Genomic DNA, 72,089 nt, shown 5'->3' on the forward strand with positions numbered 1-72,089 from the left:
GTGTCTTGAGTAGTGCTTTATATTCAAATATGTGTAGTTTTATGATTCAGACCCTACTGGTGCGTGTATTGGAAAGGCATCTCAACTTGCAGAGTGGCATAGTAGTCTGCAAGCACAGACGCTAATCTGACAGTTTGACATAATAGTGTTATTCAAGTCTGAGTAGTTTTATGATTCAGACCCTACTGGTGCGTGTATTGGAAATGCACCTCAACTTATAGAGTGGCATAGTAGTATGCAAGCACAGACTCTCCTTTGACAGTTTGACAGAATAATATAGGCCTATTGTGTATTGAGTAGTGCTTTTATTCAAGTTTTCGTAGTTTTCTGTGTTGTGCCACTGCTCTCTCACTCTCTCTCTCTCTCTCTCTCTCTTTCTCTCTCTCTAGCTCTCCCTCCAGTATGCTCGCACTCTCAATACACAATATATTATTATGTCCTTGCAGACTACTATACTACACTCTACACATTGAGATGCATTTCTAACGCACGCACCAGTAGGGTCTGAATCATACATCTACGCAGACTTGAATAAAGTACTTCTCAGCACACTACTAGTATGTTGTCAAACTGTCAGATTAGCGTCTGTGCTTGCAGACTACTATACCATTCTATACAAGTTGGCGACTTGAATAAAGTACTTCTCAGCACACTACTAGTATGTTGTCAAACTGTCAGATTAGCGTCTGTGCTTGCAGACTACTATACCATTCTATACAAGTTGCAATGTATTTCCATATGCACTACTGGGTCTGAATCATACAACTACACAGACTTGAATAAGCACATCGCGACACATACGCATATTGATTTGTCAAACTGGCAAATCAGAGTCTGTGTTTGAAGACTACTATGCCATCGTTTACTCGTAGAACGCGAATCGTGCACAGTACATGCGAATACATGTACATTTCGTATGGGAAGTAGCAGAGAAATCATAAGTCCACGCGCATGCGCACATGGGATTTTTGCTCTCTCGAGTACGGAAAAAAAATTCGCAAGCCGGCACGCACTCCTTGCTTGTACCTCTCACAGGTGAGTTGATTAAACTTGAAGTTTGAACCACTTATATGTTTATTAAATATTAATATAATGTTATGCTAAAGGTTTATTATGTAAATTGATTATTGTGTCAGAACGATTTCAGTGATTATTGTGCTGTATCATGTGGGTTGATATGATTGTAGTGGAAGCGGGGATTTAATGTTAAAATGTGCGATGCTTAACGTTGTTCTAGGGCCTACATTCATTTATATTGTAGTACATGGTCATGTACACTAATCAATTGAACGCGGTACCAAAATTGGGTGTAGTGCGTGCGCGCAAATGTTGTACCTGGCCCCAGGGCCAGGGCCAGGGCCAGGGCCAGAGTTACGCTCTAATTTATGTGATGAGTTAGTTCTTGGTTCAGGAACAAGGTCAGTAAGAAATATAGGGAACATAGAAAGAAACGCATGTTGTTTGCATTTTGGTTGCTAAGGGGATATTAATTATGGCACATCAGTGACGATTGAACTTTGTTTGACCATTTAGCCATTACTGGGTTTCTAGCGCCCTCTATCATTGTAAACCTTATTTCTCATTTTGCAGATCGCTTTAAAAGAATATTGTTACATGTAAAATTGATATGGAATAATAGGAGTAAGAGCAGTGGTGAAGGTAGGCCAGGAGATTGTCAGACTTTGTTTGGAAGTAAGAAAAGTATGGAAGATAAATATTTAGATTGGAGTGGTTGATGAAAGTTGTTTTTGATGCAGATATAAAGAGATTTATAGTTTCCAGGATTTATCAATATTTCTAGTCTTGGGATATTTTGACATTTAAAGCAGAGATATTTTGTCTTTGTTCCATTGTTATGATATTGTCAGTTTCATTATTCATTCTATAATATGTGCTTACTTGTGTGTTGGTTTATCCAAATTTGCGAATGTGTTGCTTTATATGAGTTGTATATGGACTGTTACTTATTTGTTTAAGTATTTCGGTCAGGTATTTACCTGTGTTAATGTTGATAGTTTCAACTTAATTGTACTTAATTGGTTTTTAAAGGGCAAATTTACTCGTTTTATATTTGATAAAATGACGTTTTGGGGAATGCATGATCTCCATGATAATGTGATATGTAATGTGTCAGTTACTGGTTACTACTAATAAAGTGACTCTTTGCTTGTTCCTCTCACAGGATCTGTATGTCTGTCATTGATCTCGAGATCTCGACCACCTCACAATACAGAAATTTACTTTCCCCTGATCTATGTATTCCAATGTTGAATTTATCAAGTTAATAAATGACAATGTAGTACCATGTTTCTTCCGAAATCCATATTGATTGTAATATAATGTATCATTTGTTTCTCAAAATGACCAAACCGATATTTATCAATTTTTCTAAAACTTTTCCTATAACAGGTTGAACGTATGAAATTGGTCTATAGTTACCTGGATGTACTCTTGGCCCTTTTTTATGTAGGAAAGTAACGTTTGCAATTTTTATTTCATCTGGAACCTTGCCAGTTTCTTATGACAATTAATTTAAATATATATGCCAGTGGATGTGAAATTTATGGAGCACTATCTTTCATCAATTGCTCTGGACTGTTACCGCGACGACATGTCTTTTTTGGTATCAAGTAGCAAAACTTGACTTCTAACTTCTACTGCAGTTATTGGTTTCGAATTCCAAAAAAAAAGAAATTACTCTATATATAGTCTGCTCCAAATAACCACCATATGCCATATTTTCATTCGGCAATTCATTTGCTAAATTCGGTTCAATATTTACCCCGAAAAAGTCATTAAATACATTATCAATATTAGATGCAGATATAAGTTTTCTCCCCTCCCGCGCGAAGCGGAAACTGTGAAGTTTCATTAAATTATTAGAGAAAGAAGACGACTCGAAGTACCGTTCTCGACTCTTAATCCTTGTCTGAATTCAGTCCCCCCCCCCCCCCCTCCTGCGCGAAGCGCGGAAGCTTTGACGTATTATTAGACGAAGAAGACGATTCGTTGTACCTTTCCCGACCCTTAATCCTTATCTGTATTCAGTCCCCCTCTTTCGAAGCGCGTAAGCTTTGACGTTTCCTTAAATTATTAGGGGGGCGACCGCCCCCACTGCCCCCTGACTACGCGCCTGTAGCGAACAAGGTTCGGGGGGGGGGATTAATTAAAGAAAATGTTGCTCTAAGTCGCTTTATGGACACAATCTCCCCCTCTCTCTCTCCCACTCTCTCTATCTCTCTCTTCCCTCCTCTCCTATCCCCACCCCTTTCAGTCTCTCCTATTCTCTCTATTTCTTTTTCCCCCTCCTCCCCCTCTCTCCATTCATCCCTCTCTCTCTCTCTTTTAGCATAAATATCTGTCCCTTATCGTTTCGCAACCACAGAAGGCCGACTATAAGTGTACAATTTCACCAACAGCACTTTATCATTTAGCAATCTTTTATTCATCAAAATTGGTTTCAAAACGACACTCAACGTTGACCTATGACTGCAGGTTTGAAAGCAGTGAATTTCTACTTTGACATAATGTATGACACTTTTAGTTCAATATGAATGAAACATGTTAAAACGACTGATATAATTTAAAAAGAGAACAACATAAGCTTAACTTGACAAATTTTGAAAGAAAAAGAATGACAACATACGTATGGTAGGCAATTAACATGTTTAAAGTCACTTAAGTTTTATGATTTAAATTTGTAACATAACACTTTATTATTTCATTTGCATATCAGAGTATCACTTATCAACTGAGAAAAAGAGTAATAAAACGATAGATACTTGCCGTCACAAAATGTAGAATATACACTGCCATCATAATTTATGCATACATAGTCATTTTATCATCACGAAAATTATCGTTCGTAATCATTTCTCTCTCACGTGCTTGAAAAAGCATTATCAGGATTACTAATCATATTTAATTGCAAGAAACTCTACAAAACAACGTATCACCAATATACAAGCAGACTGTATCTCTGAAGTCGCTCATTAGCTATAATACATGAACATGATACTCAAGAAAACTTTTGTTTGACTAGATAGCATTGTACGGAAGTCTCAAGAAACGCCATACTTGAGGCGAAGAACAAAATTTATATAAACAACTATATATCAAATTATTCACAAAATGTTCCACAAAAAACATGAGGCTGCATAAAACAAACTCAAAATATTATTATATACATAACACTTTCTTCCCATTTATTACAGGCATTTCAATTTTTAACGCTAAAACAAACGAGACCGTCAAACATTCGTCATTTACATCACACATTTCGGCTAGGCTTATAGTATCAATATTCAAATTTTCGTACAAAACATCGTATAACAATATATGAATTCCAGAATTAAAGGACATTTATTTCACAATCTTTCTGTTGCTCAGTATGGTGATATTTGACACATATTTCACGTGAAGCATTGGTGTCAGATGAATGAAATGAATATCATGAAAAATACCATTATTTACAACTCTGGCAACATAATTTTCACAAGAAACTGCGTTGTTATTTTGTAACAAACTATCACTCATATATCTAAAACTTTAGAAAATCCATTGTTTCTGTTGGTATAACTTTGTTTTCATCATCTCAAACATTTCTGCAAGAAATAAAGCAGACGAATGTATGTAATCGTAAACGATATCAAATTATGTTGTGTATGAAAATCTGGAAACATGTATGCAAGGGTAACAACTAGTGTAAATATGGAAAATCGCTGAAAAATTACAGTAATTTCTCAAGGTAATTAATGATCAGTATATCGTCACAGACAAGGAAACAAAGAAATCTTCAAAATCTCACAAAGATCATAATAATATTTACATACTAGTCAGTAAACGATACAGGCCAACATGTCAGTGTGACAACAACATCAGTTAAAAAATTCATAAGTACAAAACCATAAAAAGGGGTTCTTCTTTGGAGAGGTTTGGCATAAGTACTCTCAGTTTTCTGTAAATGTATTTTGAGTAACTTTATATAGGCTATGTACAAAAGAATACTTATAATTTGTAAAAGATAACACTCATCTTCTGTACTAACTTGAACTAAACATTGAACTTTGAACTTTAAGATTTGATCCAACTAAACAACAGGTTAAGTGACTTTCTTGACGTGGTAAATAAAGTGAAAAATGAAAAGAAAAAACATTCTCAAATTAACTGTAAAATATTTTATACACAATCGTGTAAATATCAAACCAACATTGTTTTTTTTTATCATATTTTGCTTTTTCCTTTATCTTCCAAATTGCAATTTCTTTTAGATCGGGGCTCCATGCACGTATGCTCATTACAAACCAATATTTTAACATAATCAGTAGAGAAATTATCGTTTCCCTTCAATTCTTAACGGTTACACTACATCATGTAATGTAAATCATTATCAATATATACATACACATTAAGATAATGAAGAAAACATACACCCCATAATAGCTCACAGGAGTGGTATGCTCTGTATAAAAATACTTACTGCGATATCATATTGTCAGTAAAATTACCAAAAGAGTCACTCAAAATTCTACAAAATCATGAAATACATTTGAGATAAAATGGAATGTGCCAATTTCATGAACGACACATAATTTTCGGTCATTAACTTGAGCACAAGTTCATGGGAAAATGCTCTTTTTGTATTAACAAGAAAACACTGGTGTGAATGAATATATAGAATGCTGCCCTTGAATCTCGTGTTGAACAAATTCAGTGAAATTCAATAACATTACTTTGTAGTTCCGTGTGCATAACTATATACATTGTACTATGTATATAATTTAGTTTTAATATCACAAAATGTTCTGTACATCCTAACTGTGAGCTAAATACACATTATTTACAATCGATTTATTCCTCTCTGTATACTGTTAAAGCAACAGTGTATGCGAATAGACGTTTGCGAAATAAACAGAATAAAATCATACACTCTTTCATTCAGTAGCTGATTGGTATATTCTCTTTCCTACGTGCAATTAAATTACTGTAAATACTTCAAGTTCAAAAAGTGTCAGCAAACAATGTTGAGATTCAACTTCTGTACAAACGTGCGATATATACATATATATATATATATATATATGAATTCACCTTCTTAAATACATCCATAATTCAGTAGCTGAATTATATTCACTTTTCATTGTGCAATCAAAATAATGTAAATACTTCAAGTAAAAAAGTGTCAGCAAACAATGTTATTTCTGCAGTTGATATTCAACTTCTGTACAAGCATACGATATATATAAATATATATGTGTATATGAATTCACCTTCTAAATACATCATTATAATTCAGTAGTTGATTTTCATTTGGTAGTTCATTGATAAATTAACTTTTCACCGTGCAATCCAAATAATGTAAATACTTCCAAGTTAAAAAAGTGGCAGCAAGCAATGTTATTTCTACACTTCTGTACAAACGTGCGATATATATACGTGTATATATATATATATATATGAATTAACCTTCTAAAATGCATCATTATCAACGCGTCCATGAAATGTCTTTGTCGGTATATTTTAAAGAATAAAACAACAACATCCCTAAGTATTAAAAATAGTATTCAATATTATTTCAATGAGTTAAAGTTAAACATGAAGTTCATGTAACAAATAGAATTCAGGAGAATAGAGTACATCCCTTTATACTATCTAAACTCATCCAGATTACTAACATGATCTGGTAAGTTCCGTAAGTGCGAATTGCCATGATAAAACTTTCGCACGAGTGCGGGGAAACAAACGACCCTTTTTATCGCAATTCAGCTCAAATTCTTACAATATAACGAGTGTTTATTACACATCGACTATTTACAGTTAATATTTTTGTCAATGTTGTTATGTTGAAATAGTTCAACCTTTAAGTGTTAAATGAATAATGCAAAATTCGTTTATATAAAGATGCACAATATGCTCTCTGTACATGAAAGAATCTGTGTCATCAAAGAATGATACCGGTATATCAATAATATTACATCAGTGACAGTATTTACATATGTACAAAATAGTATGTAATATTTGTATGATATAAATCTGGAAGATACTACATTTAAATCAATACATTGTTTTGTGGCGCCAATGGCTTCATTGTATTCGGTTGATAAAATGTTTTGACGCAATCAAAACAGATATATAATATTCCAGAGTCTTGCAGACTATTGAATATGTACAAAAGTAGAAAATTATTTATATTCATAAAATCCTCCATCATATGACACTTGAATCAAAAATTCATTCATCATTACAACATTATAATATATCAATGCAACTTATGTATGTGAATAAGTCAGTGAGAATACAGTACATCAATTATGGTCTTCCTAACTACCATATATTAGTATGTTCTTTAGTTGCTTTTAACATCATAAAACATATATTCACAAAGATTTCGATGTATACAAATATCTGTAAATTATAACACTTCTTCTACAGTAATGCAAAAACAAAGAAAATTTATATCACAGAAAGGGTGTGCACTTAATAACAATCTTGGCAAAATATATTACTGCACATCTATCAGTTTAATGATGACTAATTGAGTTTAAAAAATTATTTAATGCTGCAAATACAGTTAAATACATTTACACTGAATAGCTATTATTTAATGTATTCATTGTATCACAATTCAAAGCAAGAAATACCAAAATTCCCATTACAACAGTAAAAGATGGACATTGAAAATGAATAACTATCATTGAATTTACTCAGTGCGGGCCTAATAGATACGGTGGTACTGGTTTACGCATAAACTCAATAATATATGGTACATATCAGTATATCTGACAAAAGGGAAATAGTATTTCTATCTTTTGCAACAAGTCGATTCTGTACGGATAACAGAATTATGGTATCCAAAATGCAATCTAATCAATTTACATAAAAATACTATTTTTAATGACATCCGCTGCGTCGATCAAAGCATCTAGCAGGTATCGGTAGTCTCTATGTGATGTAGTGCGGGATAACTTTCCAATTTGTTCCAACATACAAATTGACTAAAATTTCACCTTTTCAAAAAGGTATGGGTTAGATGGGTCTATTCTTGATAAGTTGCTATCCATAATATATTTTGAGTAGTGCCCCGAGGAAAAAGGCAATTAGGAGTTATCTGCAACTAGGTCACAATCACAATTATCACCGAGCAGTTTATTTGAGATCCGCAAAGACTTAGTGATCTCATATTTCAAACATTCTTTACTTTCTTATTATTGGTCCTATTTATTTCAAACTTTAAATCAAATGTCAATGCACATGATTAAAAGTACTTCGTTCGAATGATACATAAGTTAAAGAAATATGATATCGACCAGTGTGATAGGAAGAAAAGGGCCTGATTGCATCAGTAGTCAATTCATAAATCTACCGAATTTAGTATTATTCGATTGGTTTTTAGTCAAAAGTGATATTAATAAGCCACTACATAGATAGATTCTGCGCATGTGCAGATAGAGATCAGACGAATATTGGATACGTGCTTATGAAATTTATGTCATCATTATTAATGTATGCACCGACAGTTCTAAGGAACACAGGTGGAAGCATTCTTCTCAAGAGGGCGAACAAATATACATCCATGACTTTGGCAGCGATAATTTTAAAGTGCACAAATTGGGACAGCTCCATGTGTAAAATATCTGTGGATATTTGGGGTCAAGTGTATCATGGGCTAACTACGAACTGGTCTATTCAGCGCGATTACAAATACTGTTACCGCTATCATAATTAAATGTACATATCAACTCATCAAATCTTCTCGCAAGAGTCACTAGAATAATTTGCCACCTACGTTTTGCTTCGATTCCACAATGCAGGTATGTCGTTAATGTAAAAGCAGTGGAAACAAAAGCAATAGTTTTGTACCAGACCTAGCGTTCATGATTTCGACGGAACCAATGATGATTCAACGACTGCAAGGATATTACGGGCGAGCTGGATCATTTCCTCACCTTTGGTTTGGTCTATAAAGACCTCGTGAGGAATCTGTGAAGAGGCGCAACTATCCGGGTACCGAGCCTGTTGATCACCCACGAGAGAGCTGAGCTGGCATATGTTCTGGAGAAATTCTGAAGATTGTACGTGTTCACGCACGTGTTCACTCGCGTGTTCACTGACGTCACGGGCTAGACCATCAATGCTATGGGTATTACTGTGACATCCTCTGATGGCAAGTTGAGCAGCTTTGAGGGCCTTTTCTACACTCTGGTGGCACTTGTACGCTACCCACTCTAGTGACGGCTCATCGTGTGGTTTAAGATCGTGTTGGGCAGCGCGGAGATCTTCCTGTCCCTGGCGAAGCCAAAGGAGTGCTTTGGGGATATTTGGGAATCTTCTTGCTACTTCTCCTTGATTATACCGTTGTTGGTCTTCCCTTGCTCTCTGCTCAGCTAATTTGGGAAGGTCTTCATATGATGAATTTTCGAGTTCACTCTTGATATGTTCGAATGCTTTGTCAAACAGTTCCTTTGGACCTTCTGGATGCTTGTCGGAATGCCATTTTAGCATCAATCGGGGGAGAGCCTTCTTTGTCAGCTCCGCTGGAAGCTGCCAGATCTCCTCCAATTCTGCGGTCACCTGTCGGTTTGCTTCTTCAACATCCGTTAGAAGAGATGATTCCCGATGACCAGAAAAACACGGTCCAGCACCAACTGAGTTTACTTGGTCAGATAGAACAGGCTCCATACATGATGTGTAGTTCGGGATGTGAATCTTGTGCATGTCCAACACATTGGCCTCTATCGGGCTGTCCTTTCCAATGTCGATGAGATAAACTGACTTGAGCGACTCGTTGCATATCCTCTTGACCACTACTGCGTATATGTAGTAGTCACCGTCTTCATAGGTTTGTGCGTACCCTACGTAATCGCCTGTGCTGAAAGACGTCCAGGGGTTTTGTTCCATGAGATGGTAGAGCTGTTCTGGAATAGTACTTCCAGGATTAGGCAACTTTAAATTTGTGTCATCTTCCATAAAAGCAATGCCGAACATCGCTAATGCTTCTGGGATGGTAGCTGAAGAATCTTGAGATAGCAGTATAGACATATAATTTCTATCCTCAAACAAATTTCCAAGGACTTTGTTGACATGGATTGCAACACTTACTAGCGTTACCATCCTATTTCCTACTTCACTATGTTGTACAAACAGCTCATTATCACTGTTGACGAAGGAAGGTACTTTGGTTTCACTACCTTCTATGTCTTGGCCATTGATTTGCAGAATCGAATGTAACTGCTGGATACATGTAATCTTCAGGCTAGTTAGGAGATCTCTAAACTGTTTCCTGGTCTCCCCGTCAACTGCCCGCCTGTTGTGTCTCATGATGGAGCAAACCGCCTCAAGAAACTCCTTTGACTGCAGGATTTGAAGTCTCCTTCCAAACCCACACGGTTCGTTTCCAGTCAAGTAACACTTTCGTGAATCGTTACCAGTCTTGCTCAACATTTCATTTACTTCCGTGCTTACTGCTTTCGGTTTCATCCTTTCGGGAAGCCTGGCGATAGCTTTTTGTGCGATTCGTTCATGACTTGGAAATATCTTGACGAGTGGTTGATTAGATCTAAGGAGTCGGTTTGTGTAGTGGTCGACATCATTCACTAGAAGGCTTTCTGATCGTTCCAACCTTTGCTGACATGAAGGTAGATACAGGGAGTGTCCGGGAACAAATGCAGCAGCTATCTGTTCAGGATCGGTCTTTATTAACTCTTCATGAAGCCCAAACGTGGCCCTGTCTACAATGTCTACATTTGGGTTTGACCATGCACTCGGTCCCCTTCTGTAGAGGCTTTCAAGAACAAAAGCATATTGGCGTATGGAAGGTTTCACTGTTCCGCCAAGAATTTGAAATACCTTTAAAAAAGGAACCCACTTGTTTGGCAGCTGGTAGAGAAAAGGCTCTAGATTTTCATCCGCTGTACACGAGATCTGTTCTGCAATGACTAAGCGATGCTCATCCTCGAGCTCCAAAAGGACGACAGGAACGTTTCGCAGCTCGTCTCTGATGATACAGCACCTTTCACAGGGGTCTTCCTCAGAGCAGTTTTGTCTTGCGCACTTGGAGGAAACGAATGTCAGTATTTCCTGTAGTACACCTGCAAGATCTTCAGGGGAAGATATCTTCCGGTCATTCTTCTTTTGGAGTCTGTTACATATATTCCGTAAATGCTGGATAACGATCATAAATTCGGGTTCCTGTGCAACGCCCATTTTCTCATCGAACGTTTTGTTACAAGAGTAGCATTTCTCTAAAGCCGCATATTTTGGCAGGACGCTAATGGTGGACCAAACAAGTTGTGTGTGTTCGAAAGAACTTGATCCAGAATACCTCATGAGAGTTCCTTTCTTCATGAAGGGTGGATGAATAGATTCCATCTCCTGGCTGATCCCGTCACTAACAAGAAAGTCAACCATACTGACTTCCTGTAGGAGAGAAGAGTCTTTGTGAAGGTCACATGTCCTTCCAAGTTCGAACACAAGGGCATTGGACTTCTCTTTCATCTCTTCGAGGTCAGAATGTGATTTCTGTACTTGCTGGGCGAAGGAGAGGAATAATTCTCTAGTAATAACAACTTGTAGTCCTATTTCTCGAAGGAATGGAAGTCCTAAAGAATTTTTGACGCGATCTGGTGGAAACCGGACCTCGTTCCACATTAGAGAAAATAACTGGACTTGGGGGTCATAGAAGTCCACGGCCTTCAGCAATTCCCCATTTTCACCGGTTATGAAAAGCAGGTGACTTAATCTTAATCTCCGAATAGCTTCCTCCCTAGTTTCACTAAAGGACCTATCTGTGTTATCAATGGGTAGCGGTAGTAGTAATTTCTTAATCCGCACAAGATGTTCAAGACGACTGTCCTCGCTGAGTTGGTCAAAGACCGGCAGAATATACTGTACATACACGTCAATCTCTGTTGTATCAGTCAATTCTAGCTTCTTGTATAGAGATTGAAGCGATGTGTTGTACTGCAGAAATATAGCGCGAGTAGTACTAGTCCATTTATCTTGTTCCTTTTTTGGAATCATACTTGGGAGGACAAGAACTGTGTCAAAACCTCTGATACTGACAAAGTCACCTGCAATCGATTTGAAGCAAGGCAGGCTCTTCAACCTTTTGAGATCAGCTTGGCTTCCACAGTTACTTAAGAATCTCAGGATTTCTTCATGTTGATCAGCTTCGAGGTTTCTGAATCTCTTGACGTCTCTATCAACCCAGTACATCAAGGCATCTAAAACCCTCGTGCTATCGCCCTTGTGTGTGACGAGATGATGTATTAAGCTATTCTTGTCTTCGCGAAGAATGCATTTCTCGACCTTGTAGACGTTCAGTGATTCAAGTGCTGAGTAGATTGGCCACCATCTCTTTTCCGACTCGGTTGGTTGGACTATTATTGTAGAGGATAAACTGATAGGTGCCACAAGCTTAATTTCCTGAGGATACTGAGTTTTTGTTTCAGTGACAGGTAATATCGCCCAACGGCCAAGTTCAGCTCTGATATCGTGAGCAACATCAGTCAACGTGTTCGTCTCTGTGCATAAGGATTCAAGAAGACTCCACAAACGTTCAAACCATTCAGATGAAAGTTGGTTCTGAAGCGTTATTATTTCATCTGAAGCACACTCGAGATAAGGGTGGCAATCATCAAGAAGCGCAGATACTGCTCTCACATCAAGCTCACAAAAGACATTGGTATTTCGTGGTAGAGTGTGTAGAAAGTTGATATGTAGAAACCTATGACTCTGAGGAATGAAAAGATCGCAGAATTCTGATGCAAAGACCCGCTCATCACGTGATAACCTCCTCAAGTTCCCATCCTGAGTGAAGAGCAATGGCAGTCTGTGGAGATTTTCATTGAAGTTAGATTGTGTTCCCTTCTTGCAGTAAGCTATGAGTCCCTTCAGTCTCTTCTCGTCGTGGATCCTTGATTTTGAAAGTGTCATTGGTAATTGCCTCTGAAGGGGGTTGTCTCCGCAAAGGAAAGACACCACATTTGAAGGTAGAACTTCAAGAACTTTATAGTTTCCTGATTCATGGTTCATGGTTTCCTGATTGAGATGCTTGCATGCTTTGCGGAGACGGTGCATTATCCATGTCGGAGACTCTAGTAATGGAAATGTGATTTCGATCAGTGTCTCCTTCAGTTTTTTCACATTTTCTTGCATCTCAGCCTTCGAGGAGCTACTTGTAGGGAATGTGAAGTGATCACTCATTTGGTTTGGCAGTGTGTTGAAATATCCCACCTTTGATTCGTCTGGAGGCTGCATGTGCACGACTGGGGTCTTCCATGTTAGGAAAAAGTCGTTGTTGTCATCATCTTTTCTGTATAGAGAAGGAAATAGCATCAGGGCTTCAGAGGCAACAATTTCGTATACAGTGGCTTCAAGTGTTTTCCAGTAAGACCCTTTCTCGCCGATGTTAGGAAAGAAGGTATGGTATTTCTGAAGGAGTTTCAAAGTGTGAGCTTTTTGTTGACATGACTTCGATCCTGACCATTCATATTTCCTGACAAAGAATCCCTGTATCCACAACAGCAACTTCACATAAGCCGGTGCAATAACTTTCTGGATGAGGTGAAAGTTCCACTTTGTTTGTTCATCTGTTTTGCTACCTTCCCACAAGTGTCTTCTACTCTCATGGTCTAAGGCAAAGTATCCGTGTACGTGAACTGGAAGTCCCGTTGCAATGGGAAGGGGTAAGAAGCAGAAAGCCGTTCCTTTGAGTTCCTCTTTTTTACCTGTCAGACGGGCAGCAACAGCCCCCACTGGAAGTAGTTTACGTTTTCGCATTATGTTTTCTTCAGCCGTGTCTGCACTTCCTACTTGCTGACATATTACCCAATCCTCATCTCTTCCTTTTCCTTTCAATCTCATCTGGTATATGACTTCTGCTGGTTCTGGTTGCCAGGTACTGTCATCCTTGGCTGCTCTGCTGATATCTTGAACTTTGCGCAAGAAATCCATTTTCTTTTCACCTTCCACTTCGGTAATCTCTGCTGTGATAGCATGAGTAGAGCCAATCACTCCTGAGCTTGTTAGCTCTGAAATGCTGATTTTAGTGATGTTTTTCAGAAACAAAAGACTCTCGAATGCAGCATTCTCAAAGTCTTGTAGTAGCTTCCAAATCTCCCCAGGTCGCCATACGTTTTTGCTAAGTGTTGAAGCTTTCTCCCGCAATGGAAAACGAAAAACAGTATAGTCCTGCTCTCCATCTGCAAGAATGTCTTCCAAGTAGCATTGAAAGATATCTGGATAGGAAGAACGCACACTGCCATTAACCCTTATCTGACGGCCCGGCTTAGTCGATGTTGCTCCCGGAATATACTTCTGCAGAGGGTCAAACATGCATAATCGTTCACCTTTAGAGATGAAACTTGGGCAATCCGTAAGTTGATACACCGCATTGAAACCGACTCCATAACGGCCTATTTTTCCCATATGATCAGCTTTGCTACCTTCTCCAAGATTCTGTATCCCACGAATATCTTCATCTGTAAAAGATTGGTTGTTGAAGACACAAAGAGCAGGACCCTGCAAAGCTTTCATGCTATCTCCTAGAAGTTTATTTCCATTATGTGAGCGAGGATCGTAGACAAAATGGATTTCAGTTGCTCCGGCATCGTCAGCATTCTGAAGAAGTTCCTTCAGAATTGTTTCATCAGATGGGTATGAATCGAGAATCCGCTTTATACGGGTTGTAAGTTTCTCATGTTGGCCAAACTCTTCCCCTGGGAAATCAATATCGTATAACTGGAGCATCTGTTGTCGAACATCCTTCACTTTTAGCTTCTTTGCAAGCATAAAACTGATTTTCATGTGACACTTATGGAGTTCGATTTCGTCGTATTCAAACCAATCAACGTCAGTGTAGCAGAGATCTGATATAGGCCTCATGCACTTGTCCTCATCTGGAAGAAATGCATCTAGAGGCCGTCTCCCATCATCATCTTTGAGGAAACTAGCAAGTCGATCGGCAGCTAGGATAGCAACCTCCAAGACCTCATCATCTAAAGGTTCCCCACTGCTATCCTCGTGTATAGATTGGAGAACACCTTGATAGTCTCCGGCATCAAATTCCCTCTTCAATGCTGCACGTTCCAGAAGAATGGGATATTGTTTCAGGAACTGGGAAGCTTTAAATAGATACGGTGGAAGATCTCTACCTCCATCGGCAACCACAGAGGCCACTACAAACTTGCGATCTACAAGGAAGAACGATTGATTCTGAAGATCTTCGTTAGAGATGTCTGGACTATTTTCTTTACAAGCAATTTCAACACGTTCGTAGACCGCTTCGCTTATCATTTGTAACCGATTATCAGAAATGGATTCCTTATTCATTTCGTAGTGACTACGAAAGTTCGAGAACTGCTTGAGTACACCTTGAACAGAGGGATATTTATCTGCAAGACCAAGACAGTGCTCGACTTTCCTTGGAAGCTTCCACACTCCTGATTCATCCACAACGTTTGATGTGCTGCTTACCAAATATCTTTTAGAATGAGAGTACACATCGTTAGCAGATGCATAAGCACAGTCTGTTTCCACCCATGGTAGAGCTGGATCTCTGTTTTCTTTACACATGATAGGCAAGAATGGGATACTCGAAAGCCGTTCTTTGAGGAGTGTTTTCTCATTCCAATCACTCCCCAACATCTCCGCCAGATACTTCAGTACAGCATGGCATCTCGCTTGAGCTACTTCCATACAGCTTGAATGTAGAATGTGAACAGTCTCGCATCGCTCGACGAAAATATCTTCATGAAGATAGTCTTTCATCATTCCTAGCTTAGTTAGTGACGCCAATGTGTTGATGTCAGTGAATTTTTCTCTCAGAGGGAAAACCTTATCGGACTCCGAGAACAAAGGTGCAGCTTTGCCTTTCGGGTGTACTAGATCACAAGGTTTCCGCAGTTCAGTTCCTCCCTCTACTGGTATGCATTTTACATCTTTTAGTTTCTGCTGTAGTGTGTCTTCACTGTTATTGAGTGCAAACAAAACCAGTTGATTTCGGATGCTGTCGGGCATCTGACTGATGTGTGGTAGAAAAACTTCATTGAAGAACCTGTTGAAATCATAAGTTCTCTTAAGAACTTCATCTATCACCTGTACTCTCTTTAGGGCTCTCCACGTTTTCTTGGTCAACGACATCACTTCCATTGAGGGGAGATGGTCGCGTAGTACCTTCGTTACCACATCACTGACTGATGTCTCTTTCTGAACTTCTTCACTAAGGAACACAACATTCGTGAACTGATGCGATTTGCCATCTTTCCAGAACAATGATGGTTCACGGCCATCAAACCCATGTACTATTGCTTTGTAGAAAGCGTCAAACAGAACCGAACATTCCGAATTATTTGGTACGTCATCAATATCTGGCCACAACTCCTCATGAGACATATCTGTGCCGTATGTGTCCTTCACTTGTTGAATAAACTCACTGTCAGACAAGAGTGCAACGTACGCTCTGCATATCACATCTGTAAGAAGTATGTGATTCCATTTCTCAGATATCAACCTTCCATCGGGCACTGGCATATGAAGACTCCGCCGATCCTCTTTTACAGCGAAAGATCCGTTGATATGTACCGGGAACAAGCTGGGAATTGAGAGGGAGAGAAAGCAGTACATCTGCTTCTCAAATTCAGACATTGGTGGTCTATGAAAAGGAAAGGCAACCGCACCTTCAGGTGAAAGTCCACACTCTTTGCCATCCGGAGATTTTGCAAGAGATGCTGCCTGTTCTGAAGTCTTGCATATCACTTTGACAATGTCCAGGTCTTCACTAACTTTTGGTTTCTGTGACATCATTTCATTTCCCTTTGCAGTCATTGTGCAGTGGATTGATTCAGTTGAAACGACGGTAGTATCGTCCTTCATCCTCGGAGATCGCATAGTCTTTTGTATGGTGAGTAACTCCTCAGCCCTCGAAGGATCGCTAGAATTCTCAGAAAGGTAGAACAGGGCAACCTTCTTTACCTTTTTGGTGAACACCAGGAGGTTTTGTGATGATTCCCACATTTTCTGCATCAGGTTGATCAGTTTCTCCCCATCGTAGCTCTCCTTGCATATTTGGCTTTTCTGTGCAGCTTCTTTCGAACGGAGGGGCAGTCTAAAGAGTGTTCCGTCGTAGTTGAATGGCTCATTTCCTCCACTGAAATTGAGCCCGAACACTCCCTTGAATGGCTTGAACTGATCTGGGAATCTCCGGAGTGGTTTGGAGCTATTCAATCTGAGACGTACACCGGGTTGACTCTTGTTCGGGAGAACGCTTCCGAGATGTGTGGTATGAGGGTCGAAAAACTGCATGTAGTCCCTACTAACAAAGCTTGGAACATCAGTTATGCGGTACACCGAGTTGAAACCGGTCCCAAATTTCCCAATCTTTTTAGCGTCCTTTTCCTTGGTACGCCCTCCAAGCCGAAGAATATTCTCAAAGTCTTGGTCTGAGAATACAGCATCGTTGTATACCCAAAGGGCTGGTCCCTGACAAGACTTCATTTCAGGATCGAATAGTTTCTGGTTAGCATTTTCGTTATTTCTCATGTCGATGAGAAAGCCGACTTCCTGAGCTCCTGCATCTTCCGCATTCTGTATCATTTCACTAACGATGGCGGTGTCCACATAGTTGTTCTTGAGAATATTCCACAAGCGAGTAGTCAAGGGTTCATGCTGCCCAGCTTGTGTAAAAACGGGCAATTCTTCTGAGTCTAGAAGAAGTCGACTGACAGGTCGGACATGAAGGAATATTGCAAGGACCATTGAGATATCTGAATGAATCAAAGTAAAGTCTTCATCGTCATCCATCTCCTCATTGTCGGTGCTTTGTCTCAACCAGTCTCTGTCCACGTATGCGCTCTCATCAACTGGAATGAGACGACATTCTCCTTTTCGCGATGGAACGAGTAATCGTAACACAGCTTCTTCTGAGAGCTCTTCTTCGGCACGTAGATGGTGCAGGATCTGCAGTACAAGTTGGCGCTGTCCTTGTTGGAAGGCCACATCATTTTCTGAATCGTCACATCTTTTTTTGATCTCATGCAGTATGTCAACCAGAGCATTGGAGTTTGCCGCCATGTTTTTTTCAACTCCTAGCGCTTCAAACAAGTCTGCAAATGCAATAGTAGATGGCGGAATAGATGCCATGTAAGGAGCCAAATGAAACGGAGGTTCTACCACACACATTTTGCTTGGTTCCGAAAAGCCACTTCCATTCCAGATACAAACTTTAGCTCGATTGAGGATGAGGTTCTTGATGTTCTTGTCCTGGCGCCACGATTCCATTAGAAATGAATAGATCTCCTTAAGCATTGGTACTATATCAGTAACATCTTCCCCAGTTCTGTCTTCTGCATACCTGACACAGTGATCTAACTGTGTCATGACGTCCGAAATTACTGGAGATGGGATATTCATTCCAATCTTTGTGTAGACTGAAGAGAAACGACTCTCGTCCTCCTGGGAAGTAAAGCATCTAGAGGCTCCACATATCAGTACATCTAGCTTCTTTTCTCTCAGAATTTCACGGGGAGTTGACAGTCTCGTAGAACGTTTACCATACCACTCAATAGCTGAGGGGTAATACTCTGGATGAGACTGTCTGCAAGGAATGCATTGCTTCTGTTTCATACGATCAATGACAGATCTTTCGAGAAGGCTTTGGTTACTTGTGAGGAGCTCTAGTAGCGTTCGAGCCTTTTCTGGGTTTTGAGATTCATCAACCATCTCAACACATGTAATCAACTCGGATGAAGTAACTTCACTTGGTTCACGCATGCCAAACTGTTTGAAAGCTACTATGAACTGAGGTGAATCAAATGGTGCCATCGGAAATACTCCTTGAGAGGCAAACAGTTCGTCAAGCAATGGATCACTTGGATCAAGGAGTTCACAGGGAGACAGTAAAGAATTATTCTTGTTGGGGATGAATTTCATATGACGCAGAATGCCTACGCTGGACTTGCAGTTGATCTTGATATCTTCCCAGTGCTCCATTATCCACTGCAAGACGAGCTGTTTTTCTTGCTTGGTGTACAATAGCCCTTTTTGAATTTCTTCCAAGATTTTCATTATCACCTGATATTTTGATAATAGACAGACTTCTAACTTCTGTAGCAGACATTTAGATTTTGTTCTTCCATCGATCAAGAGCCCCGTCAACTTCAGTGGAGCAGGAATATCGTCTTGGCAACAATCAATGTACCCTTCGCATTGTTCAATGGTGACTAAAGGTTTGTTTGAACTTCCGGTTCCATCGACTCTTTCAAATAGTGGTAGGCAACTTAGAAGTTTCTTACCATCATGGGAGAGTTTTGCCTGTGCAAGATATTCTACGAGAACATCTCTATCAATGGTGGAGAAGGAATGGAATATCTGGACCAGTAGTTCAACATCTGAAAGCAGGAGGCATTTAACTACCCCTTCTGATGTTGGCATCTTGATATATTCGTCACGCATGATAGCTGGATGGCGGAGAACATAATCAGGGCAGTTTGTGACTGTCACTCCAAGCTGTTGTAGAATGTTTGCCAGATCATTTGTCAATGTGAGACTTTGGTGACTTCTCTGGATAATTCCCGACTTTGGGCACAGTGGTAGTAATCTTCTACCCTCATCATCGGCCTCAAACAACGGTACAAGATGGATACCTTCAAAGAGAAGTAACTTACTTGAACTCTCTCTGTACAGCATTGACCAGACCTTTTCAAGCCATGTATTTAGAGAAGGCCCGTCTGTGTCTTGTACCCAGGTCCCTTGATCGTCTATCCGAGTTTTCATACTGGTCTTCAAGAGCTCAGCTACTGCATCAAGGGTTAATGCGTTTAGCTGATAACGCCCATCTGCACATGAAATAAAGAATAATTACAATTGTTAATTTATTTACACAAAAGTTAATCGTTTCTGTATTTGCTATGCCTCTATTGTTGAAGTTATTGTATAAACTGTCAATAAAGGTTATGAAAACATTCCCATGAGGTCGTATTTGGCATCACTTTTAAATAGTAGGAAAATATAAGAATTAAGTTTCGACGATGCCCGACTAAAGAATTCAGGCTATGCATAATCCGCTCAAATATTTTGCCCATTTTTAAAAGTCAATCTATCCAGTTTGCACCAATGAATGTACTTTTGTGATACAATCTAGTAAATCGAACGAAAACAAATCAAAGAAATGTGCCTGCGGCAGTTTCTACAGGAAAGTGGTTGACACTTCGCCTCCCCCCTCCCCCATATATCAGTGAAATAACTCATTCCATTTTATGGATTAAAACCTGATTTTCAGATACCTAGCTGTATTCTTTCTATTCGAAGGAAAAATTTCCACATAAAATTGTGACGAAATTAATATAATCATTCCAGCCGTAATTAACAATCTCTAAGTTTATCTTAGATGAGGCCACTTTCAATCATAATCTATGTTGCTGAATTTCTCATCTTTACCCAAGGTAATTCGGTTAGAGGATAAAATAATGAAAACCAAAACACACCCATATTGGACAGGAGTTCATGAAGCGGCTTGTCCTCTGGTACCGTTCTGATGAATTGATGATTTCCTCCTAGGATAAGCTGCCGGTGGAACTTGGTGGTTGGTATGTACACTTTCTTTTCATCAGAACTCGAGAAGACGTGGACGCTTCCGTCATCGAGAGGAAGAAGACATAATCCTTCCAGATCCTGTCTGGCGTCCTCTCGCAAGATGAATTCAAGGATCAGAAGCTTTTCATCAGCATTGAGCTTGGTCAAAATCGCAGGATCTTCACGGAGGCAACGGCAAAGGCTGGAAGCAGAAACAGTGGATATCTGATCTTTGTAGAACTTCCTGATGGCCTGTCTGCACACATTGAGAACCCTTGCGTATGCAATGCCTTTGATGTTGAAACACTTGAGGATGGCCTTTTCCATATCTTCATCCACATTCAATTCGTTGAAGTGGACGTCTGCGATGTTCATCCACCCATTATTGTCGCTATGTATGATAGTTTCCTGGAAGAGAGCATTGTAGAATGGTTCCAAGAGAATGTCCCAGTTTCCACGAACCTCTTTATGATCTGGCCACGATCGATAGATGCAATCGGTGGTCACTTTATCCTGGGAGGTGTGAATACTAATGGCGTATTTGATCGCGTCGACATATACAATGGGAATAAGTTCTCTCACAAGAAGTTGGTTCCATTGTGCTGGAGTGTCCGTTTGGTCAGGTCCGGGCCACTTGATCCCGCGGCGATCGCTATTGACAGCAAAGAATCCATGCACATGAACTGGTAAACCCGTCTGACTCTCCTCACCAGGTGGCAGGGGAAGAAAGCAGAACACTCTACCAATGTTGTTATCCTCTGCTTCTCCTGCTACATTGCTTGGTTCTGAAGAACTCACGGGAATAGCAACAGCTGCCCACGGGAGATAACTTTGCTTCTCGGCCAAATCGGAAAGCTCTCGAGACATGCTATCACCCGCGATATGATGACTAACAACCCAGCGTTGTGCCTTGGATGCCTCCGGTGTTTCGGTAGTGAATGTCACACAATCAATCAACTTGATTGGCCCTCTGCGCCCACTGACATCAGAGCAGTAACTTTCTAGACGTAAAGAAAATTCCTTTCCCGGTGGATGTGTTTCTGGATCGTGTTCCCTTCGAACTCGTACAACTAGTGATGGCTCTTGCAGACCGGATGGCCTCTTTAACACCTCGATGTTATTCAAAGAGCGCAAAAACAGGATAGCAACATCAGCATCGGCTCGAAAAGCCAGGAGGAGCTCGCTTAATGTGCCTTCATCGCTGTATATTTTGTCACTTAAACTATTTGCGGTATGCCGCAGAGGAAATCTAAACAACGTGCCATCGAAATATCCCGTCGAAATTCCTCCTGTTACTCCGGGAAATATGTTGTGATAGGGTTGAAACTGGTCTTCGTTATTCGAGAATATGTCGCTGTCGGATCCGAGACCAAATTGCCATCCAGTTTTGACTCTACCACGCTTGTCAAAAAAATGTTCCTCTAATGGATCAATGAATGCCAGCTTTTGGTCGCTCATGATGCTCGGTAAATCTGAAAAGTAATTGAAAATTATAAAGAATAATAAAACAATAATGCGCACAATGCAAAAAAGTATATAACACAACCAAATGATTGATAAGATCAATGTTTCCGTATCGAATAACTTAACATGACGCTTGTTTCTTTTGAATCATTTTTTTCAGCAGCTTTGTCTGAAGAGACCAAACTCGCCAGTAACTACTATTATCAACTATTACTATGGTGATTATGCTCTGATTTTTCAAACTCACTTAGTTTTATCTTAGAATAGCAATTACTTCATCTTTCACAGATAAACCACTTTCCATAAAAGCACATTTTAATAGCCAATAAGCGCTGGAAAACAACCCCAGAGTATCAAGACCTTTGCCTCAGGAGGGGCTAACTACTCTGATCTATAACGAAACGACTTTTAAGGGTCTTTATTTCAGCACAGGCAGGGGGTGGGGTGGTATCACCAAAGTGAAATATTGTGAGAATATAAACTAGGTCATTATAGGAACGTGTCGGGAAGCACACAACTATAATGTTGTGTGCTTCCATTTTTTCGTATAATGTATATATTTGTACTTATCGTTCTCACCTGTTATGTGGTACACGGAGTTGAATCCAATGCCGAAACGTCCAACCTTCAAGCGATCCGTCTTCTTCTTGCTGCGGGCAGGTGTCTGAATCCCATCCCAGTCGGCTTTCTTGAACTTGGCGTTGTTGAAGGAGTAGAGGGCTGGACCTTGGTAAGGTGCTAGAGAATCTCGGTACAGTGTCTCGGTCCCATGGTGCCGTACGTCATATAGGAATTTGACAGTATCTGCGCCGGCATCCTCGGCGTTCTGAACAAGCTCCTGCAAAGGCAAAGTAGCGTCATTTTTTAACAGGGCTTGAGCTCTTCCAGAAAAAGAAATCTAGGACCATGTACAAAAAACTTGTTCTATTCATGTTTCGTACCTCACATTAATGGCAAACCACCATTCCCAGCGGGGGCCACCCCTCTTTGTTAAGAATTTAGCTAACTCGTACCATTTTGAATAATTTTTTTTGTAGTAGGTCGAAGTCTATGAAACCTTGACAGCTGCATAGTACATGGCCAATACATATTAGTCAATACAACGAGTTTTGATCTTGAAAATGATATTAATAAAAAGTGCAAGCTCCATGCCATTTTATTCTCCACATCAAAGGCGGCGCTCTGGGGGGGGGGGGGGGGGGGGCAAGTGGGTACAGTGCCCCAACACTTTTTCAAGTACCCCCAAAAGTGCACCTTTTCACTATAAATAAACGCCCCTTTTTTTTTCTAATAAGTGCCCCTTTCCCCTTTTTCATTAGTGTCCCTTTTTATTTCTGATAAATGTCTTTAATCGATTTTGACAGGTACCCTTTCCCCTCCGTAATAAATGTCCCCTTCCCTTTCTTATAAGTGCCTCTTATCACCTCTGATGAGTGCCTCTTTGCAAGTGCGAGAAGTGCTTCTTTTCACCTCTGATAAGCGCCCCTTTCACTTTGAAACGTGCTCTTTTTCCTTTCTAATAGGTGCCCTTTTCCCTTCTGATAAGTGCCCATATTTTTCTTTGCAATAAGTATACCTTCATCTTTCATATTTCCCATGCAATACGTACATCTTTCCCCTCTAGTAATTGCCTATTTCACTCTCTGATTGCCCCTTTCTGAGTATGAGAAGTTCCCCTTTTACTTTGACACGTACCTCTTTCATTTCTAATAAGTGCCCTTTCACATTCCTATAATTGCTCCTTTTTACTTTCTTATAAGTGCCCATTACCCTTCTTTTCAAGGGGAGGGGTATGAGTACAATGCCCCAAATTTCATAAGAGTGAACTGTGCTTATTTTTCAGAAATTTTGAGTATTTTAATGTTCCTTCGGTGAATCCCATTATAACTAGGAAAGTAGTAAATGGTTTACCTTTATGATCTGGCCGTCACTATATTCCCTTAAAATGGTCTTTAAGTAGTCTACTAAAGGTGGAACGGATATCCCGAAATCATCTGGAAAAAAGAGAAGAGAAACTGTGTAATGTATTGAAATACAATTGTTTCTGATATATCTGGTCATAATGTTTTTAAACAAAAATTCTCCGAGATTGGCATATGTCATGTTTTGAATCATAAAAAAACTCTCCGCCTTTCATTGGCAATATGGACTTAACCTAGAAAGATATGATTCATTTACCAAGCTAAAAATGATTCTTTGATAAATATTTCGATGGCGTAATTCATGAATGTGTTAAAATGAATTTTACTCACGGTCTTTGTCTTCTCTCTCTGCCTGTGCATGTGAATGAAACGGGGAAAAAAGAGGTAAGGAAAATACAGAATAAATCGAATCAGCATATTATTAAAACACAATAAAAACTGCAGTCTTTGTACTCAGATGCTCTCCATTGCAGTTGCGTATTAAACATAAGTCAAGCTAACGTGGAGGCACTATCATGGGGGGGGGGTGGTAGTGTGGGAAGGGATCTCATCGTATTTTTTTCTCGCCCTTTTCCCATTCCTCGCTTTCTTTTTTCTGTCCTTTTACCCGCTTCTTTCTTTTCTAATGTTTTTCTTCGTGATTCGATTGCTCCAGCAGATGGCCCCTATCATCCCCTACCTACCTGTAACTAGGCCATTTTGACAACAACAAAACAATTTGAAATATTTCAAAGAAAATTTGAACCACATTGGTGTCATGTATGTGAGAGAATTAAATTACCTACACTTTGTTACCAATTTCAATGGAACATCCAAATATGTAAGTAAAAAAGCATTTGGTGATTTTTTTTTCTTTCTTGAATTTGATCGAGATTCTTTTCCATATAACAAAATAAGATAAATGTATTTTTGTAACTTTGCGGGCATTCGTCCACCTTCAAGAACAACATTTTATGCAAAGGAGACGTTTATACCTCTTTTCAGTGAAAGATAGAGTCCCAAAGTTCTTGACCAGCTTTGTATACTACTGTATTGAGGAAGTGTTTGGTGTGTTAATAAATCTAGTTTTAAAGATAGATTTCAAGTGAAACCTCAAATCACCATGGGTTGATGTCATATGATGGAAATTAAATTACCTTTAGGTTGATATCAATTTCGTTGAGTTAGGGAATGTATGTGTGTGAGAATACGGGTGTGATTTATAGGTATTGGAATGAATAGGTGTATTTTTTATATTTTTTTTTATATTATTGCCTGGTGGTTATACTATTATTCAAATTTCATTTAAGCTCATTTATTTCTTAATATTTGTACAGAGCCTCTCCTTATAATATTTTTTGTTCTTCTTAGTGGTACTTCCAATCTTCTTTTTGTTTACATGTATTCATTATGTAGGCCTAATTATTATGTTATTAATGAGAAAAAAGAAAGAAATTGAAATTGAAAAAAAATTAAAAAATTGAAGTAGGCACAAAAGGGACAAAGACCGGTTGTACCCCCCCCCCCCCGCCCCACATCTGCCAGTGTAATTATGATACCGCAAGAGGATATGTTTTTAAAACTTTCAATTTCCTGAATAACATGACGGCATGTCATTGCGAAACCCGTCACAATGTCATCGCGTGATAATTATGCCATTGCGAAATACAAGCCCAGGTATCGGAATGAGTCGCGTGTGAGTATATTATTGCTACGTTTCTGATCAGGAAGTTCATTGGATTGCAAAATGTACATGGTTATGTTCACGGTGTTATCTATCTATTAAAGTCGTCTGTTTGGAGCTAGAAGGGCATTAACTCATTTATTTTGAGGGGGAAGGGTGGGTATAAAGATACTGGTATCATCTTGTAGATCTCATTCTGTTTTTTCTAACGCATTTGATAAAACAAAATGTAGTATTTGAATAAATTGCAATTACCAAGGGGGCGAAGCAGGTTTTTGAAACATGAAATGTTGTAAAAGGTTGTTGAGTATCAACGTGGTCAGGGCACATCCCTGCACAATGTATAGGTGGACTACTTTGAAAATATGCTGCTGGTAAAAAAGTAACGGCCATTTATCAAAACGGCCGCCATGTATAACTCATGTTAAACCATTTTGGAGATATTTTTTTTTTACAGAACCTCATTTTACCATTTGTGAGGTGGCTCATGAAGAGAATTAAATTGTCTACTAGATGATTTCACATTTAATAGGTTTGGGGATGGATTGTGTATCAATTTTGAGCAAAATATATGATTTTTTAAAACCATTTCTCAAAAATTATGAATTGCACTAAAAAAACATGACTTGCATTTCTAGAAAACTGTCCATAAAATTGGTTCATATCATTTCTAAATACCAAGTTCATTGCTTTTTTTTTTTTTTAACAAAGACGTTATAGCGCTTTAAAGTAGAAACTTTGATATTAGCTGAAATGGCAATTTTAGTTACTAAGAGCTTTTTTCTCCTTACCAACGGTAACATAGTGAGATGAAAAATAGAATGTGTAGCGAGTAGATGCTATCATCAAGCAGATGACAATTTGGATAGGAAGTTTGATGTCAGATGATGCAGTTTTATCATATTTTAAAGATATCTCTCTTAGCTCCCGTTACTGTTGTAATATATAATATGCCTAGCAACCGAAATAGTATGTGCTCTCAGAAATCAAATTAGACTACCGGTCAAATAATACATGAAATATGACCTGATTCAAAGTGACAGACATGACTTACAGTCTGAAACATGTACATAATGCATCTCGAGGGCCTACGGTCTAGTGAACCCTCTGAAAAGTGATTAGAAGGCCCACGAAAATATTATCATTATTAGTAGTATTATCATTATTGTTGTGATTATTGTTCTTATTGTTATTATCATTATTATTATTATCATTATTAGTAGTATTATTATTTTCATTATTGTTATTATTGTTCTTATTGTTATTATCATTATCATTATCATTATCATTATTGTAATTCTTTTTCTTATAATTATTATTGTTAACATTATTAGTATTATTAATCATAATAATTTGTTTTCATTAACAGCATAGGTCTCGCCGGCTGTTTCATGTGCAAGAGTGGTTAAAATCGTCAAAAGAACAGTGTCCCTTCCATTCTAACTAAATTGTCATTTGAATCATGTGCAATCATATATATTTTTTGGGGTGTTTTCTGTTATTCTGTTTTATTTACTATTTCAGGCGTAAGCATTTTTATCAGGGGTGGATCCAGGATTATATGAAGATGGAGGGGAGGGGAGGGGGTGGGGGTGGTGTGCAATTACCAAAATCTGTGAAAAAGCACATTTGAAAATAAGTTTTGACAAGTAAGCAACATCGTTCAGATGGCCTAACATACAAAGGGGCACTAAAACAAAAAATGATAAATGCATGGTGGTTTTTAGATATTTTATTACTATTACCTGTTCATTGATTTTATTCAAATTTCATTCATGCTCGATTAACTCTTTATAATTATTTGTCAAGGGCCCCTCCTAACAGCTTTTACTTTCTAAGTGGTCCTTCCAATGTATATTTTTGTTAGTATTCAATATGTAATTATTATGTTTTTAATGGAGAAAAATTAAATTGCAATCGAAAACAATTTGGAATATTGCAGTAGGCACAATAACTATTGTTCAGAGACTGGTTGTGCTCCCCGCATCTGCTAGTGTGATTATGATACTGCAAGTGTACATTTTTTAATTTTCTTTTAACCATATCATTCATCTCGCTGAAATTTAGTAGTGTAAAAAAAAGTATTTATTGTCATCACTTGCTCACTGTCTCCCACGAGGTTGGATTTGGAATAGGGTCGTGTTTTCGGGGTCATCTCGTAGAGAGGGGTTGGTAAACATAAAACATGTTTAATATATATACTGTTTTACTATCATGTTGTGTTTTTTTTTCCTTCTCTCTCTCTTTGCTTCTTCCTTTTTATTCGAAAAGAAAACAAAATAGTTGTAAACAAGCATTACGAGTAATTTAATTTATTTTTCATCCCTGAATATATTTCAGAAGAGACATGCAGTAGTACGTTAGTTTGTGTCATTTTACTAGTTATTGTCATCTTTACTCTTACACTCAATTATCTTTGTATGACTTTAATCTTGAATTATTTTATCCAATGTTATTACAAAAAATGAGAATGATAGATTTTGTTTGGATTTTAATTAATAAAATTTGAATTGAATTGAACTATTTTTTTACAATTTTCAATTTCTGGAATGACATGGCGGCATGTGATTGTGCAGCCGTTCACATATAATCAGGGTGCAAAACCATTTGCACTTGGGTCCAAAAATGGAGTATGCAATAGAGCAGTTTCATCAACCCCAATTTGTTCATTCATACCCTAGGGTTAATACCCTGCAATATCCTGGAGGAAACTATCTTGGTTATTATTTTATGAACAGCAACACAACAGGGGATGGTAGCCTGGTAGGTGTTACACTACACAAAGCTACTGACATGGAATTTTCAAGCATTGTTTACCTTAACACACAAATATTTTGCACTTCTTTGGGGAATTTCTTGACCATTTGTGAAAAATTAAAACATTCACACACACTTCAGTCCATAAATTAGATGCAGTATATACACATCAGAGGTATTTAACACAAGGTCAAATCTAAGAAATGCCATTTTTTTTAAAACCTGAAACTTTTTAAAAAGCCAACCAAATATTGGTAAACGAGACAAATTCCAAACTTTAGTCCCATCTGTATACATATGAAAACAAATCAAATTGCTAGGAAGGCTCGTTTCATATCATAAGTTGTCCAAAAAAACTTATGTACAAAATCCTATAGGATGTTATGGACACTACATTTTACTCATATAGTATACATGCTATTCTTTTTTTTCCTGCCATCATTGTTGTTGCTGCATATCTTGAGGCCAACAGAGAGTATGTTTTCAAATCCGTATTACCAAGTCTCTTGGATAGAAGCAGAAAAATCTGACAAACAGAAAATACAAGTTGTTCTATGTCGTTCCAGGGTTGGCCCCATTGGGGTATTTTTGTTCTTCTTCTCCATCTTCTTTGTTCACTTTTAAACATTGAAAGAAGCCTAATTTAGTCATAAGAACATGAAAGAAGCATAACTATTTAGACAATTATGGAAGATGAAGGAAGACATCTTAATATATAATGATATAACAAAGGAAAGCATGAGGAAAGAAGGAACAAGAGAATAAAAAGGATAACAACTTAAGAAAAGAAAAAGAAGAATAAAGAAAAGGATAATAATTAGAAATAAGGAAAAGGAGAAATAAAAAATAAAAAAGGAAGAAGAGACAAAAAAGGGAATAATACAGTACATTATGTAGCATAATCAAGGTGAGCCTCTAATTAGATATAAGCATGGAAACCCTAGATATTTGAAAATACGAAAAGACAACCTTTACTGTACCAGATTTGCTCAGTGAGACCGAAAAACAATATGTTTGGAAAAGAAAGTTCACATGGTGTCCTTGTATATTATGTGGTGCAGGATTCAATGTGCGTTTGGAGAAGATTGCACTGCATGTGTTGTCCTCGTATCGTATGGGCTGCAGGGTATATTCAGTATTTTTTATAACCCGTGTTTAGGAACTCGTTAAAATAGCGTTGGAAAATTTGGGGTCTTAAAAAGACCACAGTCTGTAATAAATTTGTATTTTGACTACCTTAGTGGTATACTTGTAAAACCTTAGACAGTGTACGCCGAAAAACAGGAACGAAGCATTTTAAAAACTGAAGAAGTGGCCACAAACCATTTGATTAAATGACTTTAATTTAATTAATCTATAAGCAAAATTATGAATTAATCAATAGTCATTTCTCTATTACCATTCTCACACAGCCAACACAAATGAAATTCAAACAAAAGTTGCTGCCTGATGAAGAACTCATATGGTCCAACATTTCAGGCCACAGGACATTTGATTAAATGACTTTGTGTTTCCAGGAGAGATGTGTAAAACTGTAGGTAGAATAGTTGCACCCTGATTGTGGTTTACCGATTGTCATCACGTGATAATGCCATTGCGAAATACATGCCCCTGTATAGGAATGAGTCGCGTGCGGTTTACACAGTGCGACCCAGAATAAACGAAACCGAGAATTATGGACGTTTCATCATAATTTAATCACAATTATAAACAATAAATGACACTCATATGATGCATATTTCACGCATGAGTGATTAAATGCAATTTGAAGGAAGGAAACCGAAAAGTCATTTAGCGGGCGGTATCTGAATTTCGAAGAAAATTTCACATTTCTAGAAAGTTCATTTTCTGCTCTTTCATATGACACCTCAATCAGAAAAAAATGAGCCAGGAATAACCAAGTTCTGTTTGTTTAAAGTGATGCTTGCATTTCCATAATTTGATTAAACGAATTCGTTTTCACTGGCTGCCTGCCGTAGCAACAAACGGAATTGACAAAAGACTTAACTCCGTTTCGTTGACGATCAGACATAGACGAAAAACTTCATGCAAGGCTGATTGTCAATGAAACGGAGCTAAGTCTTTTGTCAATTCCGTTTGTTACTACGGCAGGCAGCCAGTGGAAATTAACTTTTAAAATCAAATTATGGAAATGCAAGCATCACTTTAAACTAACAGAGCTTGTTGGTGTCCCTTCTTAAAATTGCTTTTAATCACTCATGCGTGAAATATGCAACATATGGGTTGCATCAAACGAAAGATGAGGATCTAAGCTTATGTGTCATTTATTAATTATAACTGTGATTAAGTTATGATAAAACATCGATAATTCTTGGTTTCGTTTTTTCTGGGTCGCACTGTATTGCTACGTTTCTGATCAGGAAGTTCTTGGATTGCAAAACGTACATGATTATATGTTCACGGTCACATCTATTAAAGTCGTCTGTTTGGAGCCAGAAGGGCATTATCTCACTTTTTGTTTGGTGGGGTGTAGGATACAGAGAAAAATACTGGTATCATTTCGTAGATTTAATTCTGCTCTTCTAACACATTTGATAAAACACTATGTACACTCTAAAAAAAAACTGCTCAATTTGAGTCAAAATGTTACTCTTTTGGGTGGTCAAAAGGAAACCACCCGACTTTTGAGTAAACTTTACTCAGCATGTGTTTAGTAACAAATCTACCCATCTGTTGAGTAAAAATATTACTCAATAAAAGACTAAATCTCTACTCAGTTTGAATGAGTCAACCTTTACTCTATTTACTCTTTGTTTAGCGGTTTCCTTTTTTACTCAGTACTGGGTAGAAACGTAATCAACTCATGTCGAGTAAGAAACTGCTCATGAGTTGAGCCAAATTTTACTCAATTAACGAGTACATGTTTTGACTCAAATTGTTTGAGCGATTTTTTTGCTCAAATATTGAGTATGTTTTCTGGGTAACGCTTAGTTGCTCAATCAATATTGAGTAAAAACATGTACTAAGTTAAGTACATGTTTTTACTCCATTAGGGGTGCAAACCGATGCAATAGCAGCACCTTTAGGGGTTCAATCCTGCACCCTTTAAAAGGTGCAATCCTGCACCCATCATCGAGGAATACTGGTAAAATTTGCTCGTACACAAATACATATTAAACATGCATGATGTTTCTTGGTTAGTAATCATATAATCAATATATCTATTGCTAAAACGTGAATGTAATTGTAACATGATCAGACAAAATCATATATTGGTTAATGATTGCCAAAAGAAAATACAAAATCAAAAAATTGATGTGCATTGTCATAATTTGCTTAACAAATCATGATAAATGTATTTTTATGTGAACACGTGGAAAGTAATCATGAATATGCATGCAATATGCAAACTTTTATTTTGCACCCTCTTTTGGTCGATAGGGTTCATTTTTGTGGGAAGGGTGCAAAATCTTATATTGCACCCTTTTTTTAACCCCTTTTCCTTCAATAGGGTTCATTTTTATGTAAAGGGTGCAAACTCTTATTTTGCACCCTTTTTTGCACCCTTTTTTCTAAGAGTGTATCTCAGTTCTTTCGCATCTTTCTGCACGCGCACATGCACATGCACATGACGGACAATGAAAGAGTACAAAATATCCAGTTCCTTAGGTAGACAAAGGAACATACAGCTGCTATTATGTAAAAATGTGTAGAACAGGTGTCACATGCATATTGACAGCTAGTTGCACGTTCCATCGATCCAACTTTCACTCGCACCCGAGGTAAATTCGGGTAAGAGATCAATGTTGATTTATTTATCACCTGCCGCAGCGTAATACCCAACCGTAGTTTACTCAAAATTGATACAAACGAAATTCGTACTCAATGTTGAGTCATTGATTTACTCTTTATCGAAGGTAACAAATTACTCGGGTGACGAGTACCACTAAAATCAAGGTCTTACTCCAGCTTGAGTACTGAATTGCTCATTTTGTTACTCAACTTGTTTTACTCGGCACAATTTACTCGCTGACATTAAGAGTGTAGTATTTGAATTAATTGTAATGTTTTCAAATCTGCCTTAATCAAAATTGTTATGCCACCCCGTCAGACAAACAAACCGAATCAAAATTGGTTGCCGAGTAGTGGAGCATTTTATATTCAAAGAAAGTGTGACCGTTGTTGATTGAAGAAAAACACTGCTTCATTTCGTCATCGACAGTTAGAATATTCACACAAAACCTTTTTTTCAAATTGTAATAGAGGCCTATGGGTAACAATATTTGAGATAATAAGAATCACACCCAGGAACTCCCCATATGTACTTCCGGTTTATAGTCCATATGTTGTATGAGAGTCAATTAAAGACATTCATGAATTGCAATTATTAAAAAAAAGTAATATTATTGTATGTACAAAAGTTATTGTATTGTATCGCTATAGCTAGCAGCAAGTGGCCCGGAGCAATATTCGTATGTACTGTTTAATCCCAAGGATTTATTACACTCTCATAAATTATTGAAAGTTAAATAAAGCTTACCATTTTCGATTCAAGAAATCGACGCTAATCATCTAGAATGTTACACGTTTGTCGATCAAACTGGTTGATCTTTACCAACTTCACGGCCAGAGACTCAAAGGGTCCAAACACTCCAACAGGAAGCTTTGTTTTATTCTTCGTTGGGCAAACATAATATAAGCTCGGTGCAGATGGCAATCATGACCATCAAATGAAAAGCATCCATGGTTACTTTGAAGACCTCATCGAGTCATTACAAGAAACTAAATGACGACATAACGGTGATGCGCGGGCTGTGATATCGTCCCGTCTTTTCGTATTGGGGGTCTCGGGAATCTCTCAAAACGTCCATGTAAGACTAGATCACCGAATTAAATGTCCGAGTTCGCCGGATAAGGCATAGCACATGCGCAGATAAATGCAATAACATGAAGTGCATGCATGCATATAATAAAGACAGCCCCGGTCCCATTTCATATTCAAAACTTCATTCGATTACAATTTATCTAATCGACATAATATATACTTTCCCGAACAGTATGACAAACATAATATACAATACCTAAAGCCTTGATCAGAGCCTAGATCTGTCAGTTTGTGGCTGTGTCAGGAGCGGCTAAAGTCTTAGCGTACTTGTATTCTCATAATATTTCAGACTGTTACGCACAACGACTAAAAAGGGTTTGTTCCCGAAACAAGGGGAATTGGTTAGGGGAGGGGGTGATGTGACAACTGTCGGCCTGTGTTGAAAGCATGCATGGGAAGTGAAGTGTGCTCGAGCAAGGTTGGAGGGTTGTGTAATTTCAGCCGTGCTCCCTACATGCATTCCCTTCACTTACCCCCCCCCCCCCCCCCCGGCTTTACAAAGGCCTGTATATCAACAGGATTTTGTTGTTGCATTCATTTGTCTTTTCTTCCTCACTTTTTTGTTTAGATTAAAGAATAGTTCAGCCGGCAAAACTCCTATATGTTATATTCTTGTTATAATATATTACTCGCTCCCCCTTCCAATCACCCCCCCCCCCAAAAAAAAAAAACCTTTCATCGCTAAAGCTCACACATAACTCTGACAGAGGCGGCTGACGAGCAAAGGGAGCCCTTTCTTGGACTTGTGCCCCCTTCCTAAATCGACCAGATTCTTCGACGACATGTCTGGTATAGGGCAAATAAATGCGAATCAGGCCCGGACTTTACGGTGCATATAATTGCTAGATCATGCGATTGAGGTATACGTTAATGGTAGTTGGTAGCGCGGGGAATGGGAAGCGTTTAACTTTTTGATGTAAAAAGTGCCTTTACCGAAATTCCCCAAAGTTTTTCAAAGAACAAGAAAACAACATGTTTGCATAATTATTCGGCCTACCTACGTAAGGACTTGGCACACCTACTACTGAAAGTACAGTGCGCATGTCTCTTCCTCTTCCTCTACTTTATATCAATTATCCTTGTTACTTTTATAACAAAAAGCATGATGCAAATCATGTTAGCATATCTCTGTCTTTTATAATAAAAGGTTGAATCGTTCATGTTCTGTGCTTCGCTATTTGTATTGTCATGATTGTTTTTTTTTTTACTTTTACTTCAAAGCTGATTATATGGGGTCTACATGTATTTGATTGTGAGCATGGTTGAGTTCAATACTTTGATTAGATCTACCTCCGTTCATTTTGATCTTTGTTAATATTTCATGTTAAAGTATGTTTCAATCTATTAAAATATATAAATAGTTCACCGAACTTGCTAGTTTGCTAGTGAGAGGATAGTTCGAGAATGGAGGATGGAGGACTGACTTAGCTTTATGTATATAGCGAGTGTGAATCACAATTTTGATCAAAAAACTGGATTCAGTCGCTCCAGGTAGCTGCATGGACGAACAAAATATGACTAATCCGTGACAATATTGCAAATAGTCTCCATAAAGATACAGTGTAATTGAAACTAGAGGCTGTGGCATGCCTACTGTCGTGGGGGGGGGGGAGGTTAGGGGGGGGGGCTTTCTTACGTGGCTCACTTAAGCCTATTTCTAAGCTGACATGCAAGGAATTGTAATAAAGAAGGTTATCATATTCTACCTAGGGCTTACATGTACAAATTTGTGAGGTTATATTTTGTGTGTGTGTTCAGAGTATGCCAGCTTTGGTTAAGCAGGGACCTACAAGCCCCCCCCCCCCCCCCATCCCCCGTATCCGCTGCTGGTTTACTTTTTACTAAGTGTTTCCGTACATTTTTCTGTGGTCGGATACCTGGCAGAATTGATATCTATAATGAACGATTGCGAGAAGAAAAAAAAATTGAACTCCATGGTAGGCCTACAATCTATGCATACATATCTTCCGGAAAAGTGGCATAGGCGTTTGAATAATGAAAGGAGAAGTTGATTGGAAGAGAAGAGGAAGAAAAGAAAACAGATTTTTCTGTTTTTTGGAGGACGTAATTTTTCACCTTCTTTCTGTCTTGTGGAATAGCTCTGCTCTAGTATTATATCACAGTACTCTATTAAAATATGAGGCAAATTGTTATTAACTAGATCAAACATGAAGGTAGAAATTAGTAAACCATGAAAATTAAACACATTTGGGAGTAGCAATCTTTTAAATAGTGGTGTTGTACGAGTTGTCCATTCACTATTACGTTTTATATCCCGCATACTAAGAATCTTGCAATCTGATTGGTCTAAACGAGGTCATATGATAATGATAGATTTCCCATCAATTCATGGCAGTGAGCTATATGTGCCAAAGTACTATCTACCTGAGATAGTACTTTTGTAAAGTTATTTTTTGCTGCTACCCCATTTGCCCATATAAGCCTATAGCAAAGTAGATTACGCGAAATGCCAGTGTTAAACTAGTACAAGTCAACGACGCTTAATTTAAAGCGTTTGAAAAGTCAAATACGCGCGCATCAACTTTATTTCATGTATGCATGTTGTGCTTTGAACCTAAAATCGCGTAAACATGATACAAATGCGCTGAAATAAGCGCAATCGATGCATATCATTAGTGCGCGACAAAAGCAAAACAAATTAAAACCACTTACAATTTTGTGGCGGCGCGACTTGCGTCTTAGTTTCTTATTACTACAATACTAGCTCTAGATTTAGATCTATCTAGACTAGCTGTAACTGGGCCTAGATCTAGACTTTTGTTTGCTTCTAAACATTTGTCATTTGGATAATATTGGATTATAGACTACTGAGAATGATGGATTTACATCATCGTAAGTATTTTTGTTGACTTTGCCTTTGGATCAACGATCATCATGAGTGATGCGCGGGATGAAGAAATGAATAATATGCTGGATAATGCTAACAGTACTAATACTAAAAGACAAATCAAATATGTTTCGAAGGTTTTTACAGATTTTCTGATGGAAATGAAGGTTGAACATATTAAAAATTTGGGACAAGATATTAAACTTCTCGACAGTCTTCTTTGTAAATTCTATGCAGGAGCAAGAAATCGAAATGGAGATCTTTATTCAAAGAAGTCAATGCAAGCAATCAGATACGGCCTTCAGAGAAATTTCTTGTCATCACATGAACTCGACATTTTTAAAGACAAAGCTTTCTCAAAGTCTGTAAGAGTATATTCAAATCAGTTATTTCACAACTGAAATCTGAGGGTAAAGCAAATGTAAAACATCACACACCATTTAGTACAGCTGACACGAAGTTGATCCAAGAAAGTCTCGACTCAGAAACACCCGAACGACTGCAGCACAAAGTGTTTGTGGATATCATGGTATATTTTGCAAACCGGGGGATGGAGAATCTTCGTGATCTGACACCTAATGACTTTATTTTGAATGAAGTCGACGGCCGTCATTATTTCAGCATTGTTGACAACTCACAAAAAATTATCGCGATGATGACAGCACCAGCCAAGGTGGAAGGATGTTTGAAATACCTACGAATCTAAACTGTCTTTTGGAATCAATGCTGAAGTACAAAGCCAAGCTCAATTCCAAATGTAGCTGGTTCTGGCAGAAACCAAACAAAGCTCCAACAACTAATGTTTGGTATGATAACTATCCATTGGGCGAGAACACTTTGAGCAAAATGATGAAAATCATTAGCCAAAATGCCAACTGTTCAACACCCTACACCAACCACTGCTTGAGAGCAATGAGCGTCACTATCTTAGATGAAGCAGGTTATTCCTCCCGGGACATAATGGCTGTGTCTGGACACAAGTCAGAGGGTAGCATTAAGCATTATGCTCGCACAAGTGTAGCACAAAAGTCCAGGATGTCGGATACTTTATCTTCTGCCTTGCTAGAGTAGACCTAGATCTAGGCCTAGAAAATACCATGGTAAACAGGAGTCTAGATCCAGGCCCAGATCAGGAAGTTCAACAGCCAGTGCCTGTGGTGCCTGATACTTGTGTTACTGCTTGTACTAGTACTACTAGTAGTAGAGGTGAGGATGTTGATGTACTTGAACTAGATGACAATATTCAAATTTCCTCCGCCGGATCCGAAAGCCAAGTCGAAAGGATACTGCACCAAATGTCTTCAACTATAAATGCCCAACCATCATCAACTTCAACTCCAACTCCTAGCAATTTGCATCTAGGCCTACCGAGTTCTCCTACACAAAATGTCAATATCAACCGAAACTTCAGCAGCCAAGCATCCTTCCAATTCCATGGATGTAGTGTTAACATTTATAATTCAAATTAGCTTGTCATTCATCTATAGTGTACATAGACATGTTGTTATGTGTTGACAATTCAGTTCATCGTTCTCAGTTTCGGATTTTTACCAGTTTACTTTAGTTTTATTGACCAAACAGTGTACAGAATAGGTGTTGACAAGTTCTACGTTCTCATCTCAGTTTCGGATTTTTACCAGTTTTGTTGGCCCATATATGTAGACAGTGGAACGATAACAAGTAAGGTAAGTTCATCTATAATATTAATTTCAATCAATTAATTGTTATACTATGTTGCTAAAGAGTCTAGACCTCTAGACCTATTTATGCATAGGGTCTAGATCTAGCCTCTAGACTACTACGACTACTAGTAGAAATACGCACCGCGAATAAAAACTAGGGGCGTAGACTGAGCACTACGAAGGTACGAAAGCAATCGATAGAAACACTATACCGATATCTGCTGAAGCTAAACTGTCTGCAGAATCAGTACACCGCGAACGAAAACCTAGTTGAATCTTTTAATAATGTAAAATTCACTTTAAATAGACATTGCCGATGTGGGATATGAAACAAATATGAACCTCCTTTACTCGGGCAATGGATACAAACTATCATCGCCTCGGTGATCTCGGGGCTACCATCATCCCTCGCCTTACGGCTCGGGATGACAGTAGCCCCGAGATCACCTCGGCGATGATAGTTGTACCATTACCCTCGTAGTCTGTTAATATTTGCTTAATAGCACGAACTTCCTATCTGTGAATACCAGTGGCGGATCCAGGGGGGGGGGGACATGTAAAAACACGTTAATTTTACCTTTTTGGAGATGGGCCCCCACCCCTGGCGCTCAAGGGGGGGAGGGGGGAGTTGCGATTTTTCGAATTTTCGAGGGCCAAACAAAAAAGTACCCCCCCCCCCCCCCCCCCCCCCCCCCCCCCCCCCACTGAGCGAATTATCGGCCGGCGCGAGTTCAAATTTTCAGTAGCAAATATATATATATATATATATTGCTCTCCACCCCCCCCCCCCTTTCCCCCTTTTCTCCCTCTGTCGCCGGCTGGATCCGCCCCTGGTGAATACAATATGCTTCTTAAGAATGAAATAGGTTAGAATCATCGAAAAACAGCCGAAAATTGAAATAAACAGTAACTGATAGCAGATCATTTTCATAGATCTAAAACAGAGTTGGCCCTAACACTGATCCTTTGAGATAATGTTTGACCACATTGAACAAACTAAAATCGGTTATTAAGTCTGTTAACCATTCAAGAGGTTATCCTCGCATGCCATAGTTCGTTGGTTTACCTAGTAATATATTATGATTAGTTGTATTAAATGCTTTCTTAAAATCGATGAAGATACTGTAAGAAGTTAGGAAATTACCCTGTCTTTAACCTGTAGAGGGCGGAGTGCGGAGACAATCCGGCACGCACTCTTTGCTTGTACCTCTCACAGGTGAATTGACTAAACTTGAAGTTTGAACCACTTTTATGTTTATTAAATGTTAATTTAATGTTATGCTAAATGTTTGCTATGTAAATTGAGTATTGTGTCAGAACGTTTCAGTGATTATTTTGCTGTATCATGTGGGTTCATATGATTGTAGTGAAAGCGGGGATTTAATGTTAAAATGTGCGATGCTTAACGTTAAAATGTGCGATGCTTAACGTTATGATTTGTTTTAGGGCCTACATTTATTTATATTGTAGTACATGGTCATGTACACTAATCAATTGAACGCGGTACCAAAATTGGGTGTAGTGCGTACGCGCTAATGTTGTACCTGGCCCCAGGGCCAGGGCCAGGGCCAGAGTTACGCTCTAATTTATGTGATGAGTTAGTTCTTGGTTCAGGAACAAGGTCAGTGAGAAATATAGGGAATATAGAAAGATATGCATGTTGTTTGCATTTTGGTTGCTAAGGGGATATTAATTATGGCACATCAAACAGTGACGATTGAACTTTGTTTGACTATTTAGCCATTCATGGGTTTCTAGCGCCCTCTATCATTGTAAACCTTATTTCTCATTTTGCAGATCGCTTTAAAAGAATATTGTTATATGTAAAATTGATCACAAAGTCCTTCTCCAGAGGCTGCAACGGGACTTCAAGGTCGATGACACTGCACTGGAATGGTTCAGGTCATATCTTCACTGCAGACGACAGGCTGTAAACATCAATGGAACTGTGTCGGATGAAGCTTCCTTGACCTACGGTGTTCCGCAGGGGTCTGTCCTCGGACCGATTCTCTTCACGTTGTACACTTTCCCTCTTGGGAACGTAGCCCGTCAACATGGTCTACAAGTCCACTTCTACGCAGATGACACTCACCTGTATGTGACATTTGATCCAAGAGTGGCAACTGATGAAAAGGCCATAGCTACAAGGATGACCTCGTGCCTTGCTGATATTTGTCAATGGATGGTAAAGAATTTCATGAAACTCAATGATGACAAGTCTGAATACCTTATAATCTCTTCACCCAACATGAGGAACAAGATCAACTCCGTGGACCTCCAAGTTGGCAATGTATCTGTCTCTCCTACGGAGAGCGCCCGTAACCTTGGGGTCTACTTCGATCAGTCCATGAAAATGGACAGGCACATTTCACAGGTATGTCAGACTGCTTACTTCCAGCTTCGTAATATTGCAGCCATTAGACCATTGCTTACGAGGAAGGCAGCAGAAAGCCTTATTCATTCACTTATTTCATCTAGACTTGATTTCTGTAACTGTCTTCTAGCTGGCCTTCCTTCTGCAACCTTGAACAGACTTCAAGCAGTACAGAATGCAGCAGCACGTTTGCTTAATGGGTTGAGGAAACATGATCACATCTCTCCTGTTCTGGCTGAGCTACATTGGCTTCCTGTCAAGAGCAGAATTGAATTCAAGGTCCTGCTGCTCACATTTAAGGCAATTCATGGTCAGACCCCAGGATATGTGTCATCTTTAATCGAGCGGCGTCATCTTCGCCCTGGACTTCGCTCATCTGGCCTTACTCTCCAGATGCCCATTACTCATCTTAAGGGATATGGAGACCGAGCATTTTCCTATATTGCTCCTCGCCTGTGGAATTCCCTCCCATCATCTATTCGCAAAATTGACAACCTTGACCACTTCAAAGCTTCACTCAAAACTCACATCTTCCTTCAGACATTTAAATGCTAACTTTATTGGAGGAACTCGCGCCTTTGAATGTTTTTTGAAACAGATAAATGGCGCCATACAAATGCTGTGAATCATCATCATTATCATGGAATAATAGGAGTAAGAGCAGTGGTGAAGGTAGGCCAGGAGATTGTCAGACTTTGGAAGTAAGAAAAGTATGGAAGATAAATATTTAGATTGGAGTGGTTGATGAAAATTGTATTTGATGCAGATATAAAGAGATTTATAGTTTCCAGGATTTATCAATATTTCTAGTCTTGGGATATTTTGATACTTGAAGCAGAGATATTTTGTCTTTGTTCCATTGCTATGATATTGTCAGTTTCATTATTCATTCTATAACCTTACTTGTGTGTTGGTTTATCCAAATTTGTGAATGTGTTGCTTTATATGAGTTTTATATTGACTGTTACTTATTTGTTTAAGTATTTTGGTCAGGTATTTACCTGTGTTAATGTTGAGAGTTTTTTGATTGACTGGGTGGGTATTAAATTGGTCTATAGTTACCTGGATGTACTCTTGTCCCTTTTTTATGAAGGAAAGTAACGTTTGCAATTTTTATTTCAAACCTTATTGGAACCTTGCCAGTTTCTTAACACAATTAATTTAAATATATATGCCAGTGGATGTGAAATTTAGGGAGCTCTATATTTCATCAATTGCTCTGGACTGTTATCACGACGACATGTCTTTTTTGGTATCAAGTAGCAAAACTTGACTTCTAACTTCAACTTCAGTTATTGGTTTCGAATTCCAAAAATATTTAAATTGCTCTATATATAGTCTGCCCCAAATAACCACCATATGCCATATTTTCATTCGGCAATTCATTTGCTAAATTCGGTCCAATATTTACCCCGAAAAAGTCGTTAAATACATTATCAACATTAGATGCAGATATAATTTGCATATCTCCTCCATGAACCTACTGAATAAGTCTATCCACCTGATCACTTCTCGGTGATATTTACTTTCCAACTTACGATTCATTGATAATGTAATTCAATTGACCCTTTTTTAGGGAATATTTGTCAGTACATTTCCGTACTCTTTGTACTTATCAACAAGACCCTGACGATGATTTGAAATAATAAATTTTGAATACATCGTAGTTTTACATGAAAAGATGTTATGATCCCTCGAGAAATATCCATGTCATGCAAAATTACTCGGTCTGTGCAAGTGGGCAAACAAAAAGAAAAGAAGGTCTACTCTTAAATATCAATTTTCACAGGCGCGATTGACTCTATGTCCATGTGCGCACGTGCGGGAGATCTGAGTATACCCACTTTTAAAGATGTAGACCAGCCCAACATCGAATTAATTGAGCAAATGCAGAAAAACACGGATTAGTAACTGAACTTAGAGAATATATTCATGAAAAATGAAGTATACTAGCTCATTTACTTTTAGAGATCCCTGCAAAAATGTTAATATCTTTCAGTATTTTGTATGGATTTGTTTGTTATCTTTTTCTTCTTCAACTTACTTCATTGAATTTTGAGAAGGTGTATAAATCCAAATTAAAATAATATATTTGTAAAAAGTCCTGAAATAAATGAATTATCATTAAAACATATGAAAACAAAAATAAACAAAACAAAAATTGTTTAGCTATATAAAAATACTGTACATAAAATATGATTCAACAAAAAGCTGTAACAAAAGTAGGAATATCCATTTGGGTGATGATCGATGTAGCTATGTACTGCAGACTATCTGAGCATAGTTATTTGTTTTATACACCCCGGGCCGCGAAATTTCTATTCCCAAACAGATTTGCAATTTCTTATATGTCCGTTCTTCTCAATGACTGATATGTTCTACGTCATTAGCAGCTTGGAAAGAGTTCACAAACAATGAGACTTTGATTTGTTATTGCTTTGCCTCACTATTTATAAAGGCAAAAAAAACTGAATAAACTGCGACTTCAACCCACAACTCTATGATTGTATTACGCTGACCTTACCGATTGAGCCAACGATGGGTTGATAAAAAGTGATTGTGCATGATTTCTATAACCGTATCACTCACCCTAATGGTTACGTCATTGCTAATGACGTAACATATCAGCCAATCAGATGACCGGAAATATTAGCATTGGCAAACCTGTTTGGGGAAAAAAATTAGCCCCGGGCCAGGGGCGGCGCTCAGTGGGCCAGGGAGTAACCAAAGTGCGCCCAAACTCATTTTTGGTGATTTATTTTCTTCAATTTTTTTTGGCCCAGTTGATAGGTAATACATTTAGGAATACCTCAGAAAATTTTTAATTCCGGTATGCACAATAAGGGTATAAATTTACTCCTTCAAACAGCAAAATCCTACATATTCACAGCTTTAGTGCAAAAGTGACTTATTTCATAAATCTTTCAATTTAACATGAAGCTTTTAAGTTATTGATATGAAATTGCTCTCACATATTCCTGATAGTTCATTTCGTTGCATGAATAGGTTAAGATTAATAGAAACACAATCTTCATGATGTATTATAGGGTAATTCAATGAAGAAAAAATTAACTAATTATCCATGTTTTTTATAAATCCAGAGGAAATGTTTAGATTTCTGCAGAGTTCTGCTTAAAATGTAATACCACCATTTTCTCTGATGCCTAAGCTTTAAGTTGATACCAAATTTGGCTGCCCGATCCTGACCGTTGTTATGTTAGAGCCGATTTCCCTTGCCACATTGCCCCGAAAAACGTGTTTTTTTTTTTGGGGGGGGGGGTCCGCGACTGAATCATGAAGGATTTGCGGTCATAAATCACGGCGCGTGGGGGCGCGTGACACTTGTTCTGACAGCGCGGACCAAAATAAATACATTTTTCGGGGCAATGTTGCAAGGAGAACGGCTCTAACAAAATAACGGGCAAAATCGGGCAGCCAAATCTGGTATCAACTTAAAGCTTATACATCAGAGAAAATGTTATTATTACAATTTAAGCGGAAATCCCTGGAAATCCAAACATTTCCTCTGGGTTTATACAAAATAAATCCCCCAAAATGAGTTTTGGCGCACTTTGGTTCCTCCCTGGCCCACTGTGCGGCGGAGCGTCTTCCAAAAATTGGGAGGGGGGGGGCACCAAAAAAATAGGGCACATTCTGGAAAAGGGGGCACCTGCGATGAGAAACTTATAAGCGGAAATATACAACTTTTTAGACATTGGAATATTTTCCTACGTTGTGATTAGTTATGAGGGATTATTTCAACACTTTTTTCTCTCTTTACGTAGTCCATGATACTACTTCATCATACTTTGCAGTATGGTGTGATGGTCTGAATATTCATTTGCGAGAAAGAGGTCGCATTGTGAACAATTACATCTTATTAAGAGGAAAAACAAAAGTGGTGGGGCTTTAAGCACACTCTGATCATCAACGATTAAATGAACATTTGATAAGAAACTTAATTATATAAACTCTAAATGCGGGAAAATAAAGAGAAACTTGCTCTAATAGTCGCTTTATGGACGACAGCGTAGGCCTACTTCTTATAATCTCCCTCTCTCTCTCTTCCCTCCGATATCCCCATCCCATCTCTGTCGCTCTCGTTCTCTCTTTTTCTTTTCTCTCCTCCCCTTGCCCCTCTTTCTATTCATCCCTCTCTCTCTCTCAACATAACTATATGTCCCTCATCGTTTCGCAAACACAGAAGACCGACCATAAGTGTACAATGTCACCAGCAGCACTTTATCATTTAGCAAACTTTTATTCATCAAAATTGGTTTCAAAACGACACTCAACGTTGACCTATGACTGCAGGTTTGAAAGCAGTGAATTTCTACTTTGACATTATGTATGACACTTTTAGTTCAATATGAAGGAAACATGTAAAACGACTGATAGAATTTATAAAAAGGACAACATAATTGCTTAAAACATAAAAACACAGTTTCTTTTTGAAAGAAAAAGAAAGACAAAATACCGTATGGTAGGCAATTAACATTTTTAAGGTCACTAAAGTTTTCTTTGATTCAAACTTGTAACATAACACTATATTTCTTTCATTATCAGAGTATCACTTATGAACTAAGAAAAATAGTACAAAAATGACAGATCCTTGCCGTCACAAAATGTAGAATGTACACTGCCCTCATAATTAATTCATACATAATCATGTTATCATCACAAAAATGATCGTTCGTAATCATTTCTCTCGCACGTGATTACTAATCATATTTAATTGCAAGAAACTCTACAACACAACGTATCACCAATATACAAGCAGATGGTATCTCCGAAGTCGCTTACTAGCTGTAATACATAAACATGATACTCAAGAAAACGTATGTGTGAAAAATTCCAGACTGGATAGCATTGTACGGAAGCCTCAAGGAACGTCATACATACTTGAGGCGAAGAACAAGCTCTATAGAAAACTATATACAAAACTATTTATAACACAATATACAAAATCACTCTAAAAAATGTGAGGTTGCACAATTCTTGGATACAAACATCGAAATAGTATTACATGTATATATACATAACATTTTCTTTCCATTTTAATTTTTAACTCGAAATTAAACAAACAAAACTCGTAAAAAATTCGTCTTTTACATCACAAATTTCGACTAGGCTTATAGTCTCAATATTTCCATACTCGTTCAAAATATATATAAAAAATATCTGAATCCCAGAATAAGATTACAGTTATTTCACAATCTGTTTGTAGCTCATGTTGGCGATATTTGACACATATTGTACGTGAAGCATTGGTGTCAGATGAATCAAATGAATATCATGTGAAATTCCAATTATTTACAAGTCTTGTAACATAATTATTACAACAAACTGAAACGTTACCTCGTTACAAACTGTCACTCATAGTTTTGTTTTAAAACAACTACAACAGTTTCTGTTGGAATGATATAATTGCTTTCATCATTGACATACTATATTTAATAAACATTTCTACAAGTAAAAAGCAAATGTCCGTGGTCGTTTCAAATATGAAACTTTGTTTTGTATGAAAATCTGGAAACATGTATGCAAGGGTAACAACTAGTGTATAAATGGAAAATTGAGAATTATAGTATATTCTCCAGGTAATTAGATTGATCAGTGTAGCGACAGTCAAGAAAACAAAGGAATCTTCAAAATATCACAAAGAATTCTGCATCATAATATTGTGTGAACGAAATTCAGTGAAATTCAATAACATTACATTAAAGTTCCCTGTGCAAAACTATATACAGTGTATGTTATATTTGCGCAATATGATTTTTTGTTGTTGGAAGTACAGTGCATCTTCATTGATTATGTTCTGTGTTAATACACGTGACAGAAATCTTCGTAATTTATCCTTTTTCTGTAATATCACCAAATGTTTTGTACATACTAACTGAGCTAAAGACACATAATATACAAGCGATTTATTCCTCTCAGTACTAAGCTGCAGTCTATAAGTATAGATGTCTGCGAAAAATACATTATAAAAACATTCACTCTTTTCATTCAGTAGTTGACTGATTTATTCACTTTTCTTCGTGCAATCCAAATACTGTAAATACTTCAAGTTAAAAAAAGGTGTCAGCAAACAATGTTGTTTCTGCAGTTGATATTACACTTATGTACAAACGTGCGATATAATATATATATATATATGAATTCACCTTCTAAAATGCATCACTATCAACGCGTCCATGAAATTTCTCTGTCAGTATATTTTGAAGCAAAAAACAACAACAACAACATCCCTAAGTCTTGAAAATATTATTCAATATTATTTCAATGAGTCAAAGTTAAATATGAAGTTCATGTAACATATAGAATTCAGGAGAATAGAGTACATCCATTTATCTTGTCTAAACTCATCCAGATTACTAACATGATCTGGTAAGTTCCGTAAGTGCGAATCGCCACGGTAAAACTTTCGCATGAGTGAAGGGAAACAAACGACCCTTTTTTCGCAATTCAGCTCAAATTCTTACGATATAACGGGTGTATATTACAGGTATTTTATTTTTGTCAATGTTGTTGTGTTGAAATAGTTCAACCTTTAAGTGTTTAATGAATAATGCGAAATTCGTTTATATAAAGATGCACAATCTGCTCTGTGTACATAAAAGAATCTATGTCAACAAAGAATGATATATCAATAATATTACATTAATGACAGTATTTACATATGTACAAAATAGTATGTAATATTGGTATGATATGAAATCTGGAAGATAATACATTAAAATCAATACATTGTATTGTGGAGCCAATGGGTTCATTATATTCTGTTGATAGAATGTGTTGACGCAATCAGAACAGATATAAAATATTCCAGAGTCTCGCAGACTATTGATTATGTACAAAAGAGGAAACTACTTATATTTATGCAATCCTCCATCATATGACTCTTGAATCAAAAAATCATTCATCATTACAACACTATAATATATCAATGCAACTTATGTATGTGAATAAGTCAGTGAGAATACAGTACATCAATTATAGTCTTCATAACTATCATATATTAGTATGTTCTTTAGTTGCTTTAACATCATGAAACATATATTCACAAAGATTACGATGTATACAAATATCTGTAAATTATAACACTTCTTCTACAGTAGTGCAAAAACAAAGAAAATGTATATCACAGAAAGGGTGTAACAATCTTGGCAAAATATATTACAGCACATCTATCAGTTTAATGATGAGTAATTGAGTTTTAAAAATTGTCTAATGCTGCAAATACAGTTAAAGACATCTAAACTGAATAGCTATTATTTAATGTATTCATTGTAATACAATTCAAAGCAAGATAAACCCAAAATTCACATTACAACAGTAAAAGATGGACATATAAAATGAATAGCTATCATTGAATTTACTCAGTGAGGGCCTAATATATACGGTGGTACTGATATTACACATAAACTCAATAATATATGGTACATATCAGTATATCTGACAAAAGTAAAAACATTTTTTGTAAAGGGAAATAGTATTTCTATCTTTTGCAACAAGTCGATTCTGTACGGATGACAGTGATCTCAATAGGATATCCAAAATTCAAACTAATCAATTTATATAAAGAGACTATTTACACATTTAACGTTTATTTTTAATGACATTATAATACGCATCCGCTGCGTCGATCAAAGCATCTAGCAGGTATAGGTATCAGTAGTGTCTCTGTGGTGTAGTGCGGGATAACTTTCCCATTTGTTCCAACATACAAAATGACTAAAATTTCACCGTTTCAAAAAGGTATGACTCAAATGGGTTTATTCTTGATAAGTTGCTATCCATAATATATTTTGAGTAGTGCCCCAAGGAAAAAGGCAATTAGGAGTTATCCGCAACTAGGTCACAATCACAATTATCACCGAGCAGTTTATTTGAGATCCGCATAGACTTAGTGATCTCATATTTCAAACATTCTTTACTTTCTTATTATTGGTCCTATTTATTTCAAACTTTAAATCAAATGTCAATGCACATGATTTAAAGTACTTCGTTCGAATGATACATAAGTAAAAGAAATATGATATCGACCAGTGTGAGAGGAAGAAAAGGGCCTGATGGCATCAGTAGTCAATTCATAAATCTACCGAATTTAATATTATTCGATTGGTTTTTAGTCAAAAGTGATATTAATAAGCCACTACATAAATAGATTCTGCGCATGTGCAGATAGAGATCAGACAAATATTGGATACGTGCTCATGAAATTTATGTCATCATTATTAATGTATGCACCGACAGTTCTAAGGAACACAGGTGGAAGCATTCTTCTCAAGAGGGCGAACAAATATACATCCATGACTTTGGCAGGGATAATTCTAAAATGCACTAAGTGGGGAAGCTCCATGTGTAGAAGATATGTGGATATTTTGGTCAGGTGTATCATGGGCTAACTACAAACTGGTTTATTTAGCGCGATTACAAATACTGTTACCGCTTTCATAAGTACAAATCAACTCATTCAAATCTTCTCGCAAGAGTCACTAGAAGAATGGGTCACTCACGTTTTGCTTCAGTTTCACAATGCAGGTATGTCGTTTATGTGAAAGAAGTGGAAACGAAAGCGATATTTGTGTATACCTAGATACGTATACTTCGAACCTTGTGTTCATGATCTGGACGGAACCAATGATGTTTGAACCACTGCAAGAATTTTACGGGTGAGCTGGATCATTTCCCCACCTTTGAATTGGTCTCTGAAGACCTCGTGAGGAATCTGTGAGGAGGCGCATCTATCCGGGTACCGAGGCCGTTGATCACCCACGAGAGAACTGAGCTGGCATACATTCTGGAGAAATTCTGATGATATTACGGGTTCACTCGTGTGTTCACTGACGTCACGGGCTAGACCATAAATGTTATGGGTACAACTGTAACATCCTCTGATAGCAAGTTGAGCAGCTTTGAGGGCCTTTTCTACACTCTGGTGGCACTTGTACGCCACCCACTCTAGTGACGGCTCATCATGTGGGTTAAGATCGTGTTGGGCAGCACGGAGATCTTCTTGTCCCTGGCGTAGCCAACGGCGAGCATTGCGGATATCTGGTGATCTTGAAGCTTCAGTGAACAAGCTCTCCCAGTTAGCTGATCCAGGACCCCCTCTACCCCCTCCTCCAGAACCAGCTCCTGCCCAAAATCCTGATTGAAATCCTCCGAAGTCAGTATACCGTCGTCGGTCTTCCCTTGCTCTCTGCTCTGCTGATTTGAAAAGGTCTTCATACGATGAAGTTGTTGTTGAAAGACCCTTTCCTAGTCTTTGTAGCTCGCTCTGGAGATGTTTAAATGCTTCGTCAAACAGTTCCTTCGAACCTTCTGGATGCTTGTCTGGATGCCATTTTAACATTAATCTGCGAAGAGCCTTCCTTTTCTGCTCCTCTGGAAGCTGCCAGATCTCCTCCAATTCTGCAGTCACCTGTTGCTTTGCTTCTTCAATATCAGTCGGAAGAGATGATTCCCGATGACCAGAAAGACACGGTCCTGCATCATCTGAGTCTACTTTGTCAGATGGAACAAGCTCCATACCTGATGTGGACTTCGGGATGTGAATCTTGTGCATGTCCAACACATTGGCTTCTATCGGGCTGTCCTGTCCGATGTCGATGAGATAAACTGACTTGAGCGACTCGTTTCGTATCCTCTTGACCACTACTGCGTATATGTAGTAGTCACCGTCTTCATCGGTTTGTGCGTACCCTACATAATCGCCTTTGCTGAAAGACGTCCAGGGGTTTTGTTCTATGAGGTGGTAGAGTTGTTCTGGAATAGTACTTCCAGGATTAGGCAACTTGAAATTTGCGTCTTCTTCCATGTTTTCTACGGCAATGCCGAACTTCGCTAGTGCTTTTGGGATGGTAGCTGGAGATTCTTGAGATAGCAGGATAGACATATAATTTCTATCCTCAAACACATTTCCAAGGAGTTGGTTGACATGGATTGCAACACTTAATAGTGTTTCCATTCTATTTTCTTCTTCACTATGTTGTACAAACAGCTCATTATCACTGTTGATGAAGGAAGGTACTTCGGTTTCACTACCCTCTATGTCTTGGCCATTGATTTGCAGAATCGAATGTAACTGCTGCATACATGTAATCTTCAGTCCAGTTAGGCGATCTCTAAACTGTTTCCTGGTCTCCTCGGCAACTTCTTCCCGCCTGTTGTGCCTCATGATGGAGCAAACCGCCCTAAGAAACTCCTTAGACTGTAGGATTTGAAGTCTTCTTCCAAACTCACATGGTTCGTTTCCAGACAAGAAACACGTTTGCGAATCGTTACCAGTCTTGCTCAACATTTCTTTCACTTCTGCACTTACTGCTTTCGGTTTCATCCTTTCAGGAAGCCTGGCGATAGATTGTCGCGCGATTCGTTCGTGACTTGGAAAGATCTTGACGAGTGGTAGATTAGATCGAAGAAGTCGGCTGGTGTAGTGTTCGACATCATTCACTAGAAGGCGATCTGATTGTTCCAAGCTTTGCTGACATGAAGGTAGATACAAGGAGTGTCCGGGAACAAATTCAGCAACTATCTGTGTAGTTTCGACCTTTATTAACTCTTCATAAAGGCCATACGTGGCCTTGTCTACCATGTTTAAAACATTCGGGTTTGACCATGCACTCTGTCCCCTTTCGTAGAGGCTTTCAAGAACAAAAGCATATTGGCGTATAGAAGGTTTCACTGTTCCGCCAAGAATCTGAAATAACTTGAAGAAAGGAACCCACTTGTCTGGCAGCTGGTATAGAAAAGGCTCCAGCTTTCCTTCCATCGTACGTGATATCTGTTCTGCTTTGACTAAGCGATGCTCATCTTCTAGCTCCAAAAAGACAATAGGTACGTTTCGCAACTCATCTCTGATGATACAGCACCTTCCACAGGGGTGTTCCTGAGAGCAGTTTTGTCCTGCGCACTTGGAGGAAACGAATGTCAATATTTCCTGTAGTACACTAGCTAAATTTTCAGGGAAAGATATCTTCTTGTCGTTCTTCTGTTGGAGTCTGTTACATATATTCCGTAAATGCTGGATAACACTCATACATTCAGGATCCTGTGCAACGCCTATTTTCTCATCGAACGTTTCTTTACAAGACCAGCATTTCCCTGAGGCCGCATATGTTGGCAGGATGCTGCTGATGGACCATATCAGTTGTGTGTGTTCAAAAGAACTTGATCCAGAATACCTCATGAGAGTTCCTTTCTTCATGAAAGGTGGATGAATAGATTTCATCTCTGTGCTGATGCCGTCACTCACAAGAAAGTCAACCATACCGACTCGCTGTAGAAAAGAAGAGTCTTTGTGAAGATCACATCTCCTTGTCAATTCAGATACAAGGGCACGTGACTTCTTTTCCATCTTCTTGAGGTCAGAGTGTGATTCCTGCACCTGCTGGGCAAAGGAGAGGAATAGGTCTTTGGTAATAACAACTTGTAGTCCTATTTCTCGAAGGAATTCAAGGCCTAAACAATCTATGACGCGCTTGGGTGGAAACTGAACCTTGTTCAACATTAGAGAAAATATCTCGACATGTGGGTCATAGAAGTCCTCGGCCTTTAGCAATTCCCCATTTGCACCGGTTATGAAACGCAGTTGACTTAATCTTAATCTCTGTCTAGCTTCCTTCCTAGCTTCACTAAGAGACCTCTCTGTGTTATGAAGGGGTAGCTCTTGTAGTAGTTTTTTGATCCGCACAAGATGTTCAAGACGACTGCCCTCGCTGAGTTGGTCAAAGACCGGCAGAATGTACTTTTCATATACGTCCATCTCTGTTGTATCAGTCAATCCTAGCTTCTTGTATAGAGATTTAAGCGATATGCTGTACTGTAGGAATATAGCACGAGTGGTACAAACCCATTTATCTTGTTCCTTTTCCGGAATCATACTTGGGAGGACAAGAACTGTGTCGAAATCTCCGATACTGACAAAGTCACCTGCAATCGATTTGAAGCAAGGCAGGCTCTTCAACCTTTTGAAATCAGCTTGGCTCTCACAGTTACTGAAGAATCTCAGGATTTCTTCATGTTGATCAGCGTTGAGGTTTCTGAATCTCCTGAAGTCTCTATCAACCCAGTACATCAAAGCATCTAAAACCCTCGTGCTATCGCCCTTATGTGTGACGAGATGATGTATTAACGTATAATTGTCTTCGCGAAGAATGGATTTGTTGACCTTGTAGACGTTCAGTGATTTAAGTGCGGAGTAGATTGGCCAATAATCCGACTCGGTTGGCTGGACTATTATCGTAGAGGATAAACTGATAGGTGCCACAAGCTTAATTTCCCGATAATACTGAGTTTTTGTTTCAGTGACAGGTAATATCGCCCAACGGCCAAGTTCAACTCTGATATCGTGAGCAAAATCAGTCCACTTGGTCTTCTCTGTGCGTAAGGATTCAAGAAGACTCCACAAACGTTCAAACCATTCAGATGAAAGGTTGTTCTGGAGCGTTATTATTTCATCTGAAGCACACTCAAGATAAGGGTGGCAATCATCAAGAAGTGCAGATACTGCTCTCACATCAAGCTTACAAAAGACATCGGCATTTCGTGGTAGAGTGTCTAGAAAGTCGATTTGTAGAAACCTATGACTCTGAGGCTTGAAAAGATCGCAGAATTCTGATGCAAAGACTGGCTCATCACGTGATAACCTCCTCAAGTTCCCATCCTGAGTGAAGAGCAATGGTAGTCCGTGGAGATTCTCATTGAAGTTAGACTTTGTTCCCTTCTTGCAGTAAGCTATGAGTCCCTTCAGTCTCTTCTCGTCGTGGATCCTTGATTTTGAAAGTGTCATTGGTAATTGCCTCTGAAGGGGGTTGTCTCCGCGGAGGAAAGACACCACATTCGAAGATAAAACGTCAAGAACTTCATAGTTTACTGATTCATGGTTCATGGTTTCCTGATTGAGATGCTTGCATGCATTGCGGAGACGGTGCATTATCCATGTCGGAGACTCTAGTAATGGATATGTGATTTCGATCAGTGTCTCCTTCAGATTTTCAGCCTTCAAAGAGCTACTTGTAGAGAATGTGTAGTGGTCACTCATTTGGTCTGGCAGTGTGTTGAAATAGCCCACTTTTGATTCGTCTGGAGACTGCATGGGCACGACAGGGGTCTTCCATGTTAGGAAAAAGTCGTTGTTGCCATCATCTTTTCTGTATAGAGAAGGAAATAGCATCAGGGCTTTCGAGGCAACAATTTCATATACAGTGGCTTCAAGCGCTTTCCAGTACGGCCCTTTGTCGCTGACTTTAGGAAAGAAGGTGTGGTATTTATGAAGGAGTTTCAAAGTGTGAGTTTTCTGTTCACATGACATTGATCCTGACCATTCATATTCCCTGACAAAGAATTCCTGTATCCACAACAGTAAGTTCACGTAAGCCGGTGCGATAACTTTCTGGATGAGGTGAAAGTTCCACTTTGTTTGTTCATCTGTTATGCTTCCTTCCCACAAGTGTCTTCTACTCTCATGGTCTAAGGCGAAGTATCCGTGTACGTGAACTGGAAGTCCCGTTGCAATGGGAAGGGGTAAGAAGCAGAAAGCTGTTCCTTTGAGTCCCTCTTTTTTACCTGTCAGACGGGCAGCAACAGCTCCAACTGGAAGTAGTTTATATTTTCGCATTATGTTTTCTTCAGCCGTGTCTGCACTTCCTACTTGTTGACATATCACCCAATCCTCATCTCTTCCTTTCCCTTTCAATTTCATCTGGTATACGACTTCTGCTGGTTCTGGTTGCCAGGTACTGTCATCCTTTGCTGCTCTACTGATATCTTGAACTTTGCGCAAGAAATCCATTTTCTTTTCACCTTCTACTTCGGTTATCTCTGCTGTGATAGCATGAGTAGAGCCAATCGCTCCTAAGTCTGTTACCTCTGAGATGCTGATTTTAGTGATGTTTTTCAGAAACAAAAGACTCTCGAATGCAGCATCCTCAAAATCTTGTAGTAGCTTCCGAATCTTTTTAGCTCGCCATACGTTTTCACTGAGTGTCGAAGCTTCCTTCCGCAGTGGAAAACGAAAAACAGTAAAGTCCTCTTCTCCATCTGCAAGTATGTCTTCCAAGTAACATTGAAAAGTATCTGGATACGAAGAACGGACACTGCCATCAACTCTTAGCAGACGGCCCGGCTTAGTCGACGTTGCTCCCGGAATATACTTCAGAAGAGGGTCAAACATGCATAATCGTTCACCATTGGAGATGAAACTTGGGCAATCCGTGAGTTGATACACCGCATTGAAACCAACCCCATATCGGCCTATCTTTCCCATGTGATCAGCTTTGCTACCTTCTCCAAGATTCTGTATCCCACGAATATCCTCATCTGTAAAAGACTTGTTGTTGAAGACACAAAGAGCAGGACCCTGCAAAGCTTTCATGTCATCTCCTAGAAGCTTTTTTTCATTATGTGAGCGAGGATCGTAGACAAAGTGGATTTCAGTTGCCCCAGCATCATCTGCATTCTGAAGAAGTTCTTTTAGTATTGTTTCATCAGACGGGTATGAATCAAGAATTCTCTTGATACGGTTTGTAAGTTCCTCATGCTGGCCAAATTCTTCTCCTGGGAAATCCATGTCATATGGCCGGAGAAACTGTTGTCGAACATCCTTTACTTTCAACTTCTTTGCAAGCATAAAACTGATTCTCATGTGACACTTATGGAGTTTGACTCTGACGTCGTATTCAAACCAGTTAACGTCACTGTAGCAGAGATCTGATACAGGCCTCATGCACATGTGCTCATCTGGGAGAAATGCATCTGGAGTTGGTTTCCCATCATCATCATCTTTTAGGAAACTGGACAGTCGATCGGCAGCTAGGATAGCAACCTCCAAGACCTCGTCGTCTAAAGGTTTCCCACTGCTATACTCGTGTATAGATTGGAGAACACCTTGATAGTCTCTGGCATCAAATTCCCTCTTCAATGCTGCACGTTCCAGAAGAATGGGATATTGTTTCAGGAACTGAGAAGCTTTAAATAGATACGGTGGAAGATCTCTACCTCCATAGGCAACCATAGAGGCCACTACAAACTTGCGATCTACAAGGAAGAATGATTGATTCTGAAGATCGACGTTGGAGATGTCTGGACTATTTTCTTTACAAGCAGTTTCAACACGCTCGTAGACCGCCTTGCATATCATTTGTAACTGATGATCAGAAATGCATTCAGTATTCTTTTCGTAGTGAATACGAAAGTTCGAGAACTGCTTGAGTACGTCTTGGACAGAGGGATATTTATCTGAAAGACCAAGAAAGTGCTCTACTTTCCAGGAAAGCTTCCACTGTTTTGATTCATCTACAACGTGTGTTGTGCTGCTTACCAAATATGTTTTAGAATGAGAGTACACATCATTAGCAGATGCATAAGCACAGTCCGTTTCCACCCATGGTAGAGCTGGATCTCTGTTTTCTTTACACATGATAGGCAAGAATGGGATACTCGAAAGCCGTTCTTTGAGGGTTTTTTTCTGATTCCAATCACTCCCCAACATCTCCGACAGATACTTCAGTACAGCATGGCATCTCGTTTGAGCTCCTTCCATACAGCTTAAATGCATAATGTGAACAGTCTCGCATCGCTCGACGAAAACATCCTCATCAAGATAGTCTTTCACCATGCCTAGCTTACTAAGTGACGCCAATGTGTCAGTGGCATTGAATTTTTCTCCCAGAGGGAAAACCTTTTCAGACTCCGAGTACAAAGGTGCAGCTTTGCCTTTGGGGTGAACTAGATCACAAGGTTTCCGCAGTTCAGTTCCCCCCTCTACTGGTATGCATTCTACATCTTTTAGTTTCTGCTGTAGTGTGTCTTCACTTTTATTGAGTGCAAACAAAACGAGTTGATTTCTGTTGTTGGCCGACAGCTGACTGATTTGTGGTAGAAAAACTTCATTGAAGAACCTGTTGAAATCATAAGTTCTCTTGAGAACTTCATCTATCAGATGTACTCTCTTTAGGGCTCTCCACGTTTTTTCGGTCAACGACATCACTTCCATTGAGGGGAGATGGTCGCTTAGTACCTTTGTTACCACATCACTGACTGATGTCTCTTTCTGAACTTCTTCACTAAGGAACACAACATTCGTGAACTGATGCGATTTGCCATCTTTCCAGAACAATGATGGTTCACGGCCATCAAACCCATGTACCATTGCCTTGTAGAAAGCATCAAACAGTGCTGAAGATTCTGAATTCTTTGGTACCTCATCAATATCCGGCCACAACTGTTCAGGAGACATATTTGATCCGTATGTGTCCTTCACTTGTTGAATAAACTCACTGTCAGACAAGAGTGAAACGTACGCTCTGCATATCACATCGGCCAAAAGTATGTGATTCCATTTCTCAGATATCAACCTTCCATCGGGCACTGGCATGTGAAGACTCCGGCGATCCTCTTTTACAGAAAAAGACCCGTTGATATGTACCGGGAGCATGCTGTTAATTGAGAGGGGAAGGAAGCAGTAGATCTTCTTCTCAAATTTAGACATTGGTAGTCTATGAAAAGGAAAGGCAACCGCACCTTCTGGTGAAAGTCCACACTCTTTGCCATCTGGAGAATTTGCTAGAGATGCTGCCTGTTCTGAAGTCTTGCATATCACTTTGACAGTGTCCAGGTCTCCACTAACTTCTGGTTTCTGTGACATCACTTCATTTCCCTTTGCAGTCATTGTGCAGCGGAACGATTCAGTTGACACAACGGTATCGTCATCCTTCACCCTAGGAGAGTGTATGGTCTTCTGTATGGTGAGTAACTCCTCAGCACTGGTAGGATCGCTAGAATTCTCAGAAAGGTAGAACAGGGAAACCTTCTTCACCTGTTTGGTGAACATCAGGAGGTTTTGTGATGATTCCCACATTTTCTGCATCAGGTTGATCATTTTCTCCCCATCGTAGCTCTCCTTGCATATTTGGCTTTTCTGTGCAGCTTCTTTTGAACGGAGGGGCAGTCTAAAGAGTGTTCCGTTGTAGATGAATGGCTCATTTCCTCCACTGAAATCGAGCCCAAACACTCCATTGAATGGCTTGAACTGATCTGGGAATCTCCGGAGTGGTTTGGAGTTATTCAATCTGAGACGAACCCCGGGTTGACTCTTGTTCGGGAGAACGTTTCCAAGGTGTGTGGTATGAGGGTCGAAAAACTGCATGTAGTTCCTACTAACCAAACTTGGAACATCAGTTAGGCGGTACACCGAGTTGAAACCGGTCCCAAACTTCCCAATCTTTTCAGCGTCCATTTCCTTGGTACGCCCTCCAAGACGGAGAATGTTTTCAAAGTCTTGGTCTGTGAATACGGCATCGTTGTATACCCAAAGGGCTGGTCCCTGACAAGACTTCATTTCAGGATGGAATAGTTTCAGGTTTGCATTTTCGTTTTTTCTCATATCAATGAGAAAGCGAACTTCCTGAGCTCCTGCATCTTCCGCATTTTGTATCATTTCACTAACGATGGCGGTGTCCACATAGTTGTTCTTGAGAATATTCCACAAGCGCATAGTTAAGGGTTCATGCTGCCCAGCTGGTGTGAAACCCTGCAATTCTTCTGTATCTAGGAGAAGTCGACTGACAGGTCGTACATGGAGGAATATTGCAAGTTCCATTGAGACATCTGAATGAATCAAAGTAAAGTCTTCATCGTCATCCATCTCCTCATTGTCGGTGCTTTGTCTCAACCAGTCTCTGTCCACGTATGCGCTCTCATCAACTGGAATGAGATGACATTCTCCTCTTTGCGATGGAACGAGTAAGCGTACCCGAGCTTCTTCTGAGAGCTCTCCTGCGGCGTTTAGATGGTGAAGGATCTGCAGTACAAGTTGGCGCTGTCTTTGTTGGAAGGTAACATTTGCTCCTAGGACGTCACATTTGCTCTTGATTTCATGTAGTATTTCAACCAGAGCTTCCGAATTAGTGTCGATGTTCCTTTTGACCCCAAGCGCCTCAAACAAATCCTTAAACGCACAAGTAGCCTGGGGAATAGATGCCATGTAAGGAGCTAGATCGAACGGAAGATTACCTGTACACATTTTGCTTGGTTCTGAAAAGCCGTTGCCATTCCAAACACAACACTCTACTCGATCCAATAAACAGTTTCCGACGTTTGAATCACGTTGCCATTCTTTCCTTAGAAATGCATAGATCTCCTTGAGCATCGGTATTATGTCTGTTACATCTTGTTCTGTTCTGTCTGTGGCATACTTCACACAATGTTCTATTTGTGCTATGACGTCCGAGATCACTGGAGTGTGGAATGTTATTCCAAGCAGAGTGAATGCTGTGGAAAACAGAACATCTTGTTGAGAAATAAAAGACTTGGAAGCTCCAGACATTAGCACGGCTTGTTTCGTTTCTATCAAAATCTCTTGGGGAGTTGTGAGACAGGATGAAGTGTTCCCACGCCATTTGATACCCGGTGGGTAATATTCTGGCGGAGACTGTTTACAAGGGATACATCGTTTGTTCATCATGAAATCTCTTACAGTGCTGCCGTCGACCAGTGAACGGTCAAAATGACCAGGGTTCTTCCCGAGGAGATCAAGTAAAGCTCTGGCCTTCTTGGGGCATTGTGTTTCCTCAACTAGATCAACACATGCAACCATCTCAACTGGAGTAACTTCATTCGGTCCTCGCATACCAAGGCGGTTGAACACCGGCATCAGATGAGCTAATTCAAATGGTGCACCTGGAAATACTCCCTGAAGCTCAAACAATTCACGGAGTGTAGGGTCATCATGATGCATGAGGGCGCAGGGTGTCTTTAGTTCGGCTCCTCCTAAGACGGTGATGCATTTCACATCTCGAAGTTTCTGATGCAGGTTGCCGTCCATTTCAAGCGCAAAGAGAATGAGGCGGTCTCTAAGATCCTGTGGCACTTTATCTAAATATGGCAGGAACGCTTCATCAAACAGTCTGTTCAGATTGTATGTTCTAGTCTCTACCATATCACGTACTCCTGCCCTCTCCAGTGCTTGCCACGTCTTCTTTGATAGCTCTATTACTTCCACCATACGTCCACTGTGACAGTACTCCTTCAGATACGTTGTCAAAATCTGTACAAAGTCGTCCTTGATTCCTTTCATCGTTTGCAGTTCCTCGCCGAGAAATACTACATTGTGAAACTGACGAGGTTCGTCATTTGTCCAGAAAACTGCTGGTTGTTTGCCATCCAATCCGCAAATTATCGTTTTGTAGAAAGCATTAAACAGCCCTGAACACACTGAATTCTCAGGTACTTTATCAACATCAGGCCACAACAACTCTGGCGACACATCTGTCCCGTATGTATTCTTGATTTGTTGAATGAACTCTTTGTCTGATAGAAGAGAGACATATGCTCGGCAAATCACGTCAGAGAGCAAAATATGATTCCATCTTTCAAAGACAGTCACCCCATGTGGTGTCGGTGATTGTAGACTTCTTCGATCTTCGTTAATGGCAAACCTACCATCAATGTGAAATGGAAGCAGGCTTGGAACTGACAAAGGTAGACCGCAGTAGATCTCCCCCTCGCTTTTCTGCAAATCTCTTACATTCAATGGGATAGCTACGGCAGCCTCTGCAGATAGCCCATGTGACTTTCCTTCCTGAGACTGTGCAACAACTGATGCTTGTTTTGAAGTCTTGCATACCACTTTGAAGGTGTTGAAAGAACTCGTATGCTCCTGATTGCCTATTTCATTGATGTGTGGCAATAATTCTGCTCCCCTTGAGGTCAGTTGGAAACGGAATGATTCAGTTGACACGACGGTGCCGTCATCCTTCACCCTAGGAGAATGCATGGTCTTCTGTATGGTGAGTAACTCCTCAGCCCTGGTAGGATCGCTAGAATTCTCAGAAAGGTAGAACAGGGAAACCTTCTTCACCTGTTTGGTGAACACCAGGAGGTTTTGTGATGATTCCCACATTTTCTGCATCAGGTTGATCAGTTTCTCCCCATCGTAGCTCTCCTTGCATATTTGGCTTTTCTGTGCAGCTTCTTTAGAACGGAGGGGCAGTCTAAAGAGTGTTCCGTTGTAGTTGAATGGCTCATTTCCTCCACTGAAATCGAGCCCAAACACTCCCTTGAATGGCTTGAACTGATCTGGGAATCTCCGGAGTGCTTTGGTGCTATTCAATCTGAGACGTACACCAGGTTGACTCTTGTCCCGGAGAACGTTTCCAAGGTGTGTGGTATGAGGGTCGAAACACTGCATGTAGTTCCTACTAACCAAACTTGGAACATCAGTTAGGCGGTACACCGAGTTGAAACCGGTCCCAAACTTCCCAATCTTTTCAGCGTCCTTTTCTTTGGTACGCCCTCCAAGACAGAGAATGTTTTCAAAGTCTTGGTCTGTGAACACGGCATCGTTGTATACCCAAAGGGCTGGTCCCTGACAAGACCTCATTTCAGGATCGAATAATTTCAGATTTGCATTTTCGTTTTTTCTCATATCAATGAGAAAGCGAACTTCCTGAGCTCCTGCATCTTCCGCATTTTGTATCATTTCACTAATGATGGCGGTGTCCACATAGTTGTTCTTGAGAATATTCCACAAGCGCATAGTTAAGGGTTCATGTTGCCCAGCTGGTGTGAAACCCTGCAATTCTTCTGTATCTAGAAGAAGTCGACTGACAGGTCGTACATGGAGGAATATTGCAAGTTCCATTGAGATATCTAAATGAATCAAAGTAAAATCTTCACCGTCATCCATCTCCTCATTGTCAGTGCTTTGTCTCAACCACTCTCTGTCCACGTATGCGCTCTCATCAACTGGAATGAGATGACATTTTCCTCTTTGCGATGGAACGAGTAAGCGTGCCCGAGCTTCTTCTGAGAGCTCTCCTGCGGCGTGTAGATGGTGAAGGATCTGCAGTACAAGTTGGCGCTGTCCTTGTTGGAAGGCTTCATCAGTTTTTGAATCGCCACATCTTTTCTTGATCTCATGCAGTATGTCAACCAGGGCATTGGAATTTGCTGCCATGTTTTTTTCAACTCCGAGCGCTTCAAACAAGTCTGCAAATGCAATAGTAGATTGCGGAATAGATGCCATGTAAGGAGCTAGATGAAATGGAAGTTTTACCGCACACATTTTGCTTGGTTCTGAAAAGCCACTTCCATTCCAGATACAAACTTTAGCTCGATTGAGGATGAGGTTCTTGGTGTTCTTGTCCTGGCGCCACGCTTCCATTAGAAATGAATAGATCTCCTTAAGCATTGGTACTATATCAGTAACATCTTCCCCAGTTCTCTCTTCTGCATACCTGACACAGTCTTCGAACTGTGTCATGACATCCGAAATTATTGGAGATGAGATATTCATTCCAATCTTTGTGTAGACTGTAGAGAAACGACTCTCGTCCTCCTGGGAAGTAAAGCATTTAGAGGCTCCACATGTCAGTACAGCTAGCTTCTTTTCCCTCAGAATTTCGTGGGGAGTTGACAGTCTCGTAGAACGTTTACCATACCACTCAATAGCTAAGGGGTAATACTCTGGAGGAGACTGTCGGCAAGGAATGCATTGCTTCTGTTTCATATGATCAATGACAGATTTTTCGAGAAGGCTTTGGTTACTTGTGAGGAGCTCTAGTAGTGTTCGAGCCTTTTCTGGGCTTTGAGATTCAGCAACCATCTCAACACATGTAATCAACTCGGATGAAGTAACTTCACTTGGTCCACGCATGCCAAGCTGTTTGAAAGCTTCTATGACCTGAGGTGAATCAAATGGTGCCATCGGAAATACTCCTTGAGAGGCAAATAGTTCGTCAAGCAATGGATCCCTTGGATCAAGGAGTTCACAGGGAGACAATAAAGAATTAGCCTTGTTGGGGATGAATTTCATATGACGCAGAATGTCTACGCTGGACTTGCAGTTGGCTTTGATATCTTTCCAGTGCTCCATTATCCACTGCAAGACGAGCTGTTTTTCTTGCTTGGAGTACAACTGCCCTTCATGAACTTCTTCCAAGACATTCATTATCACCTGATATTTTGATAATAGACAGACTTCTAACTTCTGTAGCAGACATTTAGATTTTGTTCTTCCATTGATCAAGAGCCCCTTGAGCTTCAATGGAGCAGGAATATCGTCTTGGCAACATTCGATGTACCCTTCGCATTGTTCAATACTGACCAAAGGTTTGTTTGAATTTCCGGTTCCATCGACTCTTTCAAATAGTGGTAGACAACTTAGAAGTTTCTTACCATCATGGGAGAGTTTTGCCTGTGCAAGATATTCTACGAGAACATCTCTATCAATGGTGGAGAAGGAATGGAATATCTGGACCAGTAGTTCAACATCTGAAAGCAGAAGGCATTTAACTACCCCTTCTGATGTTGGCATCTTGATATATTCGTCACGCATGATAGCTGGATGGCGGAGAACATAATCAGGACAGTTTGTGACTGTCACTCCAATCTGTTGTAGAATGTTTGCCAGATCATTTGTCAATGTGACACTTTGGTGACTTCTCTGGATAATTCCCGACTTTGGGCACAGTGGTAGTAATCTTCTACCCTCACCATCGGCCTCAAACAACGGTAGAAGATGGATACCTTCAAAGAGTAGTAACTTACTTGAACTCTCTCTGTACAGCATTGACCAGACCTTTTCAAGCCATGTATTTAGAGAAGGCCCGTCTGTGTCTTGTACCCAGGTCCCTTGATCGTCTATCCGAGTTTTCATACTGGTCTTCAAGAGCTCTGCTACTGCATCAAGGGTTAATGCTTTCAGCTGATAACGCCCATCTGCATATGAAATAAAGAATATTTACAATTGTTAATTTATTTACACAAAAGTTAATCGTTTCTGTATTTGCTATGCCTCTATTGTTGAAGTTATTCGATAAACTGTCAATAAAGGTTATGAAAACATTCCCATGAGGTCGTATTTGGCATCACTTTTAAATAGTAGGAAAATATAGGAATTAAGTTCCGACGATGCCCGACTAAAGAATTGAGGCTATGCACAATCCGCTCAAATATTTTGCCCATTTTTAAAAGTTAATCTATCCAGTTTGCACCAATGAATGTACTTTTGTGATACAATCTAGTAAATCGAACGAAAACAAATCAAAGAAATGTGCTTGCGGCAGTTTTTACAGGAAAGTGGTTGACACTTTCCCCCCCCCCCCCCTTCCCATATATCAGTGGACTAACTCATTCCATTTTAAGGATTAAAACCTGATTTTCAGATACCTAACTGTATACTTTCTATTCGAAGGGAAAATGTCTACATAAAATTGTGACGAAATTAACATAATCATTCCAGCTGTAATTAACAATCTCTAAGTTTATCCCAAATGAGGCCACTTTTAATCATAATCTATGTTGCTGAATTTCTCATCTTTACCCAAGGTAATTCGGTTAGAGGATAAAATAATGAAAACCAAAACACACCCATATTGGACAGGAGTTGATGAAGCGGCTTGTCCTCTGGTACCGTTCTGATGAATTGATGATTTCCTCCTGGTACAAGCTGTCGGTGGAACTTGGTGGTTGGTATGTACACTTTCTTTTCATCAGAACTCGAGAAGACGTGGACGCTTCCGTCATCGAGAGGAAGAAGACATACTCCTTCCAGATCCTGTCTGGCGTCCTCTCGCAAGATGAACTCAAGGATCAGAAGCTTCTCATCAGCATTGAGCTTGGTCAAAATCGCAGGATCTTCACGGAGGCAACGGCAAAGGCTGGAAGCAGAAACAGTGGATATCTGATCTTTGTAGAACTTCCTGATGGCCTGTCTGCACACATTGGGAACCCTTGCGTATGCAATGCCTTTGATGTTGAAACACTTGAGGATGGCCTTTTCCATATCTTCATCCACATTCAATTCGTTGAAGTGGACGTCGGCGATGTTCATCCACCCATTGTTGTCGCTATGTATGATAGTTTCCTGGAAGAGAGCATTGTAGAATGGTTCCAAGAGAATGTCCCAGTTTCCACGAACCTCTTCATGATCTGGCCACGATCGATAGATGCAATCGGCGGTCACTTTGTCCTGGGAGGTGTGACTACTAATGGCGTATTTGATCGCGTCGACATATACAATCGGAATAAGTTCTCTCACAAGAAGTTGGTTCCATTGTGCTGGAATGTCCGTTTGGTCAGGTCCGGGCCACTTGATCCCGCGGCGATCGCTATTGACAGCAAAGAATCCATGCACATGAACTGGTAAACCCGTCCGACTCTCCTCACCAGGTGGCAGGGGAAGAAAGCAGAACACTCTACCAATGTTGTTATTCTCTGCTTCACCTGTTACATTTCTTGGCTCTGAAGAACTTACGGGAATAGCAACAGCTGCCCACGGGAGATGACTTTGCTTCTTGGCCAAATCGGAAAGTTCTCGACACATGCTATCACCCGCGATATGATGACTAACAATCCAGCGTCGTGCCTTGGATGCCGTCGGTGTTTCGGTAGTGAATGTCACACAATCAATCATCTTGATTGGCCCTCTGCGCCCACTGACATCAGAGCAGTAAGTTTCTAGATGTGAAGAAAATTCCTTTCCCGGTGGATGTGTTTCTGGATCGTGTTCCCTTCGAACTCGTACAACTAGTGATGGCTCTTGCAGACCGGATGGCCTCTTTAACACCTCGATGTTATTCAAAGAGCGCAAAAATAGCATAGCAACATCAGCATCGGCTCGAAAAGCCAGGAGGAGCTCGCTTAATGTGCCTTCATCGCTGTATATTTTGTCACTTAAACTATTTGCGGCATGCCGCAGAGGAAATCTAAACAACGTGCCGTCGAAATATCCCGTCGAAATCCCTCCTGTTACTCCGGGAAATATGTTGTGGTACGGTTGAAACTGGTCTTCGTTCTTCGAGAATATGTCGCTGTCGGATCCGAGACCAAATTGCCATCCAGTTTTGACTCTACCACGCTTGTCAAAAAATGTTCCTCTAATGGATCAATGAATGCCAGCTTTTGGTCGCTCATGATGCTCGGTAAATCTGAAAAGTAATCGAAAGGGTGATAATTAATAAGTATAAAAGTAATAAAACAATAATGCTTGCAATGCTAAAAAAGTATATGAAAGTAAATAACACAATCCAGGCGCATACCCCCCCCCCCTCAATTTTTTTTGTTTTTTTTGTGTATGTTTTGGAGGAACCCCCCCCCCCTCACCCCTCTTTTTTGTTTTAATTAAAAAATTAAAAAACGAGAATTGTGCTAATGGGTGACCCAAAAAAGGTGACATTACCCACCACCCCCCCCCCCCCCCCCCCCAACGGAACGAAATATCGATCGGCCAGATTTTCGAATTTCGGGACAATTTTTTTGCTGTTACCATCTTTTTTCAGCAGCTTTGTCTGAAAGGACCAAACTCGCCAGTAACTACTTATGCTCTGACTTTTCAAACTCACTTAGTGTCATCTTAGAATAGCAAGTATTTACTTCACCCTACAAAGATAAACCACTTTCCATTTAAAAAAAACACGCACATTTCAATAGCCAATAGGCGCCGGGAAACAATTCCAGAGTATCAAGACATTTCCCTCAGGAGCGGCTAAACTACTCTGATCTATAACGAAACGACTTTTAGGGGTCTTTATTTGCGGCACAGGCAGGGGCGTTGCCAAAGGGGGGGGTGTGGGGGTGCGACACCCCCCCCCCCCCCCACCTGTCAGGATATTGTCGGTAAAATTGCGCTGCCGTCGGGAAAAAGAGGAAAGGGTGAGGGAATAAAAGAGAGGGGGAAAAGAGAGGGAAAAAAGAGAGGGAAAGGAAAAGAAAAGAAAAAAAGAAAAGGAAAAAGAAAAGAAAGAAAGGAAAAGAAAGGAAAGAAAAGAGAAGAAAGAAAGAGAAAAAAGAAAAAGAGGGAGGAGAGGAAAGAAAGGAAAAGAAAGAAAAGGAAAAAAAGAAGAAAAAAGAGTGAAAGGGAAACAATAGAAACGGGGGGGGTGAAAGAGAGGAGAGAGAGGGGAGGTAAGAGTCTGAGAGTGGGAGTAAAAGAGAGAAGGGGGTTGTTGGGTAGAGTCGTCTCGTCGAGGGAGCAAGAAAGACACGGGTAAATGTGTTGCTATGTCGGGTCAGCTTTGTCGGTATTCTTGCTCGATCCTCGTGTACTATATCAATGCAGAAGTTTGAAGTCGGTGAGATGTATATTGTCGGTCGACCGACAATATACATCTTTCCCTACGAACTGTGACTTCTTATTCGCTGTGACGACTTCGCGAGTGACTACAACTACAATACTTGTATTTTCTCGAAGTTTCACTTTCCTATAATATCAGCTAAAGAAATCAGAGGTTTAAAACTTTCGAGGAAACTAAATTCAAACAAGGTGTTAGAGTCAACAACGGTACGACGAATCGTCTTCCTTTCTTTTGTGATGAAAAGCCAAAAATTCCGCGCTTCGCGTGGAAGGGAAAACTTAATTTAGACGAGTCGAAACAGTACAACGAATTGTCTTCCTTCTTTAATAATTTAAGGAAACGTCAAAGCTTTCGCGCTTCGCGCGAGTGGGGGAAACTGAATTCAGATGAATAGGGCTTAATAAGAGTCGAAAACGGTACGATGTATCGTCTTCCTTTCTCTATATTGTGATGAAACGCCAAAAATTCCGCGCTTCGCGCGAAAGGGGAAAACTTCATTTAGACGAGTCGAGAACGGTACAACGAATCGTCTTCTTTCTCTAATAATTTAAGGAAACGTCAAAGCTTCCGCGCTTCGCGCGAGAGGGGAAAACTGAGATCAGACAAAATTAATAGGGCTTATTTAGAGTCGAAAACGGTACAACGAATCGTGATCTTTCTCTTGACAGTATCTGCGCCAAAAATTCCGCGCTTCGCGCGGAAGGGGAAACTTCATTTAGACGAGTCGAGAACGGTACAACGAATCGTCTTCTTCTCTAATAATTTAAGAAATCGTCATAGCTTCCGCGCTTCGCGCGAGAGGGGAAACTGAATTCAGACAAAATTAATAGGGCTTATTTAGAGTCGAAAACGGTACAACAAGTCGTGATCTTTCTCAAATAATATGAGGAAACGTCAAAGCTTTGACGGGGAAACTGAAGTCAGATGAAAAGGGCTTATTAAGAGTCGAAAACGACGAATCGTCTTCTTTCTCTAATAATTTAATGAAACGTCAAAACGGGAGGGGGAAGCTTCATTCAGATAAGGATTAAGTGTCGAGAACAGTACACCGAATCGTCTGCTTTTTCTCATAATTTAATGAAACGTCAAAGCTTCCGCGCTTCGCGCGAGAATGGGAAACTGAATTCAGACAAATAGAGCTTATTAAAAGTCGAAAACGGTGCAACGAATCGTATTCTTTCTCTAATAATTTGAGGAATAGTCAAAGCTTTCGCGCTTCGCGAACCGAATTCAGATGAATAGGGCTTATTAAGATTCGAAAACGAACGAGGAATCGTCTTCCTTTTTCTATATTGTGATGAAACGCCAAAAATTCCGCGCTTAGCGCGGAAGGGGAAAACTTCATTTAGACGAGTCGAGAACGGTACAACGAATCGTCTTCTTTCTCTAAAATTTAAGAAAACGTCAAAGCTTCCGCGCTTCGCGCGAGAGGGGGAAACTGAATTCAGACAAAATTAATAGGGCTTATTTACAGTCGAAAACGGTACAACGAACCGTCTTCTTTCTCTACTAATTTAAGGAAACGTCAAAGCTTCCGCGCTTCGCGCGAGAGGGGAAAACTGAATCCAGACAAAATTAATAGGGCTTATTTAGAGTCGAAAACGGTACAACGAATCGTGTTCTTTCTCTAATAATATGAGGAAACGTCAAAGCTTTCGCGCTTCGTTCCCCCCCCCCCACCCCCCCCCCCCCTCCCCCCACTGAAAAAGTTCTAGCGACGCCCCTGGGCACAGGCAGGGGGTGAGGTGGTATCACCGAGGTGGTATCACCAAAGTGAAATATTGTGAGAATATTAACTAGGTCATCATGGGAACGTGTCTATATGTTGTGTGCTTCCATTTTGTCGTATATGTATCTTTTTGTACTTATCGTTCTTACCTGTTATGTGGTACACGGAGTTGAATCCAATGCCGAAACGTCCAACCTTCAGGCGATCCGTCTTCTTGTTGCTGCGGGCAGGTTTCTGAATCCCATCCCAGTCGGCTTTCTCGAACTTGGCATTGTTGAAGGAGTAGAGGGCTGGACCTTGGTAAGGCTTTAGGGAATCTAGGTACAGTGTCTCGGTCCCATGGTGCCGTACGTCATACAGGAATTTGACAGTATCTGCGCCGGCATCCTCGGCGTTCTGAACAAGCTCCTGCAAAGGCAAAGCAGCGTCAATTTACTAGGACATGTGCTCTTTAAAAAAAGTCTATGACCATGTACACTAAACTTGTTCTCTTCACGTTTCGAAACCTTAAATTAATGGTAAACCACCATTCTCACCACCTCCCTCTCGGGGATCGGACTAGTATGTAAGAAGTTAAGAACATAACTGACTCGAACCTTTTTTTGTAATGATTTTTTTGGTAGTAGTTTAAAGTCTATATGAAGCCAAAACAGCTGCATGTAGTACATGGTCAATACATATTAGTCAATACACTGCAGTAGCGGATTCCGGGGGCCGAAACGGCCGCCCCCCTCTATTGGCGGCGCAAAAAAAGGGAAGGAAAAAAAGAGCAAGAAAAGAAGAGGAAAAGAAGAGGAAAAGAAGAGGAAAAAAAGGAGAACAGAAAAAAAAAGGAGAACAGAAAAAAAAGGAGAACAGAAAAAAAAGGAGAACAGAAAAAAAGGAGAACAGAAAAAAGGAGAAGAGAAAAGAAAGGAGAAGAGAAAAGAAAAGAGAAGATAAAAGAAAAGAGAAGAGAAAACAAAGAAGAGAAAAGAAACGGAGAAAGAGAAAACAAAAATAGCCCCCCCCCCCCCCCCACCCTCCCACTCCGGAGTCGGAGGGACCGAATTCATGTTCCCAAAATCTCAGGTAAAGGGGTACTTTTCACGCAACAAAGTCCGGCTCGTAATACACAAAAATCCGGCCTGTACTGACTTTACACACCGGAGATACGGGTGCTTTCAAAGAGAGGGAACATGCATACGCGTACCCTAGATAACGCTGAGTGGGGGGGGGGAAGAAAAGTCGGGTGAGAAAGGTGGAAAGACAAGGAAATGGCGCTTAGTGACAGTAACGATGAATAAGGGAAAACTGTAATCGGGAGATTTGGGGGTCATTCCAGAAGGCCTGGGAAACGTTATTGAATAGAGGGGACCGGCCGCATGAGATTTTTTTCATTTCTCCTAACATAATTGTGTGCTTTCACAATCATGTTTGTTTTATTTGCCCTTAAAAGCAGGCGCGTAGAAAGAGTCGAGAATGGAACAACGAAACATCTTCTTTCTCTAATAATTTTATTAAACTATGAAAGGTCGGAGCTTCCGCGCTTCGTGCGGGAGGGGGGACAAAATTCAGACAAGGAAAAAAGGTCGAGAATGGTACAACGAATCGTCTTTTTTCTCTAATAATTTCATTAAAGTTTGAAAGGTCAAATCTTACGCGCTTTGCGCAGGAAGGGGGAAAACTGAATTCAGACAAGAAATAGGAGTCAAGAATGATACAACAAATCGTTTTTTTTTTTCTAATAATAATTAATGAAAAGTCAAAGCTTCCGCGCCTCGCGCGGGCGGGGAAAAACTGAATTCAGAAAAGGATTAATAGTCGAGAATGGTACAACAAATCCTCTGCTTTCTCTAATAATTTAATGTAACATCAAAGCTCCCACGCTTCGCGCGGGAAGGGGGGGGGAAACTGAATTCAGACAAGGATTAAGAGTCGAGAATGGTACAACGAATCGTCTTCTTTCTCTAAGAATTTAATGAAACATCAAAGCTTTCGCGCGTGATAAGGGGAGGGGGGGGGAACGGCGAGGTGCCCGAATATGAATTTTTGATATCTTCTCTCGTTTATCTTGCTGATAAATAACACTTTCACAAAATACATATTATACTCAAATTTTTGCTTGCTCGTTTCGCTCATTAGCCGAATTGTGAACCAGAAAATTTACTTTTTTGGGCAAGAGGCTTCAGCCCCCCCCCCCCCCGATGAAAAGGTTAAAAAATTGCATAACTTTACAACGGGGAATGTTGATATCGGACAAGAAACGTGACGTGAACCTGCCCCCCCCCCTTCCAAAATCGTGCCTGCTTGAAGGTACCGGTATGGTGCTTCTAATATGACCTTGTCATTATTGGTATGTTGAGTTGAAAAAACGGTCTGCGCATTTTTAAAATTATGTTACTTTTGCTATTTAAAATAATTGCTCTTTGATAAGTGCCTCTTTTTACCTGTATTTCCCCTGCCACTTATAAATTGTGCCCTTTTGTGGTTATCACAAATGCCATATCTAGTTTTAAAGTATCTGTACCCTATTTCTACCACAACAATGAACGGTAGTGCAGCCGGGGCGACAATGCTCCAAATTTCATGAATTTCATTTTTCAGAAATTTTGAGTATTTTAATGATCCTTCGGTGAATCCCAATATAACTAGGAAAGTAGTGAATGGTTTACCTTTATGATCTGGCCGTCACTATATTCCCTTAAAATGGTCTTTAAGTAGTCTACTAAAGGTGGAACGGATATCCCGAAATCATCTGGAAAAAAAAAAGAGAAGAGAAATTGTGGAATGTATTGAAATACGATTGTTTCTAATATATATCTGGTCATAAATAAAAAGAAATTAAAAATATATAAAAATACAAACACACGAAAATGTTTGTACCCCTTATTCTGGAAAATATTGTTTGTAAAATGTTTGGGATTTTATAGCACATAACCAGAACAGAAAGTAGAAAAGACTAGTCCTCACAAAAGAAAATTCCTCTTTTGCTTAAGTGTCAAAATTAACTTATTATTTTCCTTCCCAATACTCTCATCAAGCAATGGTCTTAAGTGGTCTCTTGCCATTTTTTTCTCGGAATGGTTTTATGCATGTTAAAAGAATTCTACGTTCCGACTCTTACATTGTAATTGACATTAATAAATACTGTTATTATATATATAATGATGACTCTAATTTCAATTATCCCCTAAAAATAAAGAAACAATAAAACAAAGATCACCGAGATTGACAGAGGTGATGTTTTGAATCCAAGAAAAACCTCTCCGCCTCTAAATGACAATATGGACCTAACCAAGATAGATATATGTTTCATTTTACTAAGCTAAAAATTATCCTTTTGTGAGGGCGTAATTTATGAATCTGTTAAAATGAGTTGTACTCACGGTCGTTGTCTTCTCTCTCCGCCTGTAAATGGGAATACAACGAAAAGAAAAAGATGAGGAAAATACAGAATAAACCAAACCAGAAGATATTATTAAAACACAATTCAAACTGCAGTCAGATTATAATCAGATGCTCTGACTCTATTAAAGACAAGCTATCGTGGAGCCACTTTCATTGGGGAGAGGGCGGCCACAAGGCCTACTCAGAAAAAAATGATCTACTACTAAACAACGACTAGTTTTCAACAACAACAAAAATCTAGTTTTATTTGTTCCACTTTTTACCAAAATATAGATATACATTTTGTTTTTAAATAAAAAATAATAATATATAAAAATATTTTTTGTCAAAAGTGCCGCAACTTTGGATGGCCCCTCCGCTTTAGGGCCTAGGTACAAATGAGGAGGGGAGCATAGGGGGCATTTGCCCCAGGAATCGTATCATAAAGAAACAAATGAAAAAAAAGAAGCGGGTAAAAGTAGGGTGATCACACTGCCTGTGCACACAGTCCGCACCATGCACACACACACAACAGCAGTCAGTTGGTAGAAATAGCAATTTTTGTAAATTTATTTTTAAAAAACTAAACAATATTTTAAAAAAATTATTTCACATATATTTCAAGCATACCTTTAACTACAATTCGGTGTAGTTTCATTGTTATAGGCATGTGGGAAATATGTTAAATTATTTAATTAGAATATTGTCTTTTCAGCCATGTGTGACATGGCCCGCTGATCGCCCATTGACTTGCACTGTTATTCTGCGTTGTGGAAATTCACC

At 39.4% G+C, this 72,089-nt stretch overlaps 2 protein-coding genes across 2 annotated transcripts; both read right to left on the reverse strand.

Moving 5' to 3' along the window:
* Window positions 1-8,871: 8,871 nt before the first annotated feature.
* Window positions 8,872-34,004, reverse strand: LOC100891220 (sacsin-like). Its single transcript, XM_030984993.1, has 5 exons — window positions 33,926-34,004; window positions 23,944-24,026; window positions 22,612-22,870; window positions 20,481-22,040; window positions 8,872-19,832 (listed from the first exon to the last, which is right to left on the reverse strand). The coding sequence occupies exons 1-5, from the start codon at window positions 34,002-34,004 to the stop codon at window positions 8,872-8,874; spliced, it is 12,942 nt and encodes a 4,313-aa protein (XP_030840853.1).
* A 10,361-nt stretch (window positions 34,005-44,365) lies between these two features.
* Window positions 44,366-68,150, reverse strand: LOC105441920 (sacsin-like). Its single transcript, XM_030984152.1, has 3 exons — window positions 68,087-68,150; window positions 63,504-65,062; window positions 44,366-62,852 (listed from the first exon to the last, which is right to left on the reverse strand). The coding sequence occupies exons 2-3, from the start codon at window positions 64,732-64,734 to the stop codon at window positions 48,751-48,753; spliced, it is 15,333 nt and encodes a 5,110-aa protein (XP_030840012.1). The 5' UTR covers window positions 64,735-65,062; window positions 68,087-68,150; the 3' UTR covers window positions 44,366-48,750.
* Window positions 68,151-72,089: the final 3,939 nt, after the last annotated feature.

This window comes from Strongylocentrotus purpuratus, unplaced genomic scaffold, assembly GCF_000002235.5.
Source record: "Strongylocentrotus purpuratus isolate Spur 01 unplaced genomic scaffold, Spur_5.0 spur5_scaffold_14, whole genome shotgun sequence".
Classification (NCBI taxonomy): domain Eukaryota; kingdom Metazoa; phylum Echinodermata; class Echinoidea; order Camarodonta; family Strongylocentrotidae; genus Strongylocentrotus; species Strongylocentrotus purpuratus.

Bases quoted from the DNA above. Each gene is read 5' to 3' on its own strand.
- LOC100891220 (XM_030984993.1), bottom strand. From the start codon at position 34,004: ATGTCGTCGAAGAATCTGGTCGATTTAGGAAGGGGGCACAAGTCCAAG. The intron at 24,027-33,925 runs GTCAGAGTTATG...TCTTTTTTCCAG, and splicing joins TTTGCTCGTCAGCCGCCTCT to ATGATTTCGGGATATCCGTT. The intron at 19,833-20,480 runs GTGTGTTTTGGT...TTTCATGTGCAG, and splicing joins TGAACTCCTGTCCAATATGG to ATGGGCGTTATCAGCTAAAC.
- LOC105441920 (XM_030984152.1), bottom strand. From the start codon at position 64,734: ATGCTATTTTTGCGCTCTTTGAATAACATCGAGGTGTTAAAGAGGCCA. The intron at 62,853-63,503 runs GTGTGTTTTGGT...TTTCATATGCAG, and splicing joins TCAACTCCTGTCCAATATGG to ATGGGCGTTATCAGCTGAAA.